This window comes from Eulemur rufifrons, chromosome 30 (genome assembly GCF_041146395.1).
Source record: "Eulemur rufifrons isolate Redbay chromosome 30, OSU_ERuf_1, whole genome shotgun sequence".
Classification (NCBI taxonomy): domain Eukaryota; kingdom Metazoa; phylum Chordata; class Mammalia; order Primates; family Lemuridae; genus Eulemur; species Eulemur rufifrons.
In genome coordinates, this window is record NC_091012.1 from 141630305 (window position 1) to 141702393 (window position 72089).

The 72089-nt window shown below is 38.6% G+C and overlaps 1 non-coding gene across 1 annotated transcript; it reads left to right on the forward strand.

The window, feature by feature from the left end:
* Nucleotides 1–30680: 30680 nt before the first annotated feature.
* Nucleotides 30681–30840, forward strand: LOC138379179 (U1 spliceosomal RNA). The gene has a single exon (XR_011231985.1). It is a non-coding gene; the product is annotated as a U1 spliceosomal RNA (small nuclear RNA).
* The last annotated feature ends 41249 nt before the right edge of the window (nt 30841–72089 follow it).

Below are 72089 nucleotides of genomic sequence, written 5' to 3' on the forward strand. Positions count from 1 at the left end.
ATTGGTGTCATATCATTATCTAATGTCTGTTCTGATTTCTTCTTTGACCTATTGTATCTTATGAGTGTGCTAATTTCCACAATTTGGCAAATTTCACAAATTTCTTTCTGTTCTTGCTAATTTTTTTTTCCCCTCCTGGGTCAGAGACATAATTGTATGATTTCAATCTCCTTAAATTCCTTGAGGCTGGTCATATGACCTAAGCCATGGTGTAGGTAAGAATGTTTTCCACGGGCACTTGAGAAGAATGATTACTGTTGACAGCCACAGCATGGAAAGCTTCCCCCACTGCTTGAGCTCTCAGTCAAGCCAAATAAAAACAAATTCTGCCAATGATGCCTTTTCTTAAATGAAATTTTTCCTGATGTGGAGCTTTTCGAGGTGCTCTATTTTCATTCCGCCCCATCCAGCATCTGTTAGACTATTCGTTTTCACACCTATGGTGTTTTCAAGGCTGGTTTCCAAGGCTACCATGAAATTGGAGAGATGACGAGGGGAACAGACCAAGTGAAAACACCACAGAGCTTCCTTCTGGTACCAAAATTCATCTTTGTTGAAATAAACTCTCTCCTCAGATTGCTGCTTTAGGCTCATTAGCAGAGTTTTGAAAATTTTAATTTTGATAATTATTGCAAGTGTTAGGATGTTTTTGTAAGGAGAGGATTTTCAGAGGTCTTCACTCCACGATTTTAGAAATTATTCCTGTTTGTATTTTATGAATACTTATTCCTACCTTAATTGACCTTGTTCTAATATCTTTGACTTCAATTGGTTGTTTTTTTTTTTCTAACTTGTTCAGATAGATACTGGTAGCATACATTTTCAGCATTAATTAACCCTCATTAATCAACACTGATTTATAGCATTAATATTCAACATTAATTTTAACCATTATTTATGCTCAAGGCTGTTGCTGTGGTCTGAATGTCGGTGTCTCCCCAAAATTCATAGGTTAGAACTTAATATCGAATATGATAGTATTAGGAGGTGGGACCTTTGAGAGGTGATAAAGTCATGAGCATGGAACCCTCATGAACGCAGTTACTGCCTTATAAAAGGGACCCCAGAGAGCTCCCTAAGCGCTTCCACCATGTGAGGACACAGCGAGAAGGTGCCATCTATGAACTGGGAAGTGAGTCCCCACCAGAAACAGACTCTGCCACTCCAGGATCTTCAACTTCCAGCCTCCAGAGCTGTGAGCAATAAATGTCTATTATTTATGAGCCAGAGAGTTTATGGTATTTTGTTATAGCAGCTTGAATGGAGTATGGCAGCTGCATATTTGCCCCTAAGCTTAAATTTAGATGCATTCCACAAGGTTTCACAAGTCAGATTTGAATTCTCATTAAATTCAAATATTGTCTAATCACTCATGTGTGTCTTCTCTGTCCCCCTGGGTTAGTTAATTGTATGTCCTTAATGTAGAAATACTCCGGTGATTTTCTGGTTGTATTTGTGCTCTTTCAAGTCGTATGAAATATGCTGACATTTGTTTTATGGTACAACATACGGTCAATTTTAGTGTATTTCCTTTGTGCATTTGAGGCAAATAAGAAATATATGGTTTCCTGGCTGCAATGTCCTACAAAGATACGCCAGTTACGTAACTTGTGTTTTCAATTCTTTTTTATCATTCCTATTTGCGGTTTTGTTCAAAGTTAAAAATCTTTATGGACACCAGCTATGGGGAGAAGTTAAGAATCCTTATGGTCCCCAGCTGCGTGGCTCTGGAGTGGCAATTATAGAGAAGCAAGCAGGGGGACAGCGACTAACTATTATCATTATTTTTAGCTAGGTCCTTACCACGGTTCTCGCCCGGCACCCCGTTATTGAAGGGTGGTTTTAGTACCTTCCTTGGCTTTGAAGGGACCCCATGCCAAGGAAAGTGATTGGCTCTGGAGCATCCCTCTCCCGACAGGTGACAAGGAAAAGAGGAAAGCTGTACAATCACATGGAACTGAATCTGGCCAACCACCCAAACATACTTGAAGTGGATTCTCCCTGGAACCTCCAGATTAAAGCCCAGACAGGCCAACTCCTTGAAAGTGACACTGTGAGCAGAGAACCCCACCATGTGGAGCTGGACGTCCAACCTACAGATCTGTGAGCTAGTAAATGTGTGTTGGTCTCAGCCATTACGAACGTGGCAACAAGATTTGTGGAATTTGGGGAAAGAAAGTATCACGGGGCCATCAGGCCTCTGGACGTAAGATTACAAGCTATATGTGGCACAAAAACAAGCAGCAAGCAGCAAGATGCCACCTCATCCTGCCATGCATGGCTTTTCCTAGTTTTCTGCACTGCAGAAAAAAAAGGAAAAAGATGAAGATTAGGACTGGTAACTTCCTTCAGGGCAATTTAATTATAAAAGATATATATCCTCAAAGATTGTATCACAATGAGTTGGTGTTATACAACAGGGATGTGAAATATATCATCTCTTCAAAGGAAGACATCTGAACTTCTGGTTTTTTACTCAAGTGTTCAAAATCTGTCTTGCACAAGGAGAGTGGTTTTGACATAAACATATACAGCATCTAATAACTAAATTTGCTTATAAGTCACAGAAAAAAAAAACAGCATGGCTCCATATTCAGGGAACCTTTTTTTTTTTTTTTTTTTTGCCTTCCCTGTAAAGATAATTCTTTGTTTTGAAAGAAGATTTTGAAGAAACAACAAAAATGAGTTGAATTATTCATTTTTATGAAACATCATTGTATGGTTCGTTTATGGGACTCTGTGGTACTTGGCAGTGATACATCAGAGTTATTGCATTTAAAATTATTTGGACAGGAATAGACTGCACTACTGAGCAACTTGGGAAAGAGCATTCAAAGCTATAATAGACATGACTGAAACTCAATGTAATGTTTTATATGGGGTCCTTGCTCTAGTAAAAACAAAATAAACACAATGGGTATAACTGCAGTATTGGAAATCGTTTTAGAATTCATTTGCCCTGGGAATTGCAATCAAACTTTTATGTAACCAAATGCTACTGAAAAGTTTAAAATCAGACATATCCCTTTCGGAATACTATTTTTAAAACGTCACCATGACGTTCCAGTGTTGTCTCAAGTAAATGCACAAAGATCTTGCTAGGAAAGTTGTTATTAATATTCCAACCTTGAGGTAGGTTATACTTTGGAGATAAACACACAACACAAACTATGTACCAACAAATACACTTGCGCAAATTTTTTTATAGTATGATTATAATACTTTTTAAAAAGAATTTTATTTTTTCAAACAGCTAAAATAATCCTATTACAGTTGAATACCCAAAAGAAAATTAAATGTACTCCCCAAGAAAGTTTTATCCTTTCAGATCCTTCACCTAACAAGCTGTTCCTTCCATGGCAAAAAAAAAACCCTACCTGCTCCAAGCCAAAACCATTTGTTCCTTTCCTAATTGCTGGATGTGGATGTTTAGCCAAAAACTAAGTTGACAAAACTCTTCTCTGTGGATGAATGACTAAGTTCTTTGCAACTGATTAAGTGGGGGTGAGGGGAAACTTCCCTTTTCCCTTGAAAGTTCACTGCAAGATCAACTCACAATTAAAGCAGAGTAATAAGAGAAGGACATTTATTTACTATGCTCAGGGGGAGAATCACAGAGTGAATTAACCAATATCCCAGTGGGATCCAGATATTTCTATACCCCCCTTTTAGAGGGGCGGGGGAGATGAGGCGTGTAGGTAATTCAGTTTAGGGGCAAGAAATGTTGCTAGGGAGGTCGCCTTCCACACCTTCGAGGTGAACACAATGACCCACAAATGGGACGGTGGAAAAGAGGTAGTTGAAAATGACAAAGCTATTAGTAGCCTGGTGCCCTGCATGGCTCTGTGGAACCAAGACAGGCACCCACCTGGAATATGAAAGACAAACGAGCTTCTTTCTTTTATAGCCTCTGCATCTTTAAGACTTTCACATTACAGCACCTTAAGGTTTTGGCCCAAGAATACAGCCTGAATTATTTATGTCACCATGTTCTTCATTATGGAAAATCTACCTATTTAACCTTCAAAGAAGTTAAATTTGAAGGCATTTTCATTCTAGGATACTTTTGAATAAAAATATACATGATTTTATTATTTTCCAAAAATTCCCCTAGTAATATGTGAGGGTTCTTTGAAGCAAAAGATGTCTCTGTGAAGATTTGCTAAAGGCAAAAAAAGTACCATTAATGTTTTTTCATGCTTACTAATAAATGCATGTGAAGTTTTTTCCTTCAAGTATTTTTGTGTTTCTTTTTTTTTTTTTAATAAAAAGTACATATTTCTTTAAAAGGAAACTGAAATCATCCAACCGATGTCAGAGAATCTGCTTTTTGCTATTTCTGAAGAGTTTGAGTTGATTAATAAATGTCTTTGATTCTCAGTTGTTTTTTTTCTAATGTATGGAAAGGGTTGTGAAGTGGAATAAAATTATGTCACAAATATTTTAAAAACTTGAAGCATATGTACAATCAATATTGAGCTTATTTCTTACCAGTTTAGGGTCTTCAGCTACTCCAACATAACATCAAGAACTTTTTGCTGTACTCTCTCCAGAGAAATTACAGTGAAGTAATTGGTTTTGCTCCAAACTCAGCAGTTAAGTTTTTGTTTAAGTGACATAAAGGAAAAACAGAAAGTTGTACTGGCAAGTTACTTACTTGAAATTAAATTATCAAGGCCCTACATTTTTCCATGAACTGATAAATAACTTACTTTTCAATATGACAAAAACAGATATTTGTGCTGGATTTGTCATTGTAAATTTAAAAAATGCAGCTTTCTATCTACTATCATTAATTTTTAAAATGTAACTTTCCTTTGAGAGGATAACTTTTTATCCCTTATGTGAGCAAACTTGAAAATTGTGACTTTTATTGTGCTTTCTAAATAACTGTTTCGGATATCAACACCTAAAATTAGAACATATACCTATTTGATAAATAAAATACATTGCACAAATTAAAGCTGCATATTTTCTGATCCATGGTATATATATGACATCATTGCTTGATAATTTTAATTTATTGCATGTGAGAAATAAAAAACATATGGCGATATTCTACAACAAAACACGAAGTAGCACTGGTCGTATCTTAAAAAATGAATTTGCTGGTGGATGCCAATTGTAATGAAATAGTGAAAAGGAATTTTTTTTTAACATTTGATGCTTTACGGTTTCAAAGGATGACAGTGACAGCCATTTAGCACTATTTTTATTTTTACTGAATTTTTAATTTTTTTTTTTTTATTTCAGAACATTATGGGAGTACTAACACTTTGGTTGCATATATTGCTTTTGCACCACCCAAGTCAGAGCTACAAGCGTGTCCATCCCCCAGAGAGTGTGCACATCACCCATGAGGTGTGAATTTACCCATCCCCTCCTCCCTCCGCCCCCACCTGCCCGACACCCGATGAATGTTACTTCCATTTGTGCACGTGTTGACCAATCAGTTTCAATTTGATGGTGAGTTCATGTGCTGCTTGTTTTTCCATTCCTGTGATCCTTCACTTAGAAGAATGGCCTCTTCATCTTTAATCATTTTAAGTTAATCTTCCTCTTTCTTCTGCATGTATTTAACCAGCACTTGCTCTTTTTACAGTTAATTGAAATACCAGAATTCTTACATTCATAATACTACATTGCTTTCTCCATTGGCAATCATTTTGAGTTTTCTTTCATTTACTTCATTTATTAATGGTTTCCCTTATAGACTTTTAACAGATTAGCTATTGAATCTCACACTATAAATACGTTTTTCCAAATACAGGCAATTATTAAACATCTCATATAGATAGTTTATAAAATTATATGTTCTATCTAAAAAAAGTTATAGAATACAAATTTGTACATTTATTTACTTTTTTGGCAAATGTTCTGTGGAATGGCAGAACTTACCCTTATGAGAATTATAATCTAATGGAGTGGGAAAGGTTCACATGGACCCCACATGGTGATGGTATTTGAAGTTATAATGGAAAAACGGGTGTGTGTGTGCTTTTCATTTTTCAGGACATTTATAAGGGAGATATTTTTATGTTGGATAAATGTACATAATGCAGCACAACTATTTCTGTTTGTCTGCAAAAAGGGAGCTGCTCTCCTTGAAGCCAACAAACACGGCAAGAACCATGTCAAAGCCATCTACTTATACTCTAGCAGAAAACATCTACAGGCTTTCTTCTCTGGAATTCAAAGTATAGCACGTATGAAAGAAAGCATCATGAATTATAAGATAAATGTCCAGCTGCTTTCAGAGTGTGGCATTTCCTGTACAGAGTTAGGCAACAAGATTAGCACCAATGCAAGAAATAACACAATTAGAAACAAGAATAAAAATGGCAGTAAACCAAAGGTATTATCTCTCTAAAAATAACAGTGGTTTTCAACCTCTATCTACAAAATTGATTTATGTATCTCTCACATACAAGATAATTTTGTTTACCATCTTTCATACCTTCATTCCATTAAAGCTTTTCTTAACATTCAAAAATGCATCAGCCATGAAAAATACATGGAGCTTGAGACATTAATAAGGGATTGAAATATGTTTCACCCTGCAGGTTTTATGCCTGGTAATCAGACATCCTTCCACCTCGGGCAGCATATGTTTGTGATAAACCAAAAAGTTTTAAAGGAATATAACCTGCATGAAAATAAGAGATTGAAAGTTCATATTTACTTTGGTAATCCTTTGTTTTTCTGACTTCAGAGAGGCATGCCCTTCTACCTAGAAATCAGGTGTGTACTGCTTGTTCTCAGGGGTCTAAATAATGTATCTATCGATGATCTGTTTATTAATTATTGTTTCTCTATCTATGTACATATTTATCATCTATCTATCATCTATTATCTATCATCTATTTTGAGAGATATTAGGTTGATTTTAGGAAGAATGCTTTTGCACTAAAGGAGAAAACATCCTATACCAACTAAGGCAGGTTAAGGAATCTGTATCCCAGACTCCATAAAAACAAGGATGCTCCTAAACCTACCATATTAGAGAATGAAACATTAGTTAAGCATCTGCCTGAAATTCCAAACTAGAATTTAGGAGGTACCTTAAGGAGAATTGTGAGGTCTCCTCCAACTCTACATTGCACAAAAAAATTAAGAAAGAATTGTAATAACTTTAACAAATAGAGACTTTTTTCTATTTGAATCAAGAATCTCTCTGAGTGCACAAAGGAGAAAAAATACGTCACTCAATTAAAAAGAAAAATATTCATGGTTTATTTACAAGGCTCATTAAACATCCTACCTATTTGTGTTTGTTTTCATCTATAAAATAAACAGGTATCAATCCATGTAGTGACGACTACTTTTAAAATAAAAGAGTAGATATTGCCAGTTCAAATCATTCTCAACTTATATGAATGGGGATATATAGTCTACTCATTTGTACAGGAAGACATCAATGAAATCATGATTATTCATTTGTGCTATATCATTTCATTTATTTTATATCTTAGGGTTTTATCATCAACATTTAAGAATTTAAAATCTTTCATTTTAAATAATCAATTTGATTTACATAAGAAACCAAATCAACCTTACATAGATTATTAAAGAAGACATTCTCTGATAAATTATTTTCCCAAAAAACAAATTTTGTTACTAACATATAGATGAAAATTTCAGCTTAAATAGGTCCCTTAATATTTGGATCTCCATGATGAGGTCTCCCCTACATTAAACTGATATTCTTTCAACCCACCAACAATGTTTTCTTTGTCCCAGTGAAACTTAAATTGCAGGAGACTTCTGCCTGAGCACGAAAGATTCAGTAAACAAGATCATTGTTGGTCTCTACTGAAAAAAACACTCTGCTCATAAATATAAAGCTATATGATCAGGTATGATTGCCAGATAATTGTCTAGGATGTGATTGGCATTTCTGTATTGATTTCAAGATGAACATTTTAATGACTCTTGTAAATTAAATTAATGAATGCCTCCAAAGGTAACTGTACTACAATCAAATAGTTGGGCGTATCCTCCCTGTAGGACAAAATGTGGTCATTTGGCAGCGCCTGGGGGTGAGAACCCAACATTGCTTTCACTATATTTAAGAATTTTCATTTGTCCTCATGGTCAAAGGAAAGAATGAACTCAACCACAAGTCATTTGATAAAAACTGATGGATGGAACAGCCTTGCTCTTCCCCGTTCGCACGGTTTTCTATTCCCTACATTCTTTCTACTAATATTTCCATCCTTGTTCCATCATTAATTTCTGTCCATCCCATTTATTATAAATATCCCAAAGTAATATCTTCCAGTTTAGAAAGAGGAATCAGCAGTCCTAACAACTAAACCAAACCAAACCAAAAGAACAGTCGTGACTAATTTCTCCAGTCTATCTGGATCTCATGCTATGCTCCTTCACCCTTCACCTTTTTCTCCAGAACTTGTCCTTATGCTTGGTTTCTCTCCTAAATCTTAATAGGAATTAAGTCTGTGTTACACCTGTGCTAAAAACCAGGGATAAACATCTGGGCTCACGTTTCCTATTGTTTCAATTAACTCCTGGGTTTCCTAGACCTAAAACAACTCCAGACTTAACACATTGCATAGCCTACATGCAACGTGTGATTAAGCGATTTCTTTGTCATTTAAGCCTCTCTTTGCATGTTTCCTATTTTCTCTGAAATTCCCTCTCAAGTTTCTGGAATACTTCTGACCTCTTTTCTCACTTGTGAAATGGTGTCATTTATCTCAACCGTCATCTTCCTCTCTAACTCAGCCTCTCAAGAGTCATTTGTTCCCGGACATTCAACTGCCGCTCAAAATGAGTAGTCTGACATGGCTGTCTTCAAGCCAGAGCCTCCCTGAGATGCACGGGGCTTTTCTAAAAGGTTAAACATCCTCAGGTCTCGTAGGATTACCTGAGCATCTCACACGTGAAAAGTCAGTGGTGATATTATAGGCTTTCTTGAGCCATCTGAGCAGGTAGCGCTCATGGCATGATGTATTTGGAGACCCCGGTGACAATGAACTGGGAGAGATTATTTGTCATAAATTAGCAAGGAAGAATTAGAGCAAGTATTAAAAGAGAACTTCATTTTCCAAGATTAAATCTAGACTTTATGGTCCCCTAGAGATTGGGAAAATGTCAGTGTGTTTCCTGATTTTTAGATGGTATTAGGAGTAGCCACAGGAGACATTAAATAGGTTTCCACTGTACAAAATGCTTATAGCCCCAATAAAATCAACACATTAAAATAAACTTTGAAAATCAGTACAAATGTACTTATGATGTGTAATATATATTCAGTAAATCTTCAAAACAAGGGTTCAGATTATTTCAAATTAAATAAAACGGTGCTATCAGCATTCTCCTTTCATTGAAGTAGAATTTGAGACTATTTCAATGCATGGAGTGTTTCCTCCATATTATTTTAAAAGTGTAAGGTGGTTTTTTGTTTTCTTTTATTTTTTCCTATTCAAGAGCACAAGCCATGAGATAAAAGAGCAACTCTGATTAAAACACCGAACACAAAACACTTGAATATTTCTCTCTGATGAATGGATTGATGATTTATGCATAGTTCTCTTGGGTTTTTACTTCACAAGGACTTTTATTTGCTTTCAATAAACACTCGTTTGGAGAAAGCTTGATCCTGAAATGTCTGAGACACTGCAAAGTGCAGTTGATAAAATCCAATCCACGGAAGAAAATTACAAAATTATGTTACATTACAACGCCCTTTAAGTCTGATGAAACTGCAACTGGTTTCATTCTTGTTTATCAAAATCCCGCTATCTTATGATAGGCACTGAAAAAGGTGCTGATTCTGTGCTAGGAAGTTGGCCTACATTATCTGTGGACCTGGTTCTCAGGGCACCTAGACACAGGACTGGTACCAAGTCAGAATGGCAATACGCTCTCTGTATTTCCAGTCTACTTCTGGAGAGCCTAGCAGCATGCCTTAGTCCTTTTCTGGTTGCAATAACAAGATACATGGACTGGGCGGATTATAAACAACAGGCATTCATTGCTCACAGCTCTGGAGGCTGGACGTCCAAGATCTCGGCATGGCAGAGTCTGTGTCTGGTGAGGACTCACTTCCCGGTTCATAGATGGCGCCTTCTCGCTGCGTCCTTACATGGTGGAAGGGGCGAGGGAGCTCTCTGGGGTCCCTTTTATAAGGACATTGATCCCATTCATGAGGCCCCACTCTTATGATCTCCTCACGTCCCAAAGACCCCACCTCCTCATACATCACCTTGGGGTGAGGTTTCAACATATGAATTTGGGAGAAATAAACATTTAGACCATAGCATTACATTTAATCGACATCATTCCTCTCTTCCTCTCTTTACACGTGGGAAGACAAAGCTGCCAAAATTTTCTCCATTTTTAGGGTCACTCAGTCAATGACTGTGGCTGAAACGTAGACATTCCTCCTTTTAGATGAATGTCGTTCAATACGCAGCAATGTATGCCCAAGAAAATTAAAGCAATGCTTCATTTCCTAAGCCCAGGAGTAAAGAGAAAAACTTACACCGGCTATAGCTATAATTCAAAATTTCCATGACCTTAGCAGAGTTCATGAAATGTACAATTTTAAAACTTACTGGACCATCTTTATTGAACTATTTTAACAGACTAGAGTAACAATATTTCTATGCAACATTGGCCTCTTCTTCCCCAAATGATGTGAAAGATTCTGGCTGTATTGGAATTTAGTGTAGTAAGACCAAATACAATTTCAGGGAGCCTTTTTGTAGTTTTCTTCCATAAATATATTTTCCACATCAGCTATCCTGAGTTGAGCTGCTAGAACATTTCCCATTCTGTACAAGTACATATGTTTGGCCGAGTTCAAAAGGATCGGAATAGGCACTGTCCTTTGAAGGAAATGATATGATTGAGATAGCATAGGCTCAAGACCAAATTTTAGTTGAGGATGGAGTATCGCCAGGTTGTGATCCTCCTGTGCTTTCAAGGAAGCACAGGTGAAGGAAATCAAATCAAAACCAAGCCACGAGAACATCTGGTATGTAAAACAGCTCACTGCATAAAGTTCTAGGGGGATAAAAGTTATGGGAAAGCAAGCCTACTCTTCTTTTAATTAGCAGAGTCAATAAAAATTGACTATATTAATTATGACCACAAAGAAAGTTCTCCACACTTGAAAATGTTAAATAAAAGAATTAATATCTCTCTGTTTACGAATCTCCAAATCCTTTCCATAGTTTTATTCTCATCAGTTTTGGGTTTGTTGGGGTTTTTTTGGTCTTAAATCTCAAGAGATTCACTGGTATATGGTGGAAAAACCATGTACTCAAACTGTTGAAGCATAGTTGCAACCTATTTCAATAAGAATACAGATACTTGGAAAAACATATTATTACTGGTATTGGAAGGGCAGTTCATGATTATTTAATATGTTTTCAATCTCCTAGCTCAACTATTTTTCCACGTTCCACTAAACTACTTTACAGCCTATGTCTGCACGCCTGCAAAGACAGAGAATTCAATGCCTTGAAGAAAACAAGCCAGAATTCAAAACCTGTTCCTGAAACATGACTAAAAGTATGAAACCGTTAGAAATAGAAAAACAGTCCGCCCACGTTCATTTAAGATGAACAAAAATCCATCATATCTTAGCTTAGCCTGACTTATACTATAGAAGTAATAGCTGAAAACCATTTTAACACAATTGACTGACACACCAGAAAAACACAAAATTTTTCCTTGGGGCCGCAGTGTTTCATTACAAAAACAGAATAAAAACTCTGAAAAACAAAACAGTCCTTTCTAATTCAATGAAAAAGATGTGGGTTTTTTGGTATTGTTTTCTGTGCGTGAGTTATATGCAACTTGAAAAATAGTTCACAGGGCTCCCATGGTGAAGAGACATGTGAGTTATATATGCCTCATGAAACCCCAGGCTCAAAGCTAGCATGAGTTAGATACAACTCACATGGCAGTTAATGTGTTAAATTGTGTAACAATTTTCGCATATAGCTATCAATTATGATCACAAAGTGAATGAAGTCTCTAACAGGTATGTGTGTGTGTGTGTGTGTGTGTGTGAAATTTAACTAATGTATCATTGTGAAAGCGTCTAACATTACCTAGATGGCAAACATGGTGCATCTTTCATGCAAGACATTAAATAATCCATATTTAAGAGAGAAAGAGGCTGAAGGAATTAGCATAGAACTCATCAGAACTCAGATTTCCTGCTGCAAAATCCTATGCCCTTTCCAGTCTACCATGCTAATTTTCTGGTGCCCAAATCAGCAGGAATATTTTTTTAAGTCCTCCCACCTCCCACCTCTCAAACTTTTTTTTTTCCTAACTTTTTTTCCCTGTAGGGATATATATTATCCTTTATGCCAACACTAGTTAAAGAGAGTTTAAGAAAGAAATGTTGATTGTTATTAGTTGCCTGTCAGCATTCATAAATGTAACTAGTGGACAAAACGTGCTTTAGATTTTTAGATTCGGCTACACTGTGTCTGCATTCTGTGAGCCAAGATTAGTCGCATTTTTCTGTACCTCAGAACCCTCTTCTCTGCTATTTATTTATTCATTTTCTTTTGAGATAAGGTCTTGCTCTCTTACCTGGGTTAAAGTGCGGTGGCATCATCAGGGCTAACTGGACCCTCAAACTCCTGGGCTCAAGTGATACTCCTGGATCAGCCTCCCAAGTAGCTGAGAATACAGGTGCACCATCATACCCAGCTAATTTTTCTTTTCTTTTTTTTTTTCTTTCTTTCTTTTTTTTTTTTTCTAGTTTTTTTTTCTGGTTTTTTTTTTTCTTTTTTTTTTTCTTTTTTTTTTTCTTCTTTTTCTTCTTTCTTTTTTTTTTTTTTTGTAGAGACGGGGTCTCGCTCTTACTCGGGGTGATCTCGAACTCCTGGCCTCAAGTGACCCTCCCACCTCGGCCTCCCAGAGTGCAGGGGTTACAGGTGTGAGCCACTGCACCCAGCCTCTCATTTACTTTTTTACTACCCAATTTTATTTGTATTGTGGTTAAAAAACACGTAACATACACTTTAGAATTTTAACAATTTTAAAGCATATAATGCAGTGGCGTTTAGTACATTCACCGTGTTGTGCAACCATCCCCTCTTCATAATTCCAGAAGATTTTGTTACCCCTAAATGGAAATGCCTTACCATCAGTAGCTGCTCCCCATTCTTTGGTCCCCTCAATTCCTGGCAACCATTAATCCATTTTCTGTCTCTAAAGTTTTTCCAACCCTGTACTTTTCATATGAAGGAAATCCTGTAACATACGGTCTTTTTTGTCTAGCTTCTTTCACTGAGAACAGTGCCTTTAAGGTTCATCCACGGTGTTCCATGTGTCAGAGCTTCATTCATTTTTAGGGTTGAATAATATTGCAGGAGCAGACCACGTTTTGTTTACTCATCAGTCAGCTGATGGACATTTGAGTTGGTTCCACCTTCTCACTATTGAGAATAGTAATTCTCAATAAGGCTTCCTGTGCATGCCTTTGTTTAAACACCTGTTCATTGCTCTTTAGGGTGTATTCGTAGGACTGGAATTGTGGCGTCATCCTCTAAAACGTTTCAGATCTTACATTTTTTTTTTTTCATTTCAACACACATAAATATGACTTTAACAAACAGGTATAAACAGACAAAATGTTAATAACATTCTTTCCAGCTACCAAATGACTTGTATCCTTTAAAACAATCATTTTATATCATGCCCTGCATGTAAGAAAAGGAAGTTTGAAAATACAAGGAAAATATATTTCGACGTCGAGATTTATTAGGCTTTTTCAATCTGATCCCATCACAAATGGTTGTCAGATTGAAGGCAAGCAAGAAGTTCACTTAAATAGATGAAGCAGAGCTTATTAAAAAATGAGCCAAGAATTCACAGGCACTTTCAAACCATTTGAAAGTGAATTCCATCTCAAACACCTGATATTAATGACAATGACCATTTTCTTACCTTTTTAGCGAGTATGACTCACACATTCTCGGAGACATGTATCTCGGAAATATTCCTGCAACACTGAAAGTGTGGCCAGAGTGAAACAACTGTGTGTGGGTTGATACATTTATTAAAATGTCTAAAACTGTAACACAGGTTACCTCCCCTGCCCACCACAAAAAGGGATGGATTGAGTGTAAATGAAGCCGCCCTTTACAAAGCAACAAAGGGGCGCAAGGCGAGAACTGGGGTAAGGACCTAAAACTCTCCAAAGGCGCAGGCCTGGCTAAAAGCGTGACAATAATCAGCCACTGTCCCCTCATGTGCTTCATAATAATTAGTCACCGTCCCTGTTTGCTTCTCTACAATTGCTACTCTGGAGTCACACAGCTAGTGGTCAAAAGATGCTTAACTTTTTCTGTAGGTGACATCACCTTTTCAAAACCGAAAGGTCATTCCTGACATATCTTCCAGGCCCCGCATCCCAGTGGAACAGCTGACCCCCACCCCAGACCAGCGGCCCATACCCAGCAACTGACTCAACGGATCTTGTGACCCCCCCACCCAAGCACCTGGTCAGCAAAGAAGACCATTTCTACAACCCTACGGTTCCACCCCGAACCCAGCCAATCTGCAGACCCACTTGCCTAGACTTCTTCTGCCAGCCCAGCTAGCTTTAAAAGCCCTTTCTCCCAAATTTTCGGAGATGATGAGTTCAGCGTATTGGCTTCCTCTTGAGCAACAGGCAGTGAACCTGATTGGGCGGTGGCAGCGTAAATGCCTAAGGAAAATGTTCACTGAACTAAAGTTGAAAATCAAGGTATGGCTTTCAGTGAAAATCTCAAATTTAAACAAAAAAAAAAAAACCTCAGAGATAAATGAAGATGAAACACATAGCTTAAAAACACCTGCAGGAAGTGCTCCTGCGTTAGCCTCCTAGACGGTTCTTCTACACAGCACATTTTAAATCAGGCAGCCGGGCAGCTGAGTCGGTCAGACGGGCCCGTCTCCCAGTGGCTCCAGCCAGTGCATTTGTTTGCGTGGCAGACACAGCAGCAGGGGCGAGAGTAATTACTGCAACCCTTGTGGCGCACATTAATCTGCGCTAAACGGTGGGAAGTCAGTGAAGCAGCGAGGAACCCGGTGGAGAAATATTTCTTTTGTTTGTGTCGGACCTCAAACCGAGCTTCGATCTTGAAACCCCCATTTATAACGTATCTGACTGTTCCTCCACTCACCGGCAACGGAAATACCAGGTGAAAATGCGAGATTAGAAGTGGTTTCCAAACACCCGGTGTGTGTTGGTTAATGAACGTGCTACGGAACCGTGACACCAATCTGATCCCGGTCTGTTCTCTCTAAAGACTACAAAATCCTCAGCGACTGCCTTTTTTTTCTTTCTTGCTTTCTTTTTTTTTTTTTTTTTTTTTTCCACAACAATTGTAGTTAACGGTTTGCACAAAATAACCAAGGTGTTTGCATTTCTTTTTTCTTTTCAGATTTTATTCTTCAGTTATTTTATGAGGGGCTTTCTCTTTCCATTCTTCATGGTTCTCATAAATGTTAGTGCATCTGGGTAGAATTTGTAACATTTTTTTTTTAACTAAATGAAAACGAGAACAATGCACATCACAATGTGTGGTGTGCAGACAAAGAAAGGGGGGAAAATGCATCACTGAATGCTTGTATGGAAAAAGAAGAAAGTTCTCAAATAAATGACCTAAGGTTTTACTTTGAAACTCAGGGAAGTAAGAGAAAGTTAAATCCAAAATAAAGGGAAAGAAAGAAATAATGAAGATAGCAGAAATCAATGAGAGACAAAGCAGTTAAACAATAGACAAAACCAATTACCCCCAGAGCTGACTCTCTGGAAAGTTCAATAAAATTGATGGATTTCTAGCTATTCTGGTCAAGAAAAAAAGAAAAGACAAAATAGGAAACATTGGCAAAACTCACACATGAAGGAAAAAAAAAAAAAAAAGACAGCCTGTATAGGCCTATGTAGAGTTGACAAATTATTTGCAGTAAAAAGTATATCCCCAGAAAAATCTTTAGGAAAAGAGTATTAGATGAAACTTTAAAAATTATGGAATAACACTGACTACATGCAAAATCAACAAAAAAGAAAAGATTAAAAAAAGACTTTCCAGCTCATTGTATGAGGCCAGTACTATCACAATAATTTTAGAAAGATGTTATAATAAAAATAACCTGCAACTTAATATCCCCAGTGAACACAGGCACATAATCCTTAATCAAATATTAATAAATAGAATTCAGCAATGTATAAACACAATCATCTGTCTTGGCCAAGTGGGGTTTATTATAGGAATATAAGGTTGGTTTAGTACTTGGTAATCCACCAGAGTAAGTCCATATATTACAAGAATAAAAATAAAAATTCATCCTGTAAGAACAAGAAACACTGCTAAAAATAACTGAACTACAAAAAGCACATGGTGACATTTAAACAAATTGGCCAAAAATACAACTTTTGTGTAAGAAATTGTAATTTCTTATAAGAGAAATTATTTGTGACCTTTGGTTAAGAAAAATACCTCCTAGGTAGGGCACAAAAAAACAAAGGCCATAAAGGAAAATAACAGTAGATTGTACTTCATTAAAATTTTAAAGATCTTGTTAAGAACATGATAATTTAGCCCACAAATTAGAGTAAAAGATTTAGAAGGCACATAACAGATAAAGTAACTTTTTTTTTTAACCAGAATATGTAAAGAACTCTTACAAATGAACAACAAGAAGAAAAACAACACAATCCAAATAAACTAAATGGCTAAATGATTTAACCGGACATTTTATCCAAGAATATAGGCAAAAGACCAATAAGCACATAAAGTACAGTTGATACCATTAGTCTTTATGAAGAGCAAATTGAGACAGTCAATTATTCCTACACATATATTGGAGGGGCTTAAATTGAAAAGACTGACCATATCGAGTGTTGCTGATAATGTGGAAATGTGACTCTTGTACCTTGCAATTTGGAAATGTAATACCGTGAAGGCAGTTTGAAAAAAAAAAAAATCTAACTTTATTTTTTTTTTTTGTAAAGTTCAATATATGCTTGATGTACACCCTGCAATACCTTTCCTGCACGTGAATTACTATTCCATGACGATGATTAATTTTTTGGTTGTTGTTAAAGACCACAGTTAAGGCAGGCACAGTGGCTTAGGCCTATAATCCCAGAGCTTTGGGAGGCTGAGCAGGATGACTGCTTGAGGCCAGGAGTTTGAGACCAGCCTGGGCTACACAGGGAGACCCCATCTCTAAAAAAAAATTTTTTTAAAAATTAGCTGGGCACAATGGTGCACGTGTTGTCCCAGCTACTCAGGAGGCTGAGGCAAGAGGATTGCTTAAGCCCTGGACTTTGAGTTACAGTGAGCTATGACTGCAACACTGCACTTCAGCATGGGCAACAGAGAAAGACACCATCTCTCTCTCTCTCTCTCATATATATATAAAGAAATTAATAAAATAAAAAAACAAAAGACTGCAGTTAAGCCCTCATGTCTGCCTGTGGGTGATGATTTAGGGGAGGAACCTGCTCAGAGCTCTTGCAGAAACCACCTCACCTACCACCTACCGCCTACCACCTACCTGCTTCTCCAAGCAGGTCCACACTGAGCCCAGAGGGACATCCCAGTTCCCCTTTACTCAGAAAGTCCAGTGATTATTTATAAATTATGCACACTTGAAAACCAGGAGAGTCTGTGCACATTCCCACTGTGCTGACTTTCACAGACGGTTAAGTACTATTGCCTCTGTTACTGGAAGAGAGAGATATCTTGAAGACTTCCTTGAGCTCCTGGATTGGACCTATATCAGGAGGTAGCAAGGGTCAATTCCTGGGGAGTGGATGAACAACAAAATTGACTAGAAACCAGGTCTCTGTGACATAAACAAATTGATTTCCAAGACTCCATTTTATAAATGAAAAAATAAAATTTCCCTTATCTCCTTCCATCTTTGACCCTAGAGTTTTCCTCTCTCTCTCTCTTTTGTCAACTGCATGGCAAATATCCTTGTGTGTTTGTTTTTATATTAAGAAATCTTGGTCCAATCTCTTCTCCATAGACTCTACAGCAGCGGTCCCCAACCTTTTTGGCACCAGGGACCAATTTCATGGGAGACAATCTTTCCACAGACAGGGGTTGAGGGGGATGGTTTTGGGATGACTCAAGCGCATTACATTTACTGTGCAGTCAAACCTCTGTGCTAAGGATAATCTGTATTTGCAGCCGCTCCCCAGCACTAGCATCACCACCTCAGCTCAATCTCAGATCATCAGGCACTAGATTCTCATAAGGAGCCCAAAACCTAGGTCTCTTGCATGCAGTTAACAGTAGGGTTGGCGCTCCCATGAGAATCCAATGCCCCTGCTGATCTGACAGGAGGCAGAGCTTACGCAGTGATGTGAGTGATGGGGAGCGGCTGTAAATACAGAGGAAGCTTAGCTCACTGACCCACCGCTCACCTCCTGCTGTGCGGCCCAGTTCCTAACGGGCCACAGACTGACACCGGTCTGTGGCCCAGGGGTTGGGGACCACAGCTCTAGAAGAAATAATACATGAGAAAAAGGTTAGCTTGGCATGCTGTACAGACAAACATGGTTCTCTTCACATGGCTTTTAGAAATTAAACCTGATTAGTAAACGATCTGAAAGAGGAATTAGAAAGTAATCTAACAAAATGTAGAAAGGATTGGCAGTTCCGATTGTTTTCCATCAGGATTTGATCAACGGGATGAGAAGTACAAACATAAAATGAACCGCGGTCACAGTTCTTGCGATTCTCTGCAGACACACAAATGGGTTAAAGAAATCTAGCGGCTGACGCGTGGTATGAAACTCAGAAGGGAATGTGCTGTTTACATATTCTAATCCTAGCCTCTATTTTCATTTCCATTATCCAACAATGCCAGATTTGGTAAATAATGATAATAATGATTAACAGTATAAGCTAAAGGGTTTTAGAGCCTTTTTGGAATGAAAGATGAGATGTAACATCTATCTTCTTTTATCCATTTTACACTTAAGGAAATAAAATTGGCATTAGCTAAACTCATGGATTGTGCCCCACAGTTCTTGTGTGAAATTTGGTGAAAGGGTGCAGTATAGGATACAGGAAATTCATGAAAACAATCCTCTAGGACCTTATTCCTGTCTGGAACAGACTGTTTATTGTAAAATAAACACAGACGAGATTGTTCAAAAGGTTATGGAAATTAAGAGATGTCAGTGTGTCTCGACTAGATCACAGCAAAGAAATAAGACAAGCACATTTTTTTTTTCATTTATCCTAAAGCTGAAATCTCATTCAAAGAAAGATAGCTTATGTGATAGCTTAAGGTAGATAGCAGTGAACACAACAATCGGAAAAGGAAAATGTATGGCATTTTGCTTAAGTTTGCAAAGGAAAGATAAGGACAGCAAAGAAGCAGAAAGCGATAACACCAAGAAAAGGTGATAACACGAATAAAGGACCCTTTGATACATGTTGTCCAACTGAGAAAAAAGGAAATCTAAAGCCAAAAGAGAAAACAGAAGAAAAAAAACCCTCAAACCAAGGAAGAATATCAAATGAGCACCCATTCTCAAATGCCGGCTGTTGAATGCAGTCTCCCCATGCAGAAAATGTGGCAAAACATTATTAGATATTTGATACTTCATTATAAGAAATTTATTATTAAACAAATGCAGATTTGAAAGGGAGAACAGAGTATGCAAATGCACATCAGGATTTCTGAGTCAAAGTTTTTTTTGTGTAGCATGAACATTCATTCTGTATTTTCCCTTAAAAACATGCAAACAAAACAGTTTGGTGAGAGCCCCACATTCCTGTCTTCCTTGCTGCCAACTAAGGTCATGGGACTAACGCCTTGCAAAGGAGGGAAACTCAATGTCCAAGTAGAAGCTTGCAGGAAACCTTCTTTAAATGAAAAGAGAAAGAAGACCCTCTTCAGCTCCTCCTCTGTTTTTCATTCTCTTGTGACGATACCTACATTACTGATAATTCCATCTCTAACCATAGATGAAGGATGTCCATTTGTTGTAAGCACCTTCAACTTTATCCACTTCCTTGCGCATGTGCCAGCTGGCAAACAAAAGCCAGAGAAACACATTTGCCTGCCAGCTAAGAATGATTTGGACCATTTAAAATGTAAACTGTAAAACAAAGAAACGCAATCAAACTACTAGCCCTTCAGAAAGAACAAGTGCTTGCAAAATTGAGGGAGTTGCATTTATGCAGAGTGTCCAAAATATTTGCTCTCTGGCTCCTTTAAAGAAAAAAGAAATTGCTAACCTATGCCTGCATGGATAGCAAATGTTTATGGGAAAAGAAAATAGCTTAAAGTTTTTTTCTTTTTTCATCTTTCCATCAATGTCTAAAATAATATTCATAATAAGCTGAGCACTCAATAAAATAAAACCATCATGGGACTACATTTATTAAATGCCTCTTATGCCAAGTTTGACTTTAAAGGATCCTATGAAAAATTCCATCCACCAATTTCAATTCTCTACCAAAAAAAAAAAAAAAATCTATCTGCCATTGCCCATATGGGTACAATATATCTATAACAGTTTATTTGATATTGGAAACATTACTATTTTTAAGAGGAAGTGAAACAATACTATCTTTTCACGTCCCCATACCAATTCTTCAAAACGAATGCTTTTGTTTATTTGAGTGGAATGGTTGAAACTGCTCTTAAAAGTAAACGAAGATGTCACCATTTGCCTAATTTTTGTAAAAGCTTCCAGCAAAACTGAAGTCACACTACCATAAAGAAGTGACAGGTTAAGAAAGAAATGAATATAACTAATTTGGATGGGGTACAAAATAAAGGGCATGAACATTTGTTACCATTTTCACAAACTTAATCAGTAAAGAACTTATAAATATGCTGGGTGTATTTTCAAGGCAAACAAATGTAAGTTACTACTAAGGAGGCATTACTAACTAAATTCACTTAAACATCCTGTGATGAATGTTGAAATCATTAATTTTTTCAATAGATTTTACACGAAGAATTTTGAGAGGACAGAGAAAATTTTAACTAACTTCTAATACGGAAATTCATGAAATTTTTCTCATATGTATTTTTAGAAATCATTCTACAACAGTCACTGTATTTTTTGATCCAAAAATACATGCACATCACCTACCATGATTCTTTTTTGATTTGCGAATTTATATACAATGTATTACAAAGATATAGGAATTACAGCAGATTTGCTAACAATACATTTAATAAATCATGGTTATGGAAAGGAATAAAATTTTATTAGATTGAGTCTGAGGATTCATAAAAGTTGTATATCTTTATAGGGTCCATGTGATGTTTTGATACAGACATAAGATGTGAATTAATCAAATCAGCATTAATTGAGGTGTCCACCACCTCAGGCATTTATCATTTCTTTGTGTTAGGAACATTCCTATGCCACTCTTTTAGTTATTTTGAAATATACCCTAACTTATTGTTGATTATATTAATGGTCGCTTTGCTGTGCTATCAAATATTGTTCATTCTAACGATCTAACTATATTTTTGTATGCATTAACCATCCCCACTTTATCCCCGCTCCCTGCTACCTTGCTCAGCCTCTGGTAACCATCATCCTACCCTCTGTCTCCATGAGATCAATAGTTTGAATACTTAGCTCCCATGTATGAGTAAGAACAGGAGAAATTTGTCTTTCTGTGGTTGGTTTATTTCACTAAACGTAAGGGAGTTCCATCCATGTTGGTTCAAATGGCAGGAATTCATTCTTTTTTGTGGCTACATAAAATTCCATTGTGTATATGTACCCCAATTTCGTTACCCATTCACCCACTGGTAGACACTTAGGTTGATTCACATCTTGGCTATCGTGAATAGTGCTGCAATAAATGTGAGTGCAGATATCCTTTCGATATACTGCATTCCCCTCCTTTGGATATATACCCAGCAGTAGGATTGCTGGGTCACATGGTAGTTCTATTTTCAGTATTTTGAGGAACCTCCATACTGTTCCCCATAGTGCTTGCACTAATTTCCATTCCCACCCACAGTGTACGGGGGTTTTTCTTTCTCCACATCCTTACCGGCATTTGTTATTGTCTGTCTTTGATAAAAGCCATGTTAACTGGGGTGAGATGATATCTCATTGTAGTTTTGATTTGCATTTTTCTGATGCCTAATGATGTTAAGCACTTTTTCATATACATGTTGGCCATTTGTATGTCTTCTTTTGAGAAATGTCTATTCACATCCTTTGCCCAGTTTTTTAATCAGATTATTTAATTTTTTCCTATTTCCTCCTGAGTTATTGGAGCTCTTTATATAGGCTAGTTATTAATCCCTTGCCAGATGTGTAATTTGTAATTTCTCTCATTCGGTGTGTGGGCATCTCTTTACTTTGTTATTGTTTCCCTTGCTGTGCAGAAGCATTTTAGCTTGAGGTGGTCCAACTTGTCTAATTTTGCTTTGGTTGCCTGTGCTTTGGGGGTATTCCTAAAGAAATCATTGCCCAGACCAATGTCCTAAAGCATTTCCCCATAGTTTAATAGTTTCAGGTCTTAGATTTAAGTCTTTAATCCATTTTTATTTGATTTTTGTATATGGTAAGAGATCAGGGTCTTGTTTCATTCTTCTGCATGTGGATATCCAGTTTTCCTAGCACCATTTACTGAAGAGACGGCCCTTTCCCCACTGTATGTTCTTGCCACCTCTGTGGAAGATAAGTTCACTATAGATGTGTAGCTTTATTTCTGGGTTCTCTATTCTGTTCCATTTAAGGAAATGTTTCGAAGTACATGTATATACAGAAGTGGTCCTTGATACATTTATGATGGAATATTTGATACATTTATTATGGAATATATTTAAAAGAATATATTTATTCCATAATATTATTCCATAATAAACATATAACATTTATTATGGAATATATTTAAAAGAATAATTAATTTGAGAACATTCTCCTGCACACATTGTCTTATTGTTTTTAATCAAATCATTTGATTAGGTTCACTATACTTTGTTTAAATTTTACTGAGTAGAGCCAGAATGTCGTGGTTGTAATCTTGTAGTTTCTCTGAATCACTTGGCAGAAAAAGAAACGAAACAATTTGTTTAGAGTGTCGTGTATGAAATTATACGCACAAAAGGCAAACAGAAATTTGAGGGTGGAATTGAATAGGTAAGCAAATACTAACTTCAGCAAAGTCATATTCTCCTTAAATATCGACCATGGGTGGTAGAAATTGTATAAAATTTATGTTCATGATGTTCTTTTATGATTTCAACCCCCATTCTCGGTATGAGATAAAATGGCAGTATTTAACATTACTTATGGAGTTTAAAATCCCAATATATTGTAAATATCCACTACTTTTAGTTTTTCTTATTGCTCTACTGCTATAATTAAAAGAATATGTGATTAATTCATAGTAAGAATATGATTCTTGGCCATTTCTATCATAAGGCTCTATTATTCCACTGAAATCTGATCAGTGTCAAAAATGCTACTTTCTGAATTGATTCAAAAATCCCGACAAAGGGAAATAAAAGGAGTTTCCTAACCCCACGGCTTCGTTTGTCAAATCAGTGCTTTCTGTCATCGACCTTATTTCATATTTCTCCAGTTCATGTGTTTAATTCTTTTCATGAAAAAGTTACTTAATGGTAGTGAAAATCATCATTCTTCACACTGTGGATGGTGGCAATCTGCTTAACTTAAAGTCTACTGGTTTAAATCTTAATCTCATCTAAAAATGACCATCAGGACAACATCTAGACCAGCGTTTGATCAAATTTCTGGACACTTTGGCCCACTCAAGTTGCCACATAAAATAAACCCTTACAACCACGTTACTACAAATCTCCTGAAGTTGATTTATAAATAATTTATGAAATTAATGTATAAATAATGATTATTATGAATAATAACTTGTGAATATTATGAAAGATCAATTTATAATATTTAGGAAGAAAATGTCAACAAATTCTGGGGTTGTACATCTAATTTTTATAAGAGGGAGATCTTCTTTATGTTTATTTAGCATTTCTCTGCCAACCTCTTAATAATTCCTACTGTTTGGTCAAACGGTCTTTTAATTATTGAGTAGGAAATACTCACCTGCTGGAATCCTGAGAATAGGGAGTGTGTACCCTAAATACCCACTTGTTTGGGTCACTGTATAATCTAGGCTCATTCTTTAGATACTGTATAAATATTATTTTCACTAAATATATTTTTTAAAAATCAGACTTACTAAATCCAAAAGGTGAGGTCTATACAGAGAAAGCAATGTTTTGATTCAGTGTGCAGCTGCTTCAAATTTTATTACATGTTTAGAAAAGTTCCAAAGCAAACACCACCCTTTGAAAGTTTGCATATTGTCGCATCAATTTCCCCAGTTATGCTAACATTAATCAGTTATATTTTTTCCCCACACACAATCATCATAAACATAGAGAAAATAAATATTATAATAATAATGATGTAATAACCGTATCATTTACACTTCTCTCAAGTAAGTATAAGATAAATAAATGGGTTTAACACACATAGACCAATGAATCGCATATATCTCTCTGCATGACGCAACATAGGTTATTGGAATGTTCTTTTATACAAGTATAAGTTTTTTGGTTTGGCTGACACTTTGGTTTCCAAAGCAGAGTTGTCTCTTCACCTGACCTTAACCTGGTGATTCTGAAATCCGGGAGTAACCATCAGTTTTACATCCACATACTTAGTTCTTAAAATATTGCTCAAAAGATAAAGACGGAAATGTCTACTGTTCATAAATTGTTCCTATTTTCACTCTTACAGGAATAAATCTCATATTTTAAGAAGCATCTCAGTTTCTATTCTGTGTTTGATTTCCTTGCAGTGGATACCCTTAATTTAGTGTTTGGTTTTGGGGTGTTGTTGCCAACATTTTCGCAATCCTGAATTCATTAGACCACTGCAAGGTGACCCTATTCACTTGCAGATATTTGCAAATTACACCACCACTTACAGAGTTTAAAGCTTACTCTACACAACCTACTGTTTTAGTTCTCCATTTGTTCTTCTACTGGAAGTTATATATGGTTAAATTATTACCATTCCACAATACACTTTAAAAATTTTAAAACGTTATTATAGAGTAAATAAGTAGATATAATAATAAAATAACTGTGTTATTTAAACCTTAAAAAAATCTTGAGTTTCTTTTGTTTTATTAGAAATTTACTACCTTTGAAAGTTCATCTAAACAAAAGCATTGATTCTTTATTTTTTTATTAATAATCACAAGGTTGAATTTAAAAACAAGTATTTGCCCATAATTTCTGTATAAATTTGGATTTATTTTAAAAAGTCAGTTGAGTATGCATGTGTGTATATATATACATATATATATATACACATACATATGAGAGAATAAAATTAAAATCATGAAACATCCCTGGCTTTTGAGACAAAAAACATGTATATTTTTCAAGTGCTTTAGTTTCCCAGGGCTGCGGTAACAATGCACCTCCAACTAGGCAGCTTGAAAGAACAGAAATGTGCTGTGTGACAGCTACAGCGTCTGGAAGTCTGGAATGGAGGTGTCTGCAAGGCCAGGCTCACTCTGAGACTCTGAGTGCAAGCGCTCCTTGCCTCTCCCAACTCCCGGTGTCGGCTGCCAATCCTTGGCGTGCCTTGCTGTGCAGCTACATCACTCTAATCTCTCCCTCTATCACCACATAGCATTTCCCTGTGTATCAGTCTGTGTCCAAATTTTCCTTTCGTATGAAAATACTGGTCATTGGACTTAGGGCCCACCCTAATCCTATACTGCCTCATTTTTTTTTTTTTTTTTGTGCTATGAAATGAAAGGTTTTATTTATAACTCAGACAACTTAATGATTATTCAGAACCTGACGTAGACTAAGTAAAACTTTCTGTTGTCTGAAGATACTGGTAAACTACTTCCTCACCTTAAAATAATTCAAATATACAATTAAGTGAATTAATTTTGATAAAATCTTTCTTAAAATGACAGCTTGCAAAATGAAAAATTAATTGAAGCACATTTTAGTAAATATGTAAACATATTTTATTTGTCAAATGTAAATGTCAGTTTTATTTGAATATTCAACTATAAAAAATGAAAATGTATATACTTATGACTGTTAAGAAAATGTTAGAAGCCATTAAAATGTTCTCAGAATACTAAGGCACTGAACGCAAATGTCCCTTGAAATATGAATTATCTAAATTCTTATATGTTTAATATTCAGTTGTTCATAGATGTTTTCTTAAAAAATATTTTTAATGAAATGATTCAACCTTATTCATTTTCCCTGAAGGATGGAGTTTTAAACAAGCACATAACACATCCTAATGATGAAGAACAGGAATTGAGAGTAGGAAAATGTGTGTTCTCTTTGATTCTAACTGATGCTATTCGCTTCTGTGACTATGCTTGCTTTTAGTTGTTTAATAAATATAGTTAATCAGAGTGAAAAACAGAGATAAGAACAAAGGTAACTCCATGATAGGCTAGGCTTCCTGGATGTGAGAAGCCTAGTTCTGCTTCTGTATATATGGCTTGCTGGCTTGGTGCTTAGCGTATGGCAGGCTTCACTAAAGTAAAGGAAAACAAAGCCCCGGGGAGGTAACCGCAAGTTACTTCCTGATAAAGGGCTGGAGAGTCCAGGTGCCCTCCAACCAACTAAGTAGATAAGAAGAGCAAGACATGATCAGCGCATGAACGGCTTGTGCAGGGCGTGTGTTCCCAGTATCGCTTGTAACCAAAAACTAGAAGGTATGCAACAACAGCCCCCCTCCCCGTCGGAGACCCTCCTCTTCCCCTGGATGACGTTAACTACAACTGGCACCAGCACGAAAAGCCCGAAGCTTAGAGTCAACAAACCTGAAGCCAACGCGATCAGCCACTTCTAAAAAAGGAACAAATAAACTGAAGGGGGATGAAGTGCAGACTAGTGTGTCGTGTGCAGACTGGTACGTGTACAGACTAACGTGTCATATGCAGACTAAGGTGTCGTGTGAAAACTAGCATACAGAAAAGTATAAAAGCTTAACCCTTACCCCAGGGCAGGGTCCTAGTTCCTGGAGAGGCCACTGCGTTGGTGCTCTGGAATTTGGACCCTGGCCCGGGGCTAGTCAATAAACTCGTTTGCCTTTTTGCAGCCTCAGTGACTCTGCCTCTCTGTTCCTGGGGCCAAGGGGAACCGGATCTAACAATGAAAATAGTGTGATACACCCAGGCTCAAAGGCACTTCTGTACTGCCTCATTTTAACTCCATCACACCTTCCCAGACCGTGTTTCCTAACGAGGTTGCATACACAGTACCAGGGGTAGTTGGGACTTCAACCTACCTTTTCAGAGGACATAATTCAAGCCACGACATCAAGAAACTGACTTCTGTGGTCTTCCAGAGGAGGGATGAATAAAAACGTAGCGTTTTCCGATTGCAACATCTCACTGGCCACAATAAGTAGCTGTTTTGGGAAAGTCTGCTGTCTGTAAAATTGTCACTCTACAATTTAACCAAACTCTTGCACTAAAACCCATCAGTGCAGCGGTGTGCCAATGTTTTCTACCGTTCAGCCTTCCATGAGCAAGAGTGAGGACAATTTGCATAGAAACATTGAAATCTTTTAGTTTTCCTGTAATCGGCTAAAACTCTCAGAAGCACAAAAAAATCGAAAATATTTCCCTGGATCCACTTGGTTGGAAGGTTTCTTGTACAAATAACGCGTTGGGAGGAATGCTCTATTGGGTCAGTCTGGATACAGAGACTGAGTTTCAGAAAGACATTTACCAGCATCTTCAAAACTCTACCTCTACCCTACTCCCCACTTCCTCGTTTTCAGCAGCCTCAAAAACCACTCAGTTTTACCCTCTACATCAGCAGTCCCCAACGCTTCTGGCACCAGTGACCAGTTTCATGGAAGACAATTTTTCCATAGACCAGGCGTGAGGGGTGGGGGAGAGGGGATGGTTTGGGGATGATTCAAGTGCATTACATTTATTGTGCATTTTATTTCTATTACTATTACTTTGTAATATAGAATGAAATAAGTATGCAACTCACCATGTTGTAGAATCGAATGGTGCCGCGGATCTGACAGGAGGCGAATCTCAGGCGGTGATGGGAGCCCTGGGGAGCGGCTGTAAGTACAGATGAAGCTTCGCTCACTTGCCTGCCGCTCACCTCCTGCTGTGTGGCCCAGTTCCTAAGATGCCACAGACCGGTCCTGGTCCTTGGCCTGGGGTTTGGGGACCGCAGCTCTGGAGATTCTGAACAGTGGCCAGATTAACGTTTTGCACTGAATAATCCTCTGCTCAGGGCTGTATCCTGTGCACTGTAGGATGTTTAGCACCATCTCTGGCTTCTTCTCAGTTGATATCAATAACATCCCATCCTCCAGTTGGGACAATCAAAAATGTCTCTAGAATTGTCAGTGTCCCGTGGGGGAACAAATCCCCCCTGCTTGTGAACCGCTATGATGGACGCAACATCAGACATCTCTCCTGAAATGAACAGACAGCAGGGTCTTAGGCAAAAAGTAAGCACTCAAAAATTATCCCTGAATGAGTCCTAGTTACCACTATTTATGAAACTGCTATTATGTCTTCAGGGTATTGATGAATGAGAAGTCTCATTTCCATTCAGGGGACGAGAGAAAACAAGCTTAAGAAAGACAGTGGCTGCAGGAGCTTTTTCCGTTGCTTGCCTGGGAGACACAAGTGACCAAATTCTTTCGATGTATGGTTCTGTCCTTGTAACCGAGGCGACTTGAGAGACGAACTAACTTTTTCAGGCCACTAAGGTATTTTGTGGGAAATGACTGAGACAGACGGTGCCCCAAATGGCCAACTGGTGGCCTCATCCAGTTAATGCACCTGTCAAAATTACCTCCTCCACAGGCACCTGTTGGGAGCACTGCAGGTGAGCAGCTTTTACCGTCAGCTTAAAGAGAGGGTGCAATCTGCTCCTTCATCTTCCTGGAGGCCGGGCCAGGTCACCCACAGAGACACATGTGCACTGGGCCCATGATGGGTGGGTGACACTGTGCTACTCACAGAGACAGAGGGCACGTGAACATCTCAGCAACGCCCTGAACCCCAACGTCACTGTCCTGCCCTGTCCAACAACTCTGATCATTTACACCTGATGTGTTCTTGGGGGCGTGCGGTGTGTCCGAATGAGAGTATATGCCCACAGATCGTGGTGCACCATCATTAGATATTTAAGAATGATGAATGCTGTCCCACGAGAATTTGAACAGTCGGTGACTCAGAATTCCTAAAGGATGCGTTTCAGGAAAAAGGAACCTGGAGTGATGTTCTTACCCTTGTGTACACATCCCTTCCGAGGTGTGCTCGCAGAAACAGACAAGGCACCCTTCCTCCCCAAAATCATTTTCTTTTTGGCACTGAAATCACCCCCTTCACTTTAACTAGTCATTTATATTGTCAGCAAATTTGCTTTCTTACGTCAGGTCAGAGGTGAAAAATTAGGGGTAGTATCATTGCCCTAACTCTATTCTGTAGCATGGCTTCTATGAATAATATATTCCATTTTGAAACATGTATATACATGTATTCATTCTGAATAGTATATTCATTTTATTAATTCAGGATTATACATATGATGTAGTCATTCTGATGCCATATATATGAACATATGACATCAGAATATTATGTATAATGCATAATTTATATATGTGCATATGTGTGTGTGTATATATGTCTGTAGGTCAGACAGTCTTTATCACAGCTACTCAACTATACTGTGGGGGCACAAATACAGTCATTGGAACTATATGTCAATGAAAGCGTGTGGATTTTTTTCCCCAAAAAACTTTTTTTTTTAATGACAGAAATAGGCGTCAAGCTAGAGCTGGTCCGTGGACTATATAGTTTGCCCAACTCTGCTCCAAATCCACTGATAGGGTTCTTAAAAACCAGCCTCCAAAAAAAAAATCAATCCAATGTATTTAATACTTGTATAAGAAAGTGAATTATAATATTTGAAACCAAGGTTGACTATGAAAAAAAAATTTGATAAAACTGTAGTTACCCTGATCAAAACAAATATACACAAACTATCAATTAGCAGTATCAGAAATCAAACCTAAGCTATTGTTACAGATCCTACAGGAATTAAATACATTAAATAACATCAATATGATAACTGGGCCGGGCGTGGTGGCTCACGCCTGTAATCCTAGCACTCTGGGAGGCCGAGGTGGGCGGATCGTTTGAGCTCAGGAGTTCGAGACCAGCCTGAGCAAGAGCGAGACCCCATCTCTACTAAAAATAGAAAGAAATTATATGGACAGCTAAAAATATATATGAAAAAATTAGCCGGGCATGGTGGTGCATGCCTGTAGTCCCAGCTACTCGGGAGGCTGAGACAGGAGGATCGCTTGAGCTCAGGAGTTTGAGGTTGCTGTGAGCTAGGCTGACGCCACGGCACTCACTCTAGCCTGGGCAACAGAGTGAGACTCTGTCTCAAAAAAAAAAAAAAAAAATATGATAACTGACAGGAAATACATGTGCTTTTTACACAGTTGTGAACAAACTACAGCACGTGGGCAAACAGAGCCCATGGTCCATATCTGTTTACCCCTAAGGATGTTTTATGGAAATAAATCTATTCTGTCATTATGCATTTTTTAAAGTGACATTTGTCTCACAGACCATAAATTTCACCATCCAAAAATGTACAATTCAGTACTTACCTGGCAGGGGAGACACATACTCAGGAAGGTGGTTTTTCCGGGGCGAAGCTTATTAATTCCTTTCTGGGTGGGCGGCCCCTGCGGTTTCTCCAAATGGGCAAAATTTGATTGCACAGTTAGTGGTAGGGTGGATGGCGTTCACACTCTCCACTGGGAAAAAATTGTACAAGTCAGTAGCTTTTAGTATATGCACAATGTTTAATGACTTGTATAAAAAGAGAGAGAGAAAAGAAGGAAGAGAGAGAGAGAGAGAAGAGAGAGAGAGAGGAGGGAAAAGAGAGAGAGAGGAGGGAAAAGAGAGAGAGAGAAAGGAGGGAAGAGAGAAAAAGAAAGAGAGAAAGAGAGAGGAGAGAAAGGGGAGTGGACAGAGAGAGAAAGAGACACAGAAAAAGAGATAGAAAGGCATATGAATTTTTCACAGCGATCATATTGAACCCAAAATACTGACCTGTGCTTTAAAACCATCAAATTATTAAAATACGAAAACAGAAATGACGACAACAACAGAAAAAAAAATTCCAGGAAAAGATAACTCTTATACACACCAACGGTGGGAATGTGGGAACGTAAATGAGTACGCTAGACACCACTATGGACGTTTTCCAAAATGCTAAAAATGGAACTACCATACCATCCAGCATTCCCACCACTGGAAATTTATTTCAAGGGAAAGAAACCTGTATGTGGAAGAGACACCCGCCCTGTCATGTTCATTGCAGCGCTATTCACAGTAGCCAAGATAAGGAATCAACGTAAGTGTCCATAAAGACACGCATGGGTAAAGAAAATGTGGTCTGTAGGCACACTGGAATATTATGCATCGATAAAAACGGAAATCCTAGTTTTTGCACAGCATGGATGCACCTGGAGGACATTACGTTAAGTGAAGTCAACCAAGCACGTAAGGACAAATGCCGCAGAACCTCACTTGCGTGCAGAACCTGATGTGGTTGATCTCACAGAAGTACAAAATAGAACAGTGGTTACTGGAGTCTGGGGAACAGAGAGAGAGCGTGGGGGAAGATGTTGTTCAGTGCGTTCAAAGTTATAATCGGAGAGAAAAAATAAATTCTGGTGTTCCATCGTACAGTGTGGTGACTATAGCCAACAATAACGTACAGTGTCTGTGTTTCCTAAAACATCTAGGGGCCGGCCCGGTGGCTCTCGAGTATAATCCCAGCAGTCTGGGAGGCCAAGGCAGGAGGATGACGTAAGCTCGGGAGTTCGAGACCAGCCTGAGCAAGAGTGAGACCCCGTCTCTACTAAAAATAGAAAAAAAAGCAAAAAAAAAAAAAATAATAATAAATAAATCAGGCGGACAACTAAAAATAGAAAAAATTAGCTGGGCATGGTGGTGCACGCCTGTAGTCCCAGCTACCCGGGAGGCTGAGGCAGGAGGATCGATTGAGCCCAGGAGGTTGAGGTTGCTGTGAGCGAGGCTGACGCCACGGCACTCACTCTAGCCCGGGTGATAGAGCGAGGCTCTGCCTCAAAAAAAAATAAAAATAAAAATAAAAAAATAAAAATAAAAAAGGTTAATTATGATTCTTCAGGCCACACCACGCGGACTCCTGCCTCGGGGTCAGGGTCTGGGGTCACCAGGCGGCCGGTGTCTCCACCTCACGCGGCTCGCGGAGTCGTCTGCGGGCGTGTGAGGGGCGCGCCGACCTGGGCGTCCGGCTTTCTCCTCAGCGCCCTGAAGGGAGTCCAGGCCCGGTTTGGCTGCGGGGCTCCCCGTCCCGGGCTTGGGGCACTGAGGCCCACTTAGCACTCCCGGCCTCGCCTCTGTGCCTCGCGCGCCCAGAGCTTGGTCCCCGTCATACCTTCCGGCGGCCCCGCCGTCCCTTCCGGCAGCCCCAGTGTCCCTTCCGGCCTCCCCGCTGACCCTTCCGGTCACCCCGGTGTCCCTTCCGGCCACCCCGGTCTCCCTTCCGGCCACCCCGCCCAGCCGGGCCAGAAGTTCCGCCCTCCACCCTTGCCCTGGATCCGCCCCCCCCTAGTTCTCGCGAGCTGTCAGCTGAGCTGGGCAGATCCCGCTGACGCGGCCGCCAGGTGGGGAGGCCGCTCTGCGCAGCCGCAGTGAGCACCCAGGGCTCTCGGGCGCCTCCAGCAGGCCAAAGGCGGCACTGCAGGCCCTGTGGGCAGGGCATAGTTCTGATGGGGCCCAGGAATCGGAATTCTTCCCATCCCTAGAGGTGGCCCTGAGGCAGTGTCTACCGGGGCCAGAAACTCCCATAGCAATTCCAGATGCGCTGCTCTAAGCGGACTAAGCAAGCTGCCTCCCGCATTCCAACTGCCTTCTCAGAAATGCTGCCATCTTGATGGCACCTCCACTAAAAGCATTCATTGCTCGTATGACAACAGTAATGACATTAGGGACAGAAAAACAAGAGAGAAAAGAATATTAGGGGCAGAAAAACAAGAGATAATGGAATATTAGGGGCAGAAAAACAGGAGATAATGGAACATTAGGGACAGCAAAACAAGGAGGAAATAGTCAAAGAAAAACAGTAAGGAGGAACTAGTTACAGAAAAATAACCAGGGAAAACAGTTATTTCAGGCTTAGAGAATGGGGTAATTAACAGGAACCACTAATCACAAGATAGAAAACACCATAAACGGTGACTTTCCCCATCAGATGTATAGGAGAAAGGAACGTCTGGAACCTAACTTTTAAGTTATGTCCATATCTGGAAAAATCCAGATTTTATTCTTCAATTGTTAATTTTTGCACGATTTTAAAAGAATTTGTCAATGCCATCTACATTTTTACTAAGTTAGCATAAATTTGTTTATGGAATTCTTTTAACATGGTTTGATGTATAATGATGTTACCTTTGGTTTCTTAAGGTATTAATGGGATCATCTCTATTCTATGATGGGATATTTTCACGAGAAGTTTTATAAATTATTTTACTCTTGGCAAAGAAATAATTTACAACACTGCTGATCGTACAGTTATTTGTACTTTTTGTTTAATATTTCCTTGAATTATATATTCTCCTTTTTGCATTCTTTGGATTATATTTGTTGGATATTTTTGCCACATGCATGAAATAGATAACTCATAATGTTTCTTCAATTTTTCTCTTTTTCTGACACACGTGCTAGCATCTGTACTTTTTCACTAAATTCAGCTGGAGCTCCCTAACACCTGCGTTGACACATTGTACTTTTATTATTATATAGTTGAACATTTTTTTCAATTAATAACTCACATTGTTATTTCTTCTTTGACCAATAAATTAATTGGAAATGCACTGCTTAATTTTCAAGTCATTGGATATTTTGTTTTGTCTTCTTGATTTCTGACTTAATTTTTCTGAGACCAGAGGCCACTCACTGTAAAATTCCACACTTTGAAAATTGTTTGACCTTGAATTATGTTCCAGTATATTATCAAATCGGGAATATCCTGGGTATTCTTAAAAAGAATGCATAGTTTAAGTCATTGGTTCATTCGATTGTATCAATTTTTTTCATCAGATTTTTGAAGGTTTTTTTTTTTTTTTTTTTTTGTCCCCGGATTTGTGTGTCAATTTCTGTGACCAGTGTGTTAAACTCACTCACTCTGATTTTGGATATATCCATGTTTTCCTTTATTTCTGTCTATTTTATTTTTGGGAACTTTGTCATTTTAATTCTTTTACACATATATGAATTAAAATTTATGACTCTTCTGTATTTCCTTGTGACATGTTCTTGTTTTTCTGACAATCTGCTTTCAAGTCTATGTAGAATGACATTAATTATACCAACCTGCTTTGGCTAATAGTTATGTGGTGTTAGCCATGTTTTGTTTATATTCTTCTACTTAAAATATTGCGTTACCCGTACTTAATATATTTCTAAATTAAGCAGCATATAATTGAATTTTGTTTTTTATTCTGATCTGAACATAGTTCCATTTTAATAAATATTGAAATATTTAGACGATTAACATCTAATACAATTAATAATATATTTAAATCAAGCATACTATATTATTATTTGTTTTTTCTTGCCTGTCCTTTTTTCTCACCTGTGTCATACTTTCTATTAACACTTTTATTTTTTTATTAAAATTCATATTCACATTTTTACAGCCATTTATTAGATTGTTTCACAGGATTTTGTCATTCTTTATTCAGATGTTACTGAGATTAAAATATGTCTCCTCTAAGTATCAATGCCAATATAAATGAGTAGTCATTTCCACTTCCCTGACCTTGCATGGATTTAGAACACTTCAACTTAATATACCTCAACTAGTCTATCATGTATCTTTAAAGTAACATTTGTCTTGCATACCATACATTTCACTATTTTAAAATGTGCAATTCAGTAGCTTTTAGTATAGTCACAATGTTGTGCAGCAAATACCACTGTCTAGTTCCCGAACATTTTTCATCACCCTAGAAAGAAACCCAATAACCATTAGCAGTCAATCCCTATTTATTTCCCTTCCCCCAGGCCCTGGTAATTACTAATCTACTTACTGTCTATGGATTTGCCTCCTCCGGATATTTCATATGACCAGAATGATGCAATATGCCATCTTTCCTGACTCTCTTCTTTCCATTCGTATAAAGTTTTAAAGTTCGTCCACGCTGCGGTTTGTGTCAGCACTTCCAGCCTGTTTGCAGCCGAATAATATTCCATCGCATGACTCGATCACCTTTCATCTCTGCATTTATCCATCAATAAACACTTGGCTTCTTTCCATTTTTTGGCTTCTATGGATAATGCTTCTACAAACATTTATGCATAATTTTTGAGTGAATGCTTTCATTTTTCTTGGAGTAGACTTGCTTGGTCATAGGGTAAATTCATGTGCAACACTAGTTCTGAACTTGTGCATCCTAAAAGTGAGCAAGGGATGAGATGAAACTATTTAGAATGACTGTCAAGTTGGAAACCAGCAATATCCAACATAAATACATTTATTTTATTTGAAGACTAAAATGGGTCATGCTACCCATTGAAGTGGACTCTTCAGGTCTCTCTCTATAAATGACTAGTTTGGCATTTTTCTTTTTCCTCTAAGTTTTATATATTTACATACATATATATTTATATTTATGTATTTTTAATATTTCCTGATAAACATGTTCCTATATACCAAACAACGTTGCTCTCATGAAGGACACTTTGTTTTTTATTATATATTTGAACAATTATATTCATGACTATAATATTTCTATATATTTCATTTATCCAAATCAATGATTCAAATTAAAAAATGTATTGTTTTTTAGATCATTGTTTTATATTTTTTAAGAATATTTACATTTAAATGTTCAAATGTTTAATATCTGAAGTTTAGAGAAAGATGTTAATCAGAGAGAATGTAACATAGCTTTTATTTGAATACATGTTAGGCCAAATTTCTTGAATTAATACACTAAATCATTAATCTCATCGGTACTCAATACAGAGCAAATAAACTGCCAGAAATATAGAGAGAATCCCCACCCCAAAAGAAACACATGGTCCATCATATAATACATAAGTTAAATTATTGGCATGCACTTTCCTTTTTAGCGTAAGTATTTTGATCAGATGATGCATCATTTGTTTTATGCAAAAGATGACAGATCAGTAATTAAACTCATAATTCTATAAGATGCACAAGTGACCCCATTAAACACCGATAAACACAGACATAATTAAATTTAATTAATTGGGCACTGCAATTAAGAACCCCTGTGATGGGCTCGGAGAGAACTTGGCCCCATTTTAAATTCGTGCACATTATATACTCATTTCTATTTGTAAATTCATTTCAAAATTTCCACATATTAAAAACAAAAAAGAAACAGTAACAAGTTTCCATCGTATCTTTTTATTGTATCATATAACTTCTCCTTCTGTTTCTGTATCAAGTCACTTCTTATCCTATCATCCAGGCATTGTGAGATGAAGATGGTTCTGTAAACATTTTCCTTATTAGATACTGTTTCTTCTATACCTGAATAGATGCTGGTCTTTTCACTTTAAGTCTACTTTATTTTAAAAATGATTATTATAGTTAATTTACATCTATATTCAGTGAACTATTGGTATTCTTTCCTGCATATCTCTCTAATGAAGTATGCCTTTTAGGGTGTTAAAAAATGGTCTGCCCTCTCTCAGTAACAACGTACACCCTGGTTACAAATCAAGTCTCACTGAATGAGCTACATTTAGGCTGTCTAAAGAAATAACATCCTGGGAGACCAATTATAATATAATTCAGGTGATCTTTTTCAATAGCTGGTCACAATGTGTAAAACATCAATTAGAAATCAAAAGCAAACTTGTGGCAATCATTATCTTTTGGAACCTTTCTAATAATTTTAAAGTTTTCATTTTGATTGTGTTTTAAATAGAAATGTCCACTTAACTCTAAGGGAGTCACCACGCTTACTCTTCTGAACTTTTGTTCAGAAAGTAAGTTTAAAATAGACATCCCCAAAGTGGACTCTGGAACAAAACTCACAGCCCAGTGTAGGTTGTAGGTAAGCGATTAAGAACAAAATATTATCCTAACTTCAGTGGTAGATGACAAATGATTACGACTTGAAGTTGCTCTGTTATCTTCAGATATAGAGTTCATTGCTTTCTAGCCTTTATATCCCCTTGCCAAATTTTGGAAAAATAAAGTTCATTTTAAAATGGCATTGACAATGTTGTATTCTTTCGTCCTTCCCTTTCTGTCTCTAAAATCATTGACCTACTCTGTGTCTTACTTTTTGAGAAATAATTTTTACGGGCTATTTAAAAGTTATAACATGTCATTGCTATTAATAAGACACACAACAGCCTCAAACATAGATTAAAATCCTCTTGCATTTAAGGAGTAGCTCCACATTGAGACAGATTTGACTCACAAGTCCCTTGAATCATGGAAACTTTTTGGCAGCAGACCGTTAAAAACCCAGAATATTTTTAAAGCTTTGTGAACTTTCAGGGTTTTTTTTTCTTTTGTATCCAGCTGAACACGGTGGCATGCACCTGTAGTCTCAGCTACTTGGAAGATTGAGGAAGGTGGATTGCTTGAGCTCAGGAGTTCAAAGTCAGCCTGGGGAACACAGCAAAACCCCATTACACAAAAATCTAAACTCTGATTTTTGTATGCTGATATCGGTATGCTGAGTTACAAGGATAGATTGTTCTAAAATATATGATACAGGCTTTCAAAGCTGGTATGGTTTTATGTTTCAAATATTCTATTCATTCACGAGGTCTCTTACGGGAGCTTATTGCTGAGATATAAATCTATGATCACAGCGTTGAGAGGAAGCAACGACAGGATACCTCTTCAAAGTCGTGTCTGTGTTTCTCATAAACATCACGCCGCTTTGGACCGCAAACAGCAAAATCGAGTTTGTTTACTTGCAAAATGAGTTTTAGTCCCTAAATGCAGGGGAAAGTTCAGAAATGAAAAACAAGAGACATAAAAGAAGCATCAGAAAGGTAAAAATATTAATGTCAACAAAACTTGCAATTTTCAAAAAGCACTAAGTCGAATTTTGAAGCCAATAAAACGAGGGGCAAAACAGAATAATGGAAAAATGGGATGGCTCATGCACAAAAGCAACACATTTCGGGGCCCATACAAAGCAATTTATCTGTTACAGAAAGAAATATACCTGGAAAAAAATGGGCTTGGCCTTTTGTTGCAAAAATGATCTATCTAGATATAGTAACACAGTTACCTTCCTTTAGTCATTGTGTGTATTGTGTAAAAATGTGAAGTCATAAGTCACATCCTATTTGTGATCATTTATTGTACAGAAGTAGAGAGAAGCTTTGCACAACATTATTCCTGCTTTTTGTCTGTCTGTTTTTTGTTTTTGCAAATATTTGTTCCAGTATCTTGTGAAGAGAATGGCAAGAGAGACTAAGTTCGACTATTTTATAAAAAGCCTCAGAACTTAACATTTCATGTGCTGCCAAATGAGTCTTCACAGGTGAGCAGAAGCTGCCCGCCTGCAAAAGAGTTCCCACCGGTTCCAAAACCCCCTCAGGCTGCAGTGCTTAATTAACACCAGCAAGGCCATCTTTCTTTAAAGAATAGGCATTTAAATTAATTCCGGGCAAAAGTCAAAAGAAATAACAAATACCCTTTGACTGTATCTGTCCTTTTGTCTCTCTCATTTTCATGGAGATGTGTTGGAGTTAAGAATCTATAGATGATACTTTGAATGACTCCTCTGACATTTACTAAAAAACCACATGGCTGAGGTTGCCCTGTGTGTTTCAGCTCTGTAGGACTCCAACAGCTTCCCCCTTACCTGCCTTTTCTAGGGCAATAACCTTGGAATTATTAACCCCTCATCTTTTTGAAACCATCCTCTTCCTGTGCTTCTGAAAACATCACTCTCCTGGTGTCCTCCTGGCCCGTGAAAGACACTCCTGTCTTCTTCAAACTTTACCCATGTTGGTCTGCTCATCACTTACTTATATTCTCCTGGGCATCGTTTGTGCTTCAATCCTGCCCTCACTCTGTTTTTGCCTCCGGTTAACCTTATCTGCTCCCCTGACTTCAGCTCTGCCTGTCCGTAGCTATCTTGGGTGGAATAATGCCCCTGCGCTCCCACTCCCCAAAATAGTCTTGCCCACCTGGAACGCCAAATGTGACCTTACTGGAAAAATAGTCTTTGCAGATACAACGAACGAGGATCTTCACACGAACTCATGGACCCTAAACTCACTGTGTTCTTATTTTAAAAAATGGAGAGGATGCAGACACGTGGAGAAAAAGTCCAAGAAGCAATGGAGGCAGAGATTGCAGTGATGTAACCACAAGCCCAGGAACACATGGAGCCACCAGAAATTAGAAGATCCAAGAAGAATCCTCCCCTACGGCCTCCCCCAAGAGCGTGACTCTAAAGACACCTTGATCTTGAACCACTCACTGTTACGGCAATTTATTGTAGCAGCCCTAGGGAACTAAGGCACTAGCTCACTCATTATTCCTGCATTTCATCCACAATTTCTCTCTAGAGTGGCAGACCAAAAATTGAACTCCAACAGCGGATTGGAAGCATCTCAGATTGACATTTCTAAAGCAAGAATCTCTCTCTTCTTTCAGGGATTTCTAGTGGGAACACGTTTCCTTAACCCATTCTGAAATCCAAGCTAAAATCTCAGCAGAGACCTTTTCCTCTTTGTGTCATACTCATATTTATCTGGGCACCGTGTCCCGTGAGTCCGTGTGTCATACCTTTCCTAATTTAGGTCCTCTGCTTTCCTTTACCGTTGCAATCGATGGAGAACACGTCAATGCTTGGAGAATGCCACCTCTGGAGAACAATGCGTGTGCGCTTTGCCCATCCTGCCTGCCACCAGCACACCCTGAAAGGGGCAGCCTTGCAAAATACCTAATCTTGCATGAGAAATATTTGTCTATCTGTGCAGTGAGCACCTAGTGAGCTTTCCACCCTAGCACATCACTTCCCAGAATAGCCTCCTACTGTCCAGAGAACAAAGTCCAAACTTCATCCCATGTTATATATACAAAGGCCAACATGTTGTGGTATCTCTCCAACCTTGCGGTCTTGAGTCTTCTTGCCTTCCTTGAGGTGCATGCTGGGGCGCTCCCTCCATTCCAATCTGCTTCCAGCTCCCTAAAGAACCCGACATTTCTCTCTGGTTTCATTTTATTACCAGAAATGAGAGCTCTCTTTTCCCTGGTTCCACTGCAAAATTCTTGCAGTCCTGCTTCACGTATCATCTCTTCTTTGAAATTTTTCCTAACACAGCCTCTTTGAGGGGCTGTCTCACCATCTCTGTCAACCCCTTTGGACTCCACATTGACTTTCAATGTGGTCCCAGCCTCACACTCTCCATTCAGAGTACTAGCACGCCCTTCCTCCTGCACTCATGGGAAACTCCTCTAGGAAAAGAATTCAGACTCATTCGTCTGTGTTCCCTTGGCGCTTGGCTCCGTGCCTGCACGTGAACAGATATTAAAAGTTTCCGAGTAAAACAGAGTTACGTGAGAGCCAGACTGCACCTCCAAAACCCAGTTTCGGTGCAACGAACTATGATTTAATTGCTTCAGCATTGCAAGAACTATTTTCATCCAACCTCAAAGAAAGCGAAGATTTCAGAAAGTCACCAATATAGCAAGCTCCGGAGACCTGGAGCTCGTCATAGATGCCAAGAATTTTCAGGAACAGAGAGAGAGGATATTCTAATATTCAGGGAAGGCTGCATTTTGTGACATTGGCCAACTTTCAGCTCCATGTGGTTCATCTCCGCCGATGCCCAGCCTTTCTATTCTCTTTGCAAGCTGAAAGTGTATTTGAACAGAAAGACGTTAGACTGTGTCAACCTGTAAGCTTTGTAGGCAATCCAGCGACTTCCCTGCCAACACGACTGCTAAATGCTTAAACTTCTAATGGGAAAAATACCTCTTGCCGCAGTGCAAACTAAACTATCGTAAAGAATAGGTCATTAAGTCATGGCAAGTTCTAGGAGCAGTGGTTATGGTTCAACAATAAAAGCTGCGGAAGAAACCATGATGCTCTTTAAGGGAATTCATTCTTGTTTAGTCACCGACCCTGCAGTCAGACCCCCACCTCCAGAACCATGTAGAAAAAGCATCCACACTTTCTATGTAAATAAAGACAACAAAATCCACAAAAAAGAAGAGAGCTGGAGCTCTACCTGAAGAACCACTGAAACTCCTCAAGTCTATATATTTTTTAAAAGTATTAGATGTAGGCACATGACATTCAGGCCACAATCTCCAAGGCTCAATGCCACTTCATTATTTTTATCATTCTATCATCATAAAAAAAAAAAAATACAGTGCCTGCTCTTAATATGCTATTTGCAGACAGACACTCGGTGCCAGAAATAACCCTAATGTGAAATCAGAGCTCATGCATTATTCATGGTGTCTGGTTTATATTATTTCTGGCACTCGCAGGAAAACAAGTAGCATTGCTTCTGCGGAGAATACTCAGGACTCTTCAAACTCGAGGGATACCTGTGAGGACAATGTCAAATACTGAAACACAAGCGGAGGTCTTAGGGAGTTGTACAGTTATCAAAAAGGGGGGGGGGGAGATGTACTCATTTTGCCAAGTTGGTAGATGAAGCTGGAAGGGGCAAGATGCTTTTCTGTCCCTTTTTAAAGTAGCCCAAAGGACAGTAAAATATGTTCAAGAAAGCCCTGATAGATCCCTAAAACAACTTTACCTGGACAGTAATCTAGAAAATGCATAAAAGCATTGGATGTCAGCCACGAATACAGCAGAATGGAAATTGGAATGGACAAGGGCTTGGTTTCAAAGACCACGTGCACCAACTACGACTTGGATGACCTTGAAAAAAATCCCTGCACCTTTTCCTCACATGGAAAACTGGGGCAATGGTTGTATCTAGCAGGGATGCCCAATGGTTTCCCAGACAACCCAGCTCAGAGCTAGGCAAACAGTAGGTAACATATGACCATCCTTCCTCTCTGTCTGCCAAGGAGTGTGCAGACTTCAACAAAAACATCCTTAGAAAGTAACATCTCCAGGGGACATTGAAATGCATGAGAAAGATCTAGAATTTCTAGCATGAAAGTTTCCATCATCCAACGTGTTTGATCGGGTAGGGCTGAATGACTGACTCTAGGAGAAACAATAATTTCTACAACTCCTCTTTCTTAGAAATTTTATAATCTTGTAGGGTTCCGCCCTGGCAGTCAATTTAGGTGTGAGCTGTCATCGAAACCTAGGTTAGGAATGAGAAAACCTAAATTCTCTTCTCGATTCTGCTTCTTATCAGCATGGCAACGTTGGGTGGACCTTGCATGGTCTGCCCGCCAGGTGTAGGTCTCTTCAACGTGAGAGGGTCCATTTGGAATCGCTGGTCACCTGTTCTCACGAATTTCATAGGTTGTGTCCTGCGAGGCACCATTTTGCCTGCTTCACATTTGGGCTCATTTTTGGCATTTTCCTCCCCATTTCCCCACAAACAGCTCAAACTTATGATCAACAATGAACTCATTAACTCCTCAAAACTTCTCTCCCCACAGCACGCATCAAACTGATTAAAGTTAGCATTATTCACCCAGCCCTCGTGGGGAGAGACGTCAGCATCAGAATTGCCTTTTTTTCTGCTCTTTGATTCGGATTCTCAGCTCTGGTTACTTACTGAGACCATTCCTTGCTTTTGATTCCTACCTGTTGATGTTCAATGCATTTGCTCATTCCATAGGTCTAGCCTGACATATTAATAATCACAATCTGTATTAGCTTCTAGAGCTACTGTAACAATATTTTACAAACTGGTTGGTGTCAGACAATAGAAAGATTTTTTTTTTTTTTTTTTTTTTTTTTTTTGCTGACAGTTCAGGAGGACAGAAGTCAGAATTCAAGGTGTCGTAAGGGCTGCGTTCTCCCTGAAGGATCTGGGTGGGGAAAGCTTCCTCGACTCTTCCAACATCTGGGCCTGCATCACTCCAACCCCTGCCTGCATCCCTACTGTGTGTCTGTCTTCACTGAGCCTTCTACTCCCTGTGTGTCTGTCTCTGGGTCTCCTCTTCTTAGCAGGACATCAGCCATGCTGGATTAAGGTCCCATCCCACTCCAGAGTGACCTTATCTTAAGTTCTATCTTAATTGCATCTGCAAAGACCCTACTTCCAAATGAGCTCACATTCACAGGCACTAGGCTTTAGGAATTCCATGTATCTTTTTGGAGGGATACATATCAACCCATGACAAATGGATAGATTATCATTAACGATCACTAACTGTCTTCTCTCCTCAGCCAGCCTCATCACTCCACATTCAGCATGGCTCCAAGACTTATCCTTTTTAAACAAACACACACCTTCATGCTTTAAGTTCTCTTTAACTAGTTCCTATTGCCTATCACTGTTTACTCTCGGCTTACAAAGTTCTTTAAAGTTGAGTCACAGTAGACCTTGTTAGTTTACACCCTAATCACGACTTTGCCAACTACCCACACTCTTCCTGATTTGCTAAATCACCATGCCTTCTTACTCTGCCCCAAGGAATTATGAACATCATCTTCCTTCCACCTGTATTATTTTAGCACTTGGGTTTTAGGGATAAGGGAAAATAATTGCTCATTGATCCAATATCATGTGTCACACATGAGTTTATTTTTTATTATTCAATTTATTTTTTATTTCAGAATATTATGGGGGTACAAATGTTTAGGTTACATATATTGCCTTTGCACCACCTGAGTCAGAGCTACAAGGGTGTCCATCCCCCAATGTGCACCACACCCATTAGGTGTGAATATACCCATCCCTTCCTCCCCCCTTCCACCTGCCCAACACCAATGAGTATTACTTTCATATGTGCACATAAGTGTTGATCAATTAGTATGAATTAGAGAGTGAGTCCATGTGGTGCTTGTTTTTCCATTCTTGTGTTACTTCACTTAGTAGAATGGGCTCCAGCTCTATCCAGGATAACATAAGGGGTATTAATTCATCATTTTTTGTGGCTGAGTAGTACTCTATGGTATACATATACCACATTTTATTAATCCACTCGTGTATTGATGGCCACTTGGGTTGTTTCCACATCTTTTCAATTGTGAATTGTCTTGCTATAAAAAAGAACTAAAAGTAGAACTACCATTTGATCCAGCAATCCCACTACTGGGCATCTACCCAAAGGAAACAAAGACATTCTACAATAGGAGATGAGTTTAGATGCTTCCTAATCAATTTCTGGCTTCATGTTCATAAAGATATCTTAGAGAATTATTCTTCTCATTTCAAACACAAGAGAAGTAAATGTTTCAGACAGATGAACACATTCAAGTTTGCATGGCTGAAATTTGGTAAAGCCATCGATTCAACCTGATTCTGAGGCAATCCAGTTACTCATTCTACCAAGTTAATTTACGCTACATTTGTGGCTATGCTAAATGCACTAGAAGCAAAGCATCATCTAATTTTTCTTTGTATTCCTAGCTTATTAGGATCTTGAACTATCCCAGCTGGAAAATGAGAGCACAGTAGAAAGAGAATCTCTCTGCCTCTTGCATTCTCGGGGGTGCAGGACTTCATTCACATTCAGATTTAAACAATGGTTTAGAGAATTCAGAGAGGGTGAAGTAGTATACTTTTGTTGCAAATATTACTCCCAAGACCATCTTTGACCCCTTAAATTTTTCCATTGAGGAAAAATTTCCATGCATAAAAATCCAGACCTTTATATGTGGACATTTCTACTTTACCCACAAAGGTAATGTCAGGCTGCAAGTCCAGTTTCCACTTGGATTTGAGGGGAAAGTCAGATACAGCAAAAAAAAAAAAAAAAAAAAAAAAGAAGAAGAAGAAGAAGAAGAAAAGCCAGAAAATATTGTGAAAACTGAAGATGGACAAGAAGGGAAGTGATGCATAGTCAACATTTAAATGCAGACGCTGATTAATAAGTATGGCTCGACTTAATCAAGGCATTTCCACTTGGGAGAGCTTTTAATGTTTATTATACACCAATTAAAATGCTTCTGCGCTCAGACAAGTTCTGACTCTGGTGCTAATGGCTTTGTCTGGATGAAGTTGATGTGTGAGGAAATCTGGGTTGACCTTGTTTTTAGTTGAAACTTTTGAGACGTGCGGAATTTTATTTTAATTGGCCTTTGAAGCAAGTTTTGAAGAAAAACAAATGTGTTTCATTGAACAACTTAATTATTTAGGTTTCTCGACTTTCTTCTTTTTCATTGTACCGAGTTGTTTTCTACCGTCTTAACTCATTGAGTCCTTTGTAATAGAGCAAATGTGTATAATTAACGATACTGAAATTTGCATGTATAAGTATGTATTCAATATGTACACATATATGTGTGCATTATATAAAATATGTAACATACACATGCATAATATTTTAAAATGTATGTAATATGTTATATATATTGCATATTAATACATATAATATGTGCATGTAATGTGATATGAATTGATATATATAATATATATTGCATTTACTAATATATGTTAATACATTGTGTTTATTAATATATGTTAATATATGTTAATATATTGCATTTATTAATATATAATATATGTGTTTTAATATATAATGTGTATTATTAGTAATATGCAATATATCATATATCATATGCATAATATTCCTAATAAAGTATGTTTTTACAAAGTAATAAGGATACGGTAAAAAAATGCAAAGCACTTCAATGGTATAAAATTAAGTGTGCTTTTTTTCTCTCCCACTCATGAAAGACAAATGCTATTGCCAAAATTTTTTATCCCTTTCAAAAAGATATATATGTATATGCCCATACACACATGTGAATATACATAAAGGGCATATATATAAACATATATATATTCCCTCACTTGTTTGTACAACACCTACTATCCTCTTTACTCTTTTTATATATCTATATCAGAAACCATAGGTAATATCAATTTTGCTCAGAAAAGCACTGTGTGCAGATAAAAATCTCCACCTGCCTGGATTTCCCAGAAGGTAAGCGTCCCCATCGAGATGTCACCCTCACCAATGAGATGTGAGTAGCAGGTGGTGTGTGGCACTTCTAGATCACCCTGAGAAAAGCAAGGCTCAGCTGATCCGCTACACGCTCCTGATTAAAAGCATCCCCCAAACTGGAACGGCTAGAACAAGGTGTGTGTGTACTCTTTGCTGTGATGGCATTGCCACATTCCTCCAATAATGTCATGATGGTCTACAAGCTCCTCAATAATTTATGACAGTGTTTCTCCGTGAACTCACCAATTTGGTGTGTGCTATCAAACTGTGTCCTCTTTTCCAAGCTAGTAACTGAATGTTTTCAGTTTTAATTGTCATTTCTCTTAATATGTGTAAGAGTACATATTATGCTTATACATGTATAAGAATAATCATTTTTGTAAATTAACACTTGTGAATTATCTATTCATAAATATCATCCATTGTATTTCCACAGGGCTTTTCTTTATATATGCATGTATTTGAATGTACATTATATTTGATAACCGTCATTCTATTATACTCTCTGTCTCCATGAGATCAATCATTTTTAATATTTATTTTACATAGTAAATCAAATAGTAATTTACTTTTTCATTTGCTCTTTTATTTTATTTATGGTATTTTTCCTTGCAATCCACAGAAAAATGTAGTCCAACATACTAACCTTTTGAAAACAATTTAGTTCAGTGCTAAAAAAAAAAAGAAAAACTATTTACCACTCTGAAATTATTTTTTAAAAAATCCTTCCAAGTTTTTTTTTTCTTTTAGAGACTAGTACAAATGCATTGCTCAGTTTTCATTTATATCAACAACAACACTGGCATCATAGCTAACAGCTATACAGCCCCTGCTATGTATGGAGCAGTGTTTTAAGTGCTTCTTGCATTTGAATTCCTTTCCATTGATACCATAGACCAACAATATTGCTGATTTGTTACTAGCATTTTAAAGATGAGAAAATATAAACACAGTGAGTTTAAAAAATGCCCCCCAGATCTCGATCTATTAAGATGCAGTACAAAGAACTGTACACAGGCTGTTGGAGTCTTCAGTTCCTGCTCTGAGCTGCATTGCACTTGTCTAAGACAGAAACAAAATATTAATATAAATTATATGGGTGGAAAATCCCCTGCACTCTTCTTCTTTTTCGGAATACTCTATTCTCTCAAGTTTATTTTTCCGCAAAATATTTAGTCACCTCATCTGATTTCTTTTTTCCCTCAAAAAATGATATTTCAAAATTAGAATTGCACTCATAATTTAATGTGGAGAGAATCAATGTATTTGCTGTTTGAGGGTTAACTGGGCTCTGCATAAAACTCCTGGGTTTTTTGTTGTTTTTTTTTTATAATTTCATTCCTGAGATCCTAGGACTATTATAATCTTGTACTTAGTCCATATTTGCTATTTTTCATTTCTTTTCATTTCCTAAATGGAATGCATGTATAATTTGCTATTATTTAGCACAAATTCATGAAAAAAAAAACCTCAGAGAAAGTTAAGAATAGAGTAGTACATCCTCAATTTCATTAACAATATATACGCAGGTCCTAAAGCAAACCTCTTACTTAATTAGGAGAAATTAGATGTTTTCCCCATAAGAAAAAGAACAGGACAAGGATGTTTCCTCTGACTGCTCCTATGTCACATTGTAATGAAGGTCCTACGTTATGCAATAAGACAAGAAAAGGAAATAAAAGATACAGATAAAAAAAAAAGATGTTTCGAAGGACGATATAAAACTGTCTTTTTCTTGTAGATAACATGATTTTATATGTAGAAAATCTCAAAGAATTAACAATAAAACTCCTGAGAGTAATAATTGAGTATATCAAGGCCTCCAAATACAAGGTTAATATAAATAATCAAATTTCTTTCCTATCTATCAGCAATGAGTAATTGGAATTTGAAGTTTTTTTAAAAAAAAATCTTTTAATTAATACCACAAAAAGGCAATTGATTATTGCAAGTGACCAATGAAAAGTTGACTTCTATTATTTAATTGCCCTTATGGTAGGGCTTTGTGTGTAATAACAAAATATTACAGACAAACTTAGTGCTCATTTGTAGGGTGGTGGGTAAACAGACCATCCTGTAAGCGGAGTCATTTATAATGCACAACGTGCAGAATTATGATATAGATCTGTAGGTATTATGACACATCCTCAAGCTACATTTTATAGTACCTAAAATCACTGTAAAATGTTATTGCTGAAAACACATCAGATTGTCTACATGTTGTCTGCAGATACATATGTATATAACATATACATATGTATCAATAACATATACATATGTATCAATTGATCATGACAGCTATGTCTTCAGAGACGGTAGGAAGAGCAAGCTGATGAGATGTATTCCTTACCTGGGTTTCAACAAAAATATGCAGAAATAATGAAATGGTGTTTACTTATAAAAGTAAGAGAAGGAAACTATTAAGAATGTATTCCTGAGAAATTGAAACCATTACCAAAGCAGTGGCCCCCAGTGCAAAGGCATTCAGCAAGAAACATCATGATGTTGGTGGTGGAGAGACGTTAAAATATTTCTTAGCATAGTTGTGTATAATTCAGGGAGTATATGGAAGAGGGCTAAACCCTGTGGAATAATTATGGTTTTGTAACTTACACGTGATTTCTGTGAGATAACAAACATTATCACTTTTCCTATGGTGGAGGAATCGAAATTTAGAAAATTAATCTTAGCAGTATTACAATCTACAAGGTCAGGATTAAACTTGGCCAGTGGAGTTTTACAAGTTCATGCTCTTTGTATAAGAGCCTCCTCATTTCGTATGCATAAAGCAAGTAGAATGTATCCCAATGAGAGATATTATGTAGCCATAAAATATGGCACTCAGCTTCATTCGAATGGGTATCATTAGGGGATCCATTTCCATATTATAGGGCTATTTCTGACCTCAGTAAATGACCCATAATATCAGTGATTTGTAGATCTTGTTATAAAACCTGCTAATAAAAATTCCTATATAAGGATTCAATTCATTTCAACAAGAATTCATTGGCTTGTTTTACCAATGTAAGCAAGTTTAGGAGGAAAGTTTTATACCAAAAGGTTTTGGGGATCACCAGAGGACACTCGCAGGGCTGAGATGAGATGTGCAAAATTAGAGAGGACAGAGAAAGACTTCAGAAGGTGCAGGATGGGCTCTCAGAAAGATAATGTTGAAGAATTGGTGGCAGCTGAGGAATTATTTTAAAAAAGGAGGTGCTATTTGCAATTTGGCTCTACCTTGGAAAACATACTGAAAAAATAAGCATAGACAACCACCCTCAATAAAACATAGCCATGAGCGCACACTTAAACTTTAAATTTCACTGGGACTGAATGCCCTCATAAATCTATGAATATCAAGTTTTACCTGTAGTCCGGATCATGTCTACTATCGAGGGTGATGGGACACCATTTGAATTTTAATTTTCAGTGGAGAAACTATGATTATTTATTTCACTCTCCCAGATAGTACTTAATCCATTTAAGGGAAATTTCTCATCTTTGTTTCCATCCTTCCTTCCTTCTCTTTATGTCCCAGGAGGTCGCAGATATTTCACCTACAAAATTCAATAATAAAATAAAAAAAAAAAAAATATCCATGGATTTGGTCCATCAGGACAGATGAGCATAGAAAACAGCCCAATATCTTCAGGTCATATATGGTGGGGGAAAAAAAAAAAAGAAAACAGCCCAATAGACTTGAGCCATTCCAGAGCAGACAAAATACATAGAGAGATAATTAAGGAGACAGGAATGCAGACTCCTGGGAGCTCATGGAGGACTGCCTGGAGGAGGTGGTCTTTGATCTAGGATCTAGAGAAAAATTAGCTGCTTGCTTTGGGAGTACCAAGAGAAGATGGGAGTAGATTAATAAACTGTGGTATATGTATACCATGGAGTTCTACTCAGCCACAAAAAACAATGGTGATCTAGCACCTCTTGTGTTATCCTGGATAGAGCTGGAGCCCATTCTACTAAATGAAGTATCATAAGAATGGAGAAACAAGCACCACATGTGCTCTCCATCAAATTGCTATCAATTGATCAAGACTTATGTGCACATATAGTAATAACATTCATCAGGTGTTGGGCAGGTGGAGGGGGAGGAGGGGATGGGTATATTCACACCTAATGGGTGTGGTGCACTGTCTGGGGGATGGGCATGCTTGTAGCTCTGACTCGGGTGGGGCAAAGGCAATTTATGTAACCAAAGCATTTGTATCCCCATAATATTCTGAAATTTAAAAAATAATAATAATAAAAAAGAAGATGGGAAAGTCCACGGGGAGAGAAATGCATATGTTTTGTTTCGTAAGCACGTGGGATCGGGCCAGTGACTTTACATACAGGTGAGACATAACCGTACTATGTCAAAACTTCTAAAGAACCATCTGAACAGGGGTACAGGGACTGGATTCGCAAGAGGCTGACGTTACAGCTTTGGAGCTTCAAGACCAGGTGGGAGCTCATAGCTGTCACTCAGCCTGTTTCCTGGGACTCTCATGGAGAAACCCTGACCCTGAAGGATGTCAGAGGTCAGAGGTCTGTTTTTTGGTTGCCTTACCTGAAAATGATCAGGGATATTTCTTGATCTATCTTTTCCTGGCTTCCTTGTATTACAAAAATGCCACATGGAGCTGCCACTTTGTTGATAGTGAATTTCACTTAAAAAATGCATTTCTGAACCAGTGCAGTGGCTCATGCCTTTAATCCCAGCACTTTGGGAGGCTGAGGAGGGAAGATTGCTTGAGACCATGAGTTTGATACCAGCCTGGACAACATATTGAGATCCCATCGCTACAAAAAATTTTAAAAAATTAGTGGGGTGTGGTGGTGCATACCTGTAGCCCCAGCTACTTGGGAGGCTGAGGCACAAAGATCACTTGAGCCCAGGAGTTTGAGGCTGCAGTGATCTATGATGATGTCACTGCACTCTAGCCTGGGTGACAGAGCGAGACCCTGTCTCTTAAAAAAAAAAAGAAAGAAAGAAAGAAAGAAAATCTGACATCTAGAATTTCTGATATACAGAATTTTCCATTCCCACAGATGTAATAAACTGATTAGGACCATAATTTTTTTTTTTTTTTACTTTGATCTGTTCCTTCTTTTGGTTAGATTATATTTTTGGTATTCTGCTATCATCATTCTTTCTAGAGTTTTTTTTTTTTCATTTACCCATGCATTAAAAAAAATTAAAAGGAAATAAAATGACAGAAAAAAAAGTAGGAAGCTTCTACGCTGGGATTTCCAAAGGCTGAAGCTGCCCAGCTGTGTTCTTGCCGCACACCCAGACCTATAGCTCCCACCTCCAAGTTCACTCAGCGACGTCAGCCCTTTAGAGCAGGCTCCTTGCCAGCTTTAGGCAAATTGCACTTTCCATGTCAGACTATGTGTGACCATCCTCACTAACCAAAATTGCAGCTCTCTCTCTCCCAGCACTCACCCCCCTCTTTCTACCCCATTCCTTATGTGGTGATGTTGTTTTTGCTTATCGTATACTTGCTGATCTATTTTATGTTTTACTTATTTAGCTTAATCACCTCCTGCCTTCACCACCAGCTATGATTTGGATATTTATGTGTCCCTTCTATAATTCATGTTGAAACCTAGTCCCCAGTGTGGTACTGTTGAGCGTGGCTTTTGAGAGGTGCTTGAGTCACGAAGTCTCTGCCCTTGTGGATTAACGGATTAATGAGTTAGTGGATTAATACGTTATCACAGGACTGGGACTGGTGGCTTTACTAAAAGAGGAAGAGAGACCTGAGCCATCACACTGAAGAGCGTTCCCACCAGCAAGAAGGACCTCGCCTGATTTGACCTCTTGACCTTGGACTTCTCAATCTCCATAACTATAAAAAATGAAATCCTTTTCTTTTTGAAGTACTCAGTTTCAGCTATTCTGCTTGAAGCAACACAAAATGGACTAAGATCCCACCGGGGAGTATAGTTAACACAGGCACCGTTTTTTATTACTAGTAATATTTTGTTCACCGCTGCTCCCCACTCCATTTGGACAAATGCCGGTCACAGCACAGGTGCTCAGGAAATTACTAATAAAAGGGGAAATAATGGGAGGAGAAGCTTTTGTGGACAGGATCTTTGCAACTGGAAGCATAGCTTTTGCTTCAATGTTTTCTCCCCCAATTTCAAGTCCTCAGAGAGCAAAGAAGTTAGGGAAAAGTCCTAAGATATACGTTCCGATGTCCCCTTGTAGCAATTCCCCTGAACTGTAGCCTCTTCTGATGGCATGAATTTTGTTCTAGCATCAATGGAACAAGTTCATCTGCTGCAAAGTTGGATCCTAATATACACTGGTGTTTGGTTCTGCGTCGTGTAATCACAGTTTTTGTGCATTTTAAAAGCATCTTAAGGGATACTGAGATTCACAAAATCAGTGGAAATTATTCACAATGGAAGAACTACCACCAGTTGCCAAGTTTCTTCCTACACCTGCTACCTCTACAGCGGCATTCTGCAGCTAGAGGTTGCCCTGGGTCTCCTCTTATTTATAGTTAAAATTGCAAATAGTTGTGTTATATTTACAAACTGGATAGATGCTATCTTCCAAGGAGAATAGAAAGGGACCACCTGGGTGGATATTCTGTGAACTCCATTTCCCCAAAATTCAGGTTGTGTTTCCGGGGTCTATCCAGCTGCAAAGGAATATGCCAAGGTGTGTAGAACGTGGAATTGTCAACGGGGAATCTGCGATATTGTGGCAAGACTGCAATCCTGTGCATTTCAGTGATGCTCACAATTTTTCTCTTAAATAATAAGCAAACTTTCTCCTTCTGATGGAGCTACCACAGCCTAGGGGAGGATAACAGGTGTGGGGCAGACTTTTGCAGCAGTGCGTTTTGTAAAATAGAGATGGAAAGAATGCAGATGATTTTCTGAGAGTTCTGGCTCTTAGCCCAACACATTGTCTGGAGGGAAGAAGGGCTGATCTTTGGCTGCAAACAGACAGTACAAGTTTAGGATGGCTTGCGCTCTGAGATCACTGCAATAAGAATGACCCATGTTAGAGCTGTGCAGAGCTTAGCTCTGAAAGGCAGAAGTTTCTCACCAAGGCACAAGCTTCCTGGGTGGTGGGGAAAAGGGTTCACCATTAGGCTTATAGTGTTCTAAAATTTTGCCATTTTTTGTGTGCATGGGCATTTTTGTGCACAGCTTTATTATTGTCACATCTTGACAAAAACCGAGATTCCCTGAAATTCTGAAAGGGGTTCTACTGCGAGATTTTCTTTTAAACAACAGTTTAAAAGCCCTTGTCTTCTCCCTACCTCATTGAATCCATCAACCCAGAAGACTCGGTTCAAAACCCTCTTCCCACCAGTTCTAGAAGCGGTTTGCTACCGTGCTCTGTTGTTTGAGGGTTACAAAATAACTCACTGGAAAACTCTTGACGCTTTCCCAGGAAACGTGTAAGTCAGGGCAGTGCAAATATAACAACAGCATCGCCTCGGAATTATCCACCCATCACTGCTGAGACTGAGAACCTGTTAAAAAGCGATCGCCCTTTCTCAGAGCCGGTGCAGAATATTTTTCAGTTTCAGCAGCCTGCTACATATTGCCTAATTCCGCCGCCTTCTCTGAAGTCCTGTATCAATAGTCCCGTATCCATTCATGCTGATCGATGCAGCTCTGAGTGTCCATGTACAGACAGGCTAGCTGCTCTGAAATCTTCCATCGGTCAGCCTGCAACCATGAAATATTTAGCTCTACAAAAATGCAACCATGCTGTGTCAACTACCAATAAGATGGGCCTGGTTCGGTTTTCTGTCCGTTCCAAATTGCTATCGTGTGTGTATTTGCCGTGCAGGCTTTGCCAGGAGTTCTTTCATCTCTGACGTCCAAAAACTGTTTGCAAACACACTTAGATTTATAGAATCTCATTGCATCAGACAGACTGACATATGTAATTCTAACTGGAAGGTCCCTGAATCCCCCAATGTTCCTGGAAATCTTTCACCTTCGAGATTCCTTCCCACTGCTCACTAAGGTTCTTGACTTAAGAATAACTCCTGCCGCCAAAGTCTGTAAACTTACCAGTGGAGCCAACGTGAATTCTGTCCCTCCCAATGACATTTAAGGATATCGGTTTATAGGACAGAACTTATGAGGGATTGGCTTTGGCTAGAAAGTCCTGTTGAGTATTTAAAGCCCCGTAGTAACCACTGCAGGCTACAACTTGGAAGGTCTTTTGGAAAGCTATACAGTCTTCCAAAAAGAGAGTTTGTGGGTTGGAGTGGAAGGTGTCAAAAAAAAAAAGAAAGAAAGAAAGAAAGAAAGAAAGAAAAAGAAAAAGAAATGCAGTTAACATTTACTGAGAATTTTCAAAAGTTGTGTAACACCACTGGTCTTTGAATCTCCAAATCAAATGGGGTGGTTTCATGTGAAGTGCATGATGCAGATGAAAACAACCAAGGCTTATCAGGGTTAAATGCATAGAGGAGAGTATCCTACCCTCTCTAGAAAGAGTTGTAAATTGAGGTGTTAGCTAAAAGCCCATTTGAATCTTGAATACATGGAAATTAACAAAAATGCCAGAAGAAACTGTTATTCCATTACAATTTTGTTTCTTCTGTCTGAGGAAACCTCAGAACACAAAGAACTCATCTTGTTAACATGGAAAAATGCATTCAGCATAGTAGAGAGAGAAGGCAATGGGGTTAGACTGAAAAGGATCGTGGAGGGTTCTCTAGTGAGCAGCCTGGGTGTCCTGAGAAACCTATGAGAAACCTGAGCCTGTTGTCATGTAGTCACAACTTCAGACTCTCTGTTTATCTTTCATCACTTCTGCCTAGTGATTAAAGAGCATCAGTTACCTGCATACCTGTGTATACCTGTGTATGGATTTCCTGTGGCTGCCATAACTAGTTACAGCAAACCAGGTGCCTTAAAACAACAGGAACTTACCCTCTCCCAGTCCTGGAGCCCAGGAGTCTGAGGTGCAGGTGTCTCAGGGCTGCGCTCCCTCCACAGGCTCCAGGGGAGGCTCCTTCCTGCCTCTTCCAGCTCCTGGGGGTTCCAGGTGTCCCTGGGCTTGTGGCCGCATCACTCCAGCCTCTGCCTCCGTCTCCCCGTGGCTTCTCCTCTGTGTCTGTGTCTCCCCTTCTATCTCCTATAAGGACACCAATAACTGATTTAGGGCCCTCCCTAATCCAGGATGACCTCATATCAAGGTCTTTAACTTAATTACAACTGCACAGATGCTTATGCTAAATAAGAACACATTCATGGGGTCTAGGTATTAGGGCATGGATACATCTTTCTGGGGGACCCTTAGACCTACTGTGATGCACACTAGAATGCAGAATGATAAATGAATAGCCCTGTGAGCTCACCCCCAACGGAAGCCCTGGTGCACCACCTGCCTCTGAGGTCCTTTCTAGTCTCAGTATCTTACCTATAAGAGCTGTGATCCTGGGTCTAAAATCCATCCACAGCCTTGGCTTATTATGTCACTGAGTTATGCCGGCATATTTTGTCAGTTATGGAGATGCCCATTGAAATTTTATTATTTTCATTATTTTCCCTTTGTTTTAGTACCCAATGACCCCCTTCTGAATACGTCCTCCCACAAGAACAAAATATGAAAACGTGACGTTCACTTTAATAGAGGCAGCTGCACGGTATGGTCGCGAGGAATGATGGATTCTGCAAGGAAGCTGTAAGGCGATAAAAATATCAGAGTGAGCTCTGATTTGGGGGGAAAGGCGGTACATGGGCAACGTATGTAACCTGCAATTCTGTATCCCCCATAACAATAAGATGAAATAAAAAAAAATATCAGAGTGAAATTTTAGGAAGAAATACTAAAAAAAATGTGATTGTGTCTGTCCAGGTCAACCAGAAAAGCCAAGAGGAGGTAAATATGAAGACATAGCAATTCGATTCTATGATACACGGGCTGGCAAGGCATGTCCAAAATTTGTAGGGCTGGAAGAGGATGCTGGAACTCTTAGACTTGGACGGATGTTTCTCTCCATGGGCAGAATATCCCTTTTCTCAGGGTAGCATCAACTCTGTTCATAATACCTTTCACCTGAGAGAATCAAACCACCCAGAGAATATAGGATAATTTCCCTTATTTAATGTCAAAGGATGGTGGGGTTTCATCAAATGGACAAAACACTTCCACGGCAACATCGAGATTTGTGTATGATCAGAAAGCTGGGGAGTTTAGCCTAGTCACCTGGACACATAAAACTAGCTGTCACAGTGATGATGAGGAAGATATTTATTATTTAAGTTAAAATCCTATTCAAGTTCAAGAGGAATCAATATGATTTGCACCTCGAGGAAATACAAAGACATTATGTTTAGGGGAAGTTTGAAGTCAGAGATACAGGAGGAAAACAATGCATACCTATGCCAAGCTCATCATGAGAAAGTTCCTCTTGAACACATATGAAAATGCCCCAAACATTCACCTCTCCAAGGACTTACAGGACGCAATGGAATAAGGTCAGTTTGGAGGGTGGCCTGTGCCTCCTCGGTATCTTAGTCAACTCAGGCTATTAACAATGTATCACAGACTGGGATGCTTAAAAAGGAGATTTATTATTCGATCCAGCAATCCCATTATTGGGCATCTACCCAAAAGAACAAAAGTCATTCTATAAAAAAGACACCTGTACCTGAATGTTTATAGCAGCGCAATTCACAATTGCAAAGATGTGGAAACAACCCAAGTGCCCATCAATGCATGAGTGGATTACTAAAATGTGGTATATGTATGCCATGGACTATTACTCAGCTATAAGAAATAACGGTGATATAGAATCCCTTTTGTTCTCCTGGAGAGAGTTGGAACCCATTCTATTAAGTGAAGTATCCCAAAAATGGAAAAATAAGCACCACATGTACTCACCAGCAAATTGGTTTCCTTGATCATCACCTAAGTGCACATTTGGGAATAACACCAATTGGGTATTGGACAGATGTGAGGGGTGGGGGGAGGGGATGGGTGTATACCTACATGATGAGTGCGTTGCGCACCTTCTGGGGAATGGTCATGCTTGAATGTTCTGACTCAGGGGGATGGGGGTGGGGGGGAGGGGATGGGGGTATAACTACATGATGAGTGCGATGTGCACTGTCTGGGGAATGGACACACTTGAAGCTCTGACTCAGGGGGATTGGTGGGACATGGGCAATATATGTAACCTGAACTTTTGTACCCCCATAATAAGCTGAAATAAATAATATTTTAAAAAGGAGATTTATTTCTTACAGTCCTGGAGGCTGGGAAGTCCAAGATCAAGGTGCTGGACGATTCAGTTTCTGATGAAGACTGTCTTCCTGGCCTGCAGACAGCCACCTTCTTGCTGTGCCCTTGCATGGCTGAGAGAGAGAGAGAGAGAGATTGAGAGAGAGCACACTTGGCCTTTTCCCCTCCTTATAAAGACACCAGCCTTATTCATCATGGTGGCCCCACCTTCATGAGCTCATTTAAAGTAATTATCTCCCAGACGTCCTATCTCCAAATATCATCCCATTCGTGGTTAGAGATTTAACATATGAATTTTTAGGAGACACAGAAATTCCATCCACAGCATGCTGCATTTTTGTGCCTCCTTCTTCTCTGAGAAATGCAGCCCTAACTTCAAATGTGCTCCCCAAGCTTCCACACCCCCCGTAGCTGACCTGGTCCTCTTGTCTCACCCAACTGACCAGGAATGGAGCCATCTGGACCCATCAGAATATCCCATCCAGTGGTGGAGGGAGGCAGGACATGTAGCCCCAGGGTCTGTGGAAAAGAACATTCTGCCACGTGGTCTAGAGAGGATAAACAATTGTAAAGAATTGGAAAGCAGTGAGCAAGAGATAGGGCAGCATTCCTTGGTCACCAGCCATGTCTTGATTCTGGAACTTTCTGAAATCCAGCTGCTGTCCTCCCTTGGACTACACAGGGTGTTCTACATTCCTGTAATAAATTCCTGTGCTTGCCTTAATGAGCTAAAACACCTGTCTGTTTGTGACCTGTTATGGACAGAATTCCCATGTCCTCCCCAAATTTGGATTCTGTAACCCTAACCCCTAATGTGATGAGGTTGGGAGGTAAGGCCTTTGGGAGGTGATGAGGTCATGAGGTTCCATGGGGTTAGTGCTCTTATAAAAGGGACTCCAGCGAGCTCCCTGGCCCCTTCCACCACGTGAGGACACAGCGAGAAGGCGCCATCTACGAACCAGGAAGTGAGTCCTCACCAGACACAGACTCTGCCATGTCGAGATCTTGGACCTCCAGCCTCTAGAATTGTGAAAAACAAATGTCTGTTTCTCATATGCCTCCCAGATTAAGACATTTTGTTATAGCAGCCCAAATAGACTAAGATGCCACCAAAGAATCCATAGCAGCCCAAATAGACTAAGATGCCACCAAAGAGTCCATAACTAATTAAAACTTTCACATCACAATTTATTGTATTTACCAATCAAGGGGCTATTTTTGCTACTAAAATAATTACTTTAAGCAAGTAATAGATGTTAGGTCAACGAATTTTAATTAATAGGATATGCTTCTTATTATTCTCAGTAAGGTTCAGAAATTGGTCTCTCCAATTAGTTAAGCAAATTCAAAAAGAAAAAAGAGAAATCATTGTTGCAGAGCAAACGAGGGGTTCTTTGCTAATTACTAGCAGAATTTCTTGTTGAAGGTGCACAGATATCTGGAGACCCATATGTTCTTCATAAGCATTTCCTCATAGCAGTAGATATGTTCATTTTAGCTACAGTGATTACTCTATAAAGGGAATGCTTGGCAAAAATACACTATGACTTGTTTCTTATTAATTACTTAGGAGCATCTATCACTTTATCACTTAAGAGTGCTAGATCACTACCCTGTGGGACAGACCCGTGCGACGCCTCTCAATGAAAACATGTTGGTTCTACTCACGTATTTAACAATCGTGTTATATAAATTAGCCTAATGAGAGACATCTATGGGTTTTATTGTATCATAGAGGCATAGACTGACAGCTAAAATCATATATATATATATATATATATATACACTTATATGCATGTATGTGTGTATACATGTATATTAAATAAATATTTTATATACATTTATATATTTGGGATCACAGTTTAAATGTTTACATTGATAAATTATATTTTCAAAAACCGATGAGTTTCATCCAGAGACTAAAACCCGCGTGTTTCCAGAGCTGGCTTTAGTATGTAAATCACCAAATAGACAGATCTGGAGAGAACATCATCCCAGAAATGTCATGGTAAGAGTGGGCTTTGGTACCTTCTGGCCCAGGTGAGTCCAGAAACTCTGTCTAGGAACTAAGGGCTGGACTCAGGGGCCGCAGGAGTCGGCTTGGTACTTTATTTCACTGCGGCTGAGCTGGTAGCCAAGTTGCAAAACAAAGTCCTCCGAACTCTTCCCACTCCTTTGCCCAGGTGGAGGAAGACTCCCTGAGCGGAACTGTCTGGAGTTGGGAAGAGGGGGTGACTCAGGCATGGATTAGCCACCACCCCTGGTGTCCCACTGGGTCACGATATAGTGGGGCTGGTAAATGGGTGCAAAAATATAGATAGAATAAATAATATTTGCTAGCACAACAAAGTGAGTATAATCAACAGTAAGTTAGAGTTTACTTTAGAATAACTAAAAGAGTGGAATCGGAATGTTCCTAACACAAAGACAAGATGAATGACTGAGGTCACAGATACCCCAATACCCCTGACTTGATTAATTCACATCGTATGCCTGTATCAAAACATTGTATGTGCCCTATAAAGAGACACAACTATTATGCAGCCATAATAATTAAAAACAAAAGATAAAAGAAAGAATGGGCATTGTTTTGAAGTCCACCAAGAAACAACACGACCTTTTTTTAAAAATTGCGGAAAAATCACACAAGCACCCATTTCATACGCCCACTCCTTTTAGACATGGGAACACCCAGCGCGTGTGCGAGTAATGACCTCAGTGAAAATAATTTCTGGAGCACATACGTGGAGAACATGACAGGGGGACCCACGAATTAAATCAGTTGTGATGTAGGCAGCAATATCAACCCCCACACGGGTAACCACAGCGGTGAAAACAAATGTGTAATTTGGGGAGTATGCAGGAAGTTGGATTTAAAATACTGGGAAATGCAACATGAAAGATAGACCCTTAAGAACAGGTTGTTTAAAGGGTTTCCTCACCCTTGTATTTTCAGGAGGAAATTAGAGATATTGATTAATCATATGCTTTTCCTATCCACATATTAACATTTTGGGATTAACTGTGAAAGATTAAAACATTAAAAATAAAAGTGAAATTCCAAACCAATAGAGGGAAAAAAAGTGCTGCTTAGCATTATTGATCCAAGACGTGGCAACAAGGCGGAGGAGTCAAAAAGGGAACGTAATAGAAAAATAAAAGCATCATGCTATATATAAAAGTAAAATGAAGCCAGGCGCGGTGGCTCATACCTGTAATTCTAGCACTTTGGGACGTCGAGGTGGGAGGATTGCTTGAACTCAGGAGTTTGAGATCAGTCTCAGCAAAAGGAAGACCCCAGCTCTACTAAAATTAGCAAAATTAGGCAGGCAACTAAAACTAGAAAAAAAAAAAAATAGAAAAAAAATTAGCCGGGCATTCTGCACACCTGTAGACCCAGCTACTGGGGAGGCTGAGGCAGGAGGATCACTTGAGCCCAGGAGTTGGAGGTTGCAGTGAGCTAGGCTGATGCCACTGCTCTCTAGCCCGGGCAACAGAGTGGGACTTTGTCTCAAAAAAAAAAAAAAAAAAAAAAAAAAAACGTAAAATGATAAAATTAACAATGTGATATGTAATAAAAAATATATTAAAAAAATTAAAAATTTATTTCAGCAATTGAAGTAAATGAACAAGAGAGGAATGACTTAGTGTTGCGTGAACATAGTGGACCAGAATATAGACTCATTTGAATGAAAAAAATTACAAAGAGCAGTAGCGTATGTGACTAAAGGTCACATGCATGAGTATTAAAAGCACACTCATTGCACTGGAGTGATTCAAGACAGATTCATGCACATGTTTTTTCTGGTGAAGGATGGAGACAGATTTCTCCATAAGGTAAAGGGGTGCTTCGTGGTACAGTTTTTAAATAAAAAATGTGCACATGGAAAATAATACTTGCATTTGTTAATTCTAGACGTTAGCTACTGGAATTTCATTATTCTTGCTTCATTTTCTGTACTTGCAAATATTTTTAAATATACAAACCAATAGTCATAGCATGTGAGCATTTGAGAAATAGCACAATGGATTAAGAATGAAATCCACAAGCACGAGACAGTGTGAAACCTCAGGAATTCCAATGACTAAGGTGGTGTTGCAGCAAACGTTCAAAATCGGAAAAGAACAACAACAGAAATATTTTGGAGGAAGACCACAGGTTGAGCCAAATCCCCTCTCACTTCCAAGTGGGCCCGGGGAAATTCGAAAAGCATTCAAAATAATCAGGAGGCAAGATTAGAGATAGAAATTAGGTACCCACAGTTAATTATGGAAGCCCGACTTCTGCCGTGTGCAAAATGTAGAAACTGTTTCAGACTTCAGGGTTCCAGGGGAAAAAAAATCACTAGAGTAAGTAGGGACCTGATTCTTGATGAAAGGTCTCCATAAATGCTGGTTGAATCAAGTAGGACTTTTAGTCTACCATCCAACCTTCTCTGGAGACCGTAAGACTCATGATAGCAAGGCACAAATCCTAACTCTAATGCCCTAGGGGGTGTAGAGTATTTGAGAGTAGGTTGTCCAATCAACACACCTTGTATTTATTATACTGTTTCTCTTTATTATATTGTAACATATTATGAGTTAGTGTTACTGCTTAAGTCTCATCCTGATATAACCCAAACACTTCTCCTTGTCTACTTGAGAAAATATAATATGGAGTCCCAATGGCACGGTTACCAAAGCCTGAGTTTCTAACAAGTGTATCACGTCATACAAGTCATTTTCATATCAAACGCCAGTGTCCAGGTAGTGCCGACAAGAAGGTCTATGACCATGGCTTTGAGGGGCTAAGAAAACAGAGAGAAAAAAGGTAAAAAAAAAAAAAAAGAAAAGAAAAAGAAAATCTTTATTTGAACAGGGTTAGACACAAAAACCTTATAAATATTAAAAAATATGCTCTTACAGTTTGAATATGAGTACAATTTAAGAAATCACAGATGTAATGATATTTTAAACACCCCTCTATGACAAAATGCCAACTGATATTAAGAAAAAAGTTTGATTATATAGAAATGATATATGTCTGTGATTTTAATTTTTTAATTAAAGTATAACAAACAGTAAAAATACAGAATTGGTGAAGTAATGGCATGATGAATGAGGTTTACTAATTGCATGTGTGGACAGTAAATTTGGGGCATTACTTTAGAATATTAGAGAGACCTTTTTTTATTACTTTCAGGTTTGACTGAATCTGATTCAACAACTTATGCATGAATGAGTGTGTTTTAGCTGTATTATTTAATCCCGAATTTGAATTCTATTGGGACTTTAACTGCTTTTTCACTGATTTTTTTTTTTTACAATTAAATCATTCTTCAGCTACTTTTACGTAAGTATTAGCTTCTTTATAAGAAACCAAATCCCACAGCGCTTATTACTGAGAGAACCGAGTTTGCTTTTGAGTTTCGTTGAACCACAAATTTAAATTATGTTTAATATTAGATTCTGATGTAAATGAAAAAGCCAAGGGAAAAATGGCTCCAGAATGAGGCTCTAAATAGAGAATTTCTTGTTGTAATTTTAATTCCAGTGTTGAAAGAATATAGTAAGCTTATTCTAAAACTATCCCATTGTTTTGGGAGTTGTAGTTTTGATACTGTAAGATGAACTTGTCTTTTCCATCAGCTAAAGAAAAGGCCAAAAGAGTTGATTTTTAAACTCTTTTTAAAGGTTGGGGTCCCCACGGTGGACAGGGCTCAGTCAGGTCGGGCATGACAGATTGCAAAATACACAACCTGACATTGTTCATCAAAATTCACCCAGCTGTCATTCCTGAGACACAAAGAGACCATGGCTTGGTCAGCTACGTTCCTGTCCTTTGAATCACAATCCCTTCTTTTTGCAGCTATTTTGTAATCATCCCAGCAGGTAGAAAAACAATTAATCAAAGAGAAAGTGATTCTTCAGCTAAGCATAGGAAACTGTGGAAGGTGTTTAACATGCAACTGTCTTTTTCAATACACTGTGAACACACCTATACAGGTATCTAATATCCTTGGAGAAATAGATAAATTAGATTATAGTCCAAAACCTGGGAAAAGTTAAAAGTTAAGTTCATGTAACACTTTAAGGTAGACACTGTCTTCGGAAATGTTATGTTTGGGGTCAGTTTGCTGGAAAGGCCAAATAAAGAGAATGTCAGTTCGATCCTGTAGGTCCCATCCGAGGGAGGCATTTCCATTCTCATCGAGTCTGGAAATATATTTTTGATTGTGAATGACACTGCCAGTCCTAAATCCCCATGTAATGTCAGACAGACAGGGCTGATTACTTACTCCCTTTTAATAAAAAATAATCATTATCCGTCATGACCCCTTGAGGTCTCTTCTTTCCATCTTTTCTCCCCAAAGTTTTATAATCATGCTAGAAAGTAAGAAATGCAAACAGATACTAAACAAGGCACTAGGAACTAATCTGACCTGAGCTTGAATCCTTGAGCACTTGTCCGCTGTGTAACAAAGGACACACGGCCAACCCATTCTAAGCCTTGGTTTTCTCTTCAGCAGTGAAAATAAACCGTGATTTCTTATGCATGAAGGAATTGTGGGCACAAAATATTCCAAACTTGATTTCCCAATGCCTGGTAAGTGGGATAAGTTTCATAACAGTTGCATGTTTTCACAATGACGATTTTAAAAATACTGATTGTTATAACGTATATAAAGTAAAACTTGATCTTTTTTCTGTATGAATCTGCAAGGTTTGATAAAAAAAAACAGCCATCGAACTGACAGCATAATCAAGACATAAAGCAGTTCCTCAATCTCCATATCACCCTTTGAACATTTATAATCCACCCCTTGCTACACGCTCAGTCCCTGCTGCCATTAATCTAAGCACTAATCTATCCCTAAAATGATCTTTCTAGAATGTTCTATAAATAGATCTTACAGTATGCCCACTATTAATGTCAGCTTATTTCACTCAGCTTAATACAATCAAGCCCCCTCCCACTGTTCATTGTTGCATGTATCAGTAGTTTATACCATCTTTTTATTGCTTTCTTATTGTTTTTTATTGCTAGATCATATTTCATCTCATACATGGGGGTTTTAATCCATTCATTTGCTAAAGGACATTGGGTTGTTTCCATTTGCTCACGACTAAAGTCAGAATAAATAACTCGCTGATAGTTTATTTCTAAGGAACAAAATTTGTTCATGTCTCTTGGGTGAATCCCTAGGAAGAGATTTCTGGGTCTTCATGGTACATGCATGTTTAGCTTTTGAAGAAACCACCACCCTGTTTTCCAGAGTATCTGACTCATCCCTCATCCTCACCAGCAACATCTAAGAGTTCTCTCTGACTCCTCATCCTCACCGACACTTGGTATTATCAGGGTTTTTTGTTTGTTTGTTTGGTATATTGGTTTAAATTGTAGACATTCTCATGGTGCATGGTAGCATTTCCTTGTGGTTTTAATTCACATTTCCCTACAGACTAAAGATGTTGAGCATCTTTTCACGAATTTATTTTCTGAGTATCATCTTTGGTAAAGTTTCCGCTCAAACCGTTTGTCTATTGTTTTTTTTTTTATCACATTGTTTATTTGGCATACCAGATTTTCTTCTAATTGCATTTTTAAAGTGGGCTTTTTATTTCGAAATAATTTTAGATTTACAGAACGATCACCATAGCTATAGTTATATGGGAGTTCCCATATAACTCTCCCTCAGTCCCTATTATTAATATAGAACAGCGCTGTGATGTATTTATCAAAACTAAGGCACTGGTGCAGCTCTATTAACCAGACTTCAGACATTTTGCCAGATTCTACCAGTTGTCTATGAATGCTCTTTTTTTTTTTTTTCTTTTTCTTTTTTGCTGTTTTAGGATCTCCTTAAGGGATCACATTGCATTTGCTTGTTTTGTTTCCACAGTAGTCTCTTGTTTGTGGCCCTTCTGTGCGCTTTCATGACCTTGGCAAGCTTGAGTACGGGTCACATGTGCTGTAGAATATCTCGCATACCACATTGTCTTTTGCTTTTCTTATGACCAGTCTGGGGTAGGTGATTTGGGCAACAATACTACAAAGGCAAAGGGCTTTCCTTATGACCTGCCATGAGCAGAGAGGGATACATACATATAAATAAAATGTATTATACACCACACATTATATTAATAATTGCCATCATTAATAATGAATATTCTTTAATTGATAATATGTAATGTGTTATATGATACATATCATACAATAGTATATATTATGCAATCATAGCACATAATTATATATAATATGTAATAGAATATAAAATGAACATTATATATAATTATGCATATATTTTATATATAATCGTATACAGTTGGCTTTTGGACAATGCAGGATTAGGGGTATCGACCCCTTGAACAGTCAAAAATTCCCCCAAAACTTAACTACTGATAGCCTACTGTTGCCTGGAAGCCTTACGGATAACACAAACAGTCGATTAACATGTATTTTGTATGCTATATGTATTATATACTGTATAATAAAGCAAGATAGAGAAAAGAAAACGCTATTAAGGAAATCATATGGAAAAGAAAATGTACTTACCATTTGTTAAGTGGAAGTGGATCATCGTAAGGATCTTCATCCTCATCACCTTTACTTTGAGGAGACTGAGGAGAAGGAGGAGGAAGAGGAGGGGTAGGTCTTGCTGTGTCAGCGGTGGCAGAGGTGGAAGAAAATCTACATAGAAGTGGATTCGCACAGTCCAAATTCATGCTGTTCAGTGGTCAACTGTACATATTATATGTAATGCAATACTCATTATGTATAATATAATAAATATATATAATACAATTAATTTTTGTATTTTTGAGGCTTCCTGCCTTTCTTACAATGCCTACGCACCAAGATTTGTGATGAGTTTGAGTTTACCCCACCTGCAAGCTAACGAAATAGCCTGCTGCAATTTCATCGATGCTGGCAGAAGACACAGACTCCTAGGTCAGAGACAAGAGTCTCTTCTTTCCATCCCAGCAATCGCCAAAGTGTCAGCCTCTTTGTATCGGTTCCAGAAGGGGTGCCGAGGACAGACTTGGAAGGGAGCCCACACCTGCTGTGGGATGCATTAACGGGGGCGGGACATGGAGCCCAGGGAATGCACCACTCGGCAACCCCAGCCAGCAGAGCCTGCTCTTTGTCCCAGAAAGAAATGTTGTCTCATCCTTCAACACTGGTCATGGCAGTGGAATGACAACCCCGAGAAACGGGCCAGGCAAAGAGTGGTCAGCGCCCGGCATTCTTACGTAGCGCACCCAGCAGATTTGAAAGGGGACAAGAGACCCAGGCGGAAGGGTCCCCAACGCTTCTGTTCAACTCCCTCAGAACATCTCCTTGAGAGAGCTTTTCCATTTTCTCAGCCCGTCTCTAGTCTCCCTCATGGGTACCTGGTGAACTTGGTGGCGAAGCCCCTACTAATGTCTGAGAATTCCCCTTGAGTCTACAGTTCCCAGACATCCTACAGTCTTAGCGTAGCTCACTGTCAGCCTTGGAAATCCCTTCAAGATTTCCCCGAATGTCTTACCTGTTCGCAGGTTCTCTGTGTCCACCGTGGCAAGGATGTACACACGTCCTTTCTGGGCTTAGAAGCAGTGCCCTCCTTACCTTGTATTTTAGGTGGGCTGTGAGCCCTACAACTGTAGTTTCCTGAAAGATTCAAGAAAAGATGGGTTTAGTCTGTGATTTGGTCTTCGTTGTGCTGTGATCGTGGGAGCAATGATGGTCTCCCCAGTTTTCTACATCCTAAGTTTAAGCTAGAAGGCTAAAGATTTTAGCAATCCCACTGCTGGGCATCTACCCAAAGGAAAAAAAGTCACTCTATAATAAACACATCTGCACTCGAATGTTTATAGCAGCCCAATTCACAATTGCAGAGATGTGGAAACAACCCAAGTGCCCATCAGTACATGAGTGGATTAATAAAATGTGGTGTATGTCTACCATGGAGTTCTACTCAGCCAGAAAAAAACAATGGTGATCTTGTATTATCCTGAATGGAGCTGGAGCCCATTCTACTAAGTGAAGTATCACAAGAATGGAAAAACAAGCACCACATATACTCACCTTCAAATTGGTACTAATTGATCAACACTTAAGTGCACATATGCAAATAACATTCATCAGATGTTGGGCGGGTGGAAGGGGGAGGAGGGCATGGGTATATTCACACCTAATGGGTGTGGTGTGCACCTTCTGGGATGGGCATACTTGTAGCTTTAACTTGGGTGGTGCATAAGCAATACATGTAATGTAAACATTTGCACTCCCATAAAATTTTGAAATAAAATTTTTAAAAATTAAATAAATTAAAAAACAAACAAAAAAAGAAATTGCAGGATATATATAATGGAATATATATACATACACTTATATTATATATATATATAATGGAATATCACTGAGCCATGGAAAGAAATAAAATAATGTCTTTTTCAGCAAAACAAAAAGAATAACATGAATTGTAATTTAAGCGATATGAGTTTGGTATGTTTAGATACTGATTTTAAGCTGCTGGGTTTTGGCAAAATAGCCAGTTGTATTGTTTTTAAAGAGAAATGTCCCTTGAAGAATTACTCTGAGTTAAATTGTAGTTTCTGCCCATGAAGTTATTCTAAGTATCAGTAATGTTTATTAACATGGAGAATGGGATGGGGCCAGCTACAGGGAGTTGATCTAGTAATGAAGGTAGAAAAATAACTTTTAAAACACAACTGAAAGTCCCTGTGGGCTACGCCGTGGGCAATATTTACTGCATGATAAATAGTACGTGCTCAATATACCTTTAATGAATGAGTGAATTACTTAATCAACAGCCTAATGTCTGTGCTGTTATGTGTGGAAGAAAAATATAGCCAATATGATGTACAATGCTGTCTATAACCACGTCACCATATCTGAAAGCTAAATTAACGCGCCACAGATATTTTCCCTTGTGTTTTTTCCTAGTTCTGACCTGGTTGTATTAGCATTGCAAATTCAGCTCTGGTGGGTGAAAATCTAATTCTTCTTTTTTTTTCCCCCATCTTTTCTTGGTGGTGTTCCATTTTTTTAATGTACAGGAACTAAAGATTCTGTTCAACTCACTGCAGGGTCCATTAACTTAATTAGGCTCAATGCATCTTTTTTCGGCTGGATTCAACTTCCAGCCCGAACTGTGTGTTTTCTCTGTCGCACCCGGGTAAACATTTCTTCACAAAATCCTTACCTGTTCTCTTCCTCTCTCCTTTTTTTTTATTTTTTTTCTGGTATCAATACCAATCACCAAACATCTGGAAAGATTGCATGTATGTATACATTTTCTCATTGTACATTAAACAGAGAACAGATACAGATGATATATGCATTAACATGATTTGGGCAAAAAAAAAAAAAAAAAAGAAAAAAATGCACCACAACGTTGACAAAGGTGTGGTTTCAGCGCCTCGGGTAGGAGCGCTCATTATGCATAATTGACTCTCCCCAGGCGTTGGCAGCTGCAGGTGTAGTTAAAACAAAGCAAAGCCCTTGAGGGGGTCACAGACAGATTTTGAAGGCAGATTTTTGCATCTCAGAAAGTCGACCCAACATCGCCACCTGCTGTCTGGCATCGGGCACTGCATGCCCCGTGGAGATGGCGCAAGGTTGCTTTGCAGGTGTACCTGCCTGGAACAACAGCAGCGTGATTTCCCTCACCATGCATATTAACAGGCCCCCTGTGCTTAGATGGAATAGCGTGCATAGCGCATGCATAAAAATACCTACAGTCCACGCAACAAGCGTCACGGTGACAACTGATCCCATATTTCCAGCTGGGGATGCATAGAGCATTGGTTCTTGGACCTACCTGTGCATTAGAATCACCTGGAACCTTTAACATAGCACATTTCCAAGAATTAAATAAGACTCTGATGGTGAGACTCAGCTATCCTCTTTTTTTTTTTTTTTTTTTGCTTTTTCAGAGCTTCCAAATGATTCCAAGTTGCAGCCAAGCTTAGAAACAGAATGGAGCCTTTCTCTACGGCATGGCTGAGCGGAGAATGATGTGGACTTTTGAGCTACAGATTACATGGACAGATGTCCAGGTAGCTCTGTTGCAATTCAAGACAGCTTTGGAAACCTCCCTGCGTTAGGAGCTAGGCAACCACATTTCTGGCATTGCCTCTATGAGTTATAACTGTTTGGTGTGGAGCCAGGGCTCTGCTCTTGTCCCTGGTTGTTTAACGGGGTACTCGGCTGTGTGCTCTCCAAGGGCTCACACAGCTCAGAGTCCTGTTTGAAAATAATTACGGCAAGAATCAGAGCAGAGATGGAACTCTGCAGGTGCTAATGCGAGTTGTAGGTGTGTTTCAAAGCATCTATTTTGTTGGCAATAATCTTACATCGGTACAGAAAGAGCAGGCCATTAATAATGTTCAGTATCGTAAAGAGCTCCCCAAATAAATCATGCTCCTTGAACCCACTTGATTTAAATTAAAAAAAAAAAAAATAGGAATAGTCCATTGATCATGAAAAGCTCCTTGCGACTTTCTCCCTGACTAAAAACCCTTCAGATAAAATAGAACACAGTCCACAGCTAAAATATACATAAAAATCGCCTGACCTATTTGCTAACTTCACAGATAAGAAAGCCGACAGAGAAAAGCAAATTAAACAAAACATCCCACGGCTGCTTACCGGTAGAGCAATTTACAAAAATCAACTCTGAGACTGTCTTCTGGGGGTGTAAAATAGACTGTGGACAACGCGGATGAACTCGGAGGACTTTTTATTAGGTGAACTAAGCCAGGCACAGAAAGAAAAATAATCACTGCACGGTCTCACTTATATGTGGGCGCCAAGGAAGAACTCACAGAAGCAGAGAGCAGAATGGGGGGGACCAGGGGATTGGGGGGTAGAGAAGGGGCGTGGGGAGATGTTGGCTGAACGGTGCAAAGTTCCACTTAGACATGAGGAATAACGTTTTGAGATCGATTGCACAGCAATGGTGAGTGTAGCTATTAATAACATAATGTATATTTCAGGATTCCTAAGGGAGCAAATGTCAAAGCTGTGATGCAACTTAAAAATATGTGTAAGGATGTCAGGTGATAAATGCGTTAATTAGTTTGATTCGATCATTCCGAAACCCATGCATCTATCAAAACAGCACGTTGGACCCCATACACATATATAATTATTATCTGTCGATTAAGAATAAATAAAATAAAACAAACGATGTTAAATTTGAGGTTTTTCAGCCTTATTCTACCTCCCGTGAGTTTTGAGATCACGAGTAAGTCATTGATCTGCCTGAGATTATATGTTTTTCATACATACAGTGATGTCAGTGCAAAGGAGCTTGTGGCCAGATTCAATGAAATAGACTGTGCAAAATTTTGTTGTGTTTTTTTTTTTTTTAAATCTGTGATGTGTTATAAAGTACCATTGACATGTCACATGCTATACCCGCCTAAGTATTATATCAGATACACCAGAGTGTCTGAAGGTTTATATATGCATAACCCCAAGTAAGCATTTATCCAGCACACTGAACATACAACATACTAGGATAGTTGTATATAAACATGAAATGGTTTTGTCCCTTAAAAAGCATGTTGCCTAGATAAAATCTATACATTCATCACAGGAAAGATTGTCATAAAACCCATCTATTCAGTCTGATCCATGGATATTGGGGTAAACAGGAAGAAAAATTCTTAGATTAACATCTGACTATAAAATGCTGAAATTTGATATATGCCCTCTGTAAAATTTATATACCAGTAATGAGGTTATTGGTATTTTTTTCCCCCATATGGAAGCAGTCTTCATGGTAAAATCCTGACATTATTTTACAGGTCTCCAAATGTGTTGCATTCTCTTCGAAATAACTTACTGTTGCAGCTTTTTGCCAATGCTCAGGTATTTACAAACCTCTCACAATATTCTTGCAAGCTATACCATTGTTGTGCACATCATGTTGAAGTGGACTTCGGGTCAAAGCAATTGAGCTTACCTTGGATTTCTGCAGCATAATATACAGTCACGTGCCACATAATGACCTTTTGCTCAACAATGGGCCACGTATACTATGGTGGTCCTGTAAGAGTACAATACCATAGTTTTAGTGTACCTTTGCTATGTCTAGACATGCTGAGATACAGAAATACGTAACACTGTGTTGCAATTGCCTACAGCATTCAGTGCAAGAACCTGCCGTGTGGGTTTGCAGCCCAGGAGCCATAGGCTAGAACACACGGCCCAGGTGTGCAGCACGCTCTACCATCCAGGTGTGTGTAAACACAGTCTGTGATGTTCCCACGATGACGGCATCTCTTAAGGACATGTTACTCAGAACGTATCCCCGTCGCTAAATGACGCATGACTGTGTTTTAGATGTTTCTACTTATCAACAGTTATTGAAGGGGAACAAAAGAAACACAAGAACATTCTGACTTCAAGGGTGCTTGTGCACGAAAGGGGGACTGTTTCTCATTTGCCTCTGAATTTCCTTCAGATTGTGCACGTTCATGAATGTGACCCAGACGTTCTTCTCCCCAGCGGTCACCCAACAACGTTCTGTATGTATCAGTCTTCCTCGAAGGTTTCCAAACACTCACTGTTTTAGTTTCTCACTGACTGGGCTCCAGACATTTTGCAGATGTGTTCTCTCGAGTATTGACTGAGAGAGAAACCGGCACCCCATTTGTTCACTTATTATTAGGATGTCTCCTTTTTATTATTATTTTTATT